The sequence below is a fragment of the Anser anser genome, assembly GCF_964211835.1.
Source record: "Anser anser genome assembly, chromosome: 2".
In the NCBI taxonomy this organism is placed as follows: domain Eukaryota; kingdom Metazoa; phylum Chordata; class Aves; order Anseriformes; family Anatidae; genus Anser; species Anser anser.
The window spans coordinates 82,970,991-83,043,079 of record NC_139721.1 but is presented as its reverse complement, the minus strand read 5'-3'; positions in this window follow the sequence as shown (position 1 = coordinate 83,043,079).

Genomic DNA, 72,089 nt, shown 5'->3' with positions numbered 1-72,089 from the left:
GGATGAAGCAGGGCACTGTCAAAGCCCAGGATGGTAAAACAAACAAACAAAATCACTGTTTGCACTTGTCACATAAGTTACACTCAGTGAGTAGGGCCTAAAACAGCCAATAGAGTCATATATTGTAAAGCCAAGAAAGACTGGTATGGTCTACCTTCAACAATAACACCTAGCCCTTTTCAGTGGCAACATATAATCTTTCAGTCTCATACTAAAATTTGTACTTGATGAGTCATTGTCTCTGAGAACTGGGTTCAACTTAACCTCTTTTGAATATACCTTACATTTTCTTATATGGTATCTCTATGATATAGGCTAATATATGTTTTGGCTTTCCCGTTGTCCTGCTAACAGACAGAATGTGTAAAGACTGTGTGATCTAAGACACATTAAGGAATTACACAGACAAAATGAATGTCAATATATTTTATCTTAGTCTTTCACACTTACGTTTTAATTTGTCAATTACATTTCAATAGGTGGTAGGTACTGTGTTCTATTAACAATATCTATAAACATTTTATTGATTTAATTGTATTCCAATTCATTAAACAAAATGGCTCTTAATTATCATTAGATAATAAGCAAAACACTACGCGAACAAGAACCACACTCGTTACAGGAATGGGAGCGATTTCTTTAACCTATCATGTGTTATTCATTAGTCTCTTACAAAGAAAAATGACATTATTGATTTAATAAAGTGATTGATTTGAAAGCCAGGGGGATCCAACAAGCTTCTGGAGTGCTGTGTGTTCTCAGCCTTGTTATTCTGTGGAGAGCTGTAGAAAAGCTTCTTCATGTTGGGCTTCTCTCATTTGGTAAAGCTTTAATTTTGAATTCAATCTACACACAGATTTTTTTTCCAGCTACTACTTACACAGTATATAATACATATTTTCCTGCAATTTAGGACAATTTAGGCGAGTTACAAAACCATAACTGAAGAAACCATTTGAAAAAATTTCTCGCCTTTTCAATAGCTCTCCATTATGCTAGGCTGACAGGTAAATTGTAGAAATGAATCTCCCAGAAAAGCACATGGAACTCAATAAAAGCATTTTTGGTGGCAATCTACCATTTTCTCTACTGTTTGATGCCCAAACATGGCTGTGTTTAAAATACAACTTTTTAGAAGTACTGACAATCCAGTTAGTCATCCCTAAGAATGAATCTGTGCTATGCAGAGTCATAACATAGGCGTAAGTTGTCTGACTGTTGCCTACAATAAAAAGAATGTGCAGGAAAAATATAATTAATTAATTATATTACTTGAGTTTAAAAATTACTACCCATCAGTATTCGCTTTACCATTTCATTACTATTCTTTTACCCTAAAAATATCCATATACATCCAGTTACAAAAGGATACTCACCTAGTTTTAACACTGGAATCTATATCAAACATTTAGGATATTATAAACATGACTAAATGTTCTCTAATAGACATTATTACAGCAAATCATGCCTTCCGTTGAAGTTAGAAAGCCACAAGGTAAAAGGAAGAGGGCCTTAAATATTCTACCAATTCAGACCTTCATATATACCTCAGTAACAGTGTATTCTTAATCATCTAGCCAAGGCTGAGGTCCAAACTGCCATTGATACCTGAACTAATTAGCTCAAGGCTAATTTACATTTATTTGCACATAATCAGATTTTTATGCAGCATAGATATATACATACACGCACAATATTAGCAAACAGACACTTCTCATCTACCTTGCAAAGCAGACACAGCCTACTCCACCTCTAACAGCCTACCACTCACAGCTGCTGCATACAAAGTGGCTTAACAACACAACACAAAACAGCTGTTCTTGACTGCTCTTCTGCTGCAGGCTTCCTTTCTGATTGAAATTTCTGGCACCTGAAAGTCCCTGTGTGGCCAGATCCATCCCTTTGGAAATTGTACAGTGACTCAACTACAACATCACAGACCTATTTGTACCTTCCTGTGGAACTACATGTTAGGATGATTCAATGCACTTAAACAGCCATACACAGCTGCAAAGGGCTTCAATAGTTGTACACTTAGGTAACAATTAAAAAAAAAATAAGGGGGGGGGGGGTTGGAAGAAAAAAGAAAAAAAAAAGGCACAAGCCTATAGGGACAGTAGAACTGGCTGATCCCCACTTGTACTCAGCTGATATCAGCTAAGGCTAGTGTCTTAGCTATGCATGTGTATAGCATGAGAGGACATCTGTCAACAGTGATAGCCATAAGTATCCATACACAGTCCCTGCTATAACTGGATAAACCATAAATGTTTTGTCCCACATTTGTTGCAACTTTTTTTTAGTGCTGTTGTGCTTCTGAGTACAAAGTTAACAGTGATCTGCTAAGTCTCTGAATGCCGACAGCTTGGAATAGCTGAAAAGCCTCATCTGGCCTACACAACTATGAACTACCCTCGCTCTTTCCCCCAGTTTCAATTGCATCCTACCCTAAGCTTCAAATAAAGCATACTTCAACAGTGATTTTGTAGCTTTGGACTTTACTCCATTTTGAGTCTGTTAGTACTAAAATGACATATAATTCATGATGTCTTTACAAAACTAGTCATAAAATACAGTATCTTAAAACATCCATACAGCCACCTCATTTCAATTCTTGCAAACCCATCCCACAGACACAGAAATCTGCACCATACCAGCCATGTTGATTTTTTTTTCCTAAAAATGCTAAAAAGCCTCAGATTCCCACATCTTTTGCCTTAAAATATTCTCTTTCACAATCAAAGCCTTCAAAGGATAATGATGAACTAGAGAAACAGAATTCACAAGATAAGGAAGCAGACCAATCAAGCTGAAATACATGAGTTTGCAAACTTCAGCCCTCACACAGTTCACAAGAACTTATCTAGATCTGGATTCAAATTCACCAGCTAAATCTCTTCCTTGACTTCAAAAGCATCTTTTTAACTTTTTTAACTTAAAAAAAAAAAAAAAAAAAAAAAAGGCTGCTGTGATAACAGTGCTCCACCTAGTGGAAATGAAACTGTTCAAACTTTGACTATAGCATAAACTCAGAGAACTCATGTCTCAGTGCATAATTAGTCAATTTTTCCAGTGATAAAAAAAAAAAAAAGGCTAATGTGACTATTGCAGAATAAAAATACAAAATACTGACTTTTTTTAATATAATGGTGAAAAAGAAAAGAACAAATCTCTAAGGGAGTTAACATAATTTTGAATTTCTAATATGCTCATGAAGCCCTGATATAGATACAGTTAAAATAGTTACCTTTACAAAAACATTTATTATTCATTGACTTTAAAAGAGTAGGTAGGAAAGATCTGTCAGATCATATTATCTAAGACTAATACATTGCAGGTCAGTAAATTTCATTTTCTTATCTCAGTAATGTTTGTTTTATTAAAGCATTTTCTGTTTTGTGGTAGTGTCTGGAGACTTCAGCAGGGGATTGACATCCCATTGTTCTTTATTTGGGGAATGAATTTATTGAAGAACTGATTCTCCCTTCAAAATGTCATAATGTTGTGAGTCGTTTCCACCCCCCCCCCCCCCCCCCCCCCCATTATACAGAGTATTCACAACTCAAGATCCAAGGTGGTTATTTGTTATTTTTCTTTGCAGAAGAAATTTCAAATGCAGAGGTGTATGGAAAAGTTGAAGGAGTTTTTGAGGGTTAAATGTGCATAGCCATACTCATTGCAGAAAGATTTGTAGTCACTGGTCACTGAGACAGCTCCCATTGAAAGCCAATGAGAATTTGTGGTGCTTTCCTCCTCTGAAAATCTCTCTTCACCTTGTGTCCCTAGGTTCTCCCTGATATATATATATATGTTTTTCTGTCTGTATGTATGCATGCATGCATGTACACATACATCAACACAGTCTATAGAGAGATATCGGACAAGATGGTGTCTGGGGATTGTCCATATGCAGCGGTTTGTTTCCAAACAATTCTTACAGAACAATAAAATACATGTCTTGAAGACACGTGAGACAAAGAAAAAGAAGTCTACAGGGACATACACAACTTCTCCAGAAGAATATACTTATTTTAACTTATTCAGGTTGTTTTCTCTTCTTTCTCTTTCATGCTCCACTCTTGTCCTTCCCCTAATATCCTCTTCTTAAAGACCTTAAATCACCACAATTCACTGCTTGGGTGGAGACAATATTTACAGAAAACATACAAGACAAGAGTTTTTGAGACAGCTGTTTCATTCTCATTAATGAAATTCCAGTCTAGGTTTAGAATCTATCTCTTTCCATCAAAGCAACTGTCTTCAATATCAGTCATTTAATTTGGAGCTAGCACAAGCATGCTATGGGACTACATAGCAAAGAAGTATAGCAGTAAATCCTCGTGCATATATGCTTAGTATGCAGGAGCGGTGAGGCACCTTAGAGCTATCTGAAATGTCACCATTGAGAGACACCAGCATGTCACTTTTGTGGTTAATAGTTACGTTTGCCACTGAGGTTTCTGATGTTGCTTTCTACTTCTTCCAATGAATAACCTTGGTAAAAATTCTACACAATGCCAAACAACAGGTACAAAATTTATTTATATGAATGTGGTGTTTTTCCAACCTGCAAGGTACAGAATAAAGGCAAAAAAAAAAAAAAAAATGGTGAGATTAATACAATCCAGGAAGATTCAAAAATTAGAGCAAAAATTGCATAAGCCACTTTGAGCAACTTGTTCTGTTGGAAATATGGTGAATACAAACTTGTTAATTCCCCTTATAGTTTAAGCTAAATTGTCCTCTCTCAGAGTCTGAAGGTTTAAAGGTCATATGGTTAATCTTCAGGAGAAAATGAACAACAGAGATGAAAGGGTATGATTTTGCCTTGTCAGAAACAATTGCAGATAAATAAAATAAAATACCCACTGATTTTCTCAGAGCTACTGATTTCCTCTATACCGACCACTCCATATAATGAAAACTATTATTTTGTCACCCTTTATCCTCTCAGAAAATGTCTCCTAATCACTGAGAAGCAAGGAAGCTAAATTATTAAATAGGCTATTTGACACACTAACATTTCCTAGACTAAAAATTTTGGTGTAAGATTTTCAATTTTAATCCATTTTCTCAATAAATGAAAGATAATTCCTAAGCTAATGCCTTAATATCCTCAAGTATCTACATTGGCTCCTACAAAGCAGTAGTTATTCACCTTCTTTACCAAATACTTTTGAAAACTTTTGACTTTTTTTTTTAATATTAAATAATTTAGGAGGTTTTAGTTGACTTCTTTCCTTTCCTTTCCTTTCCTTTCCTTTCCTTTCCTTTCCTTTCCTTTCCTTTCCTTTCCTTTCCTTTCCTTTCCTTTCCTTTCCTTTCCTTTCCTTTCCTTTCCTTTCCTTTCCTTTCCTTTCCTTTCCTTTCCTTTCCTTTCCTTTCCTTTCCTTTCCTTTCCTTTCCTTTCCTTTCCTTTCCTTTCCTTTCCTTCCCTTCCCTTCCCTTCCCTTCCCTTCCCTTCCCTTCCCTTCCCTCCCCTCCCCTCCCCTCCCCTCCCCTCCCCTCCCCTCCCCTCCCCTCCCCTCCCCTCCCCTCCCTTCCCCTCCTCTCCTCTCCTCTCTCCTTTTTTCTTTTCTGGTAAGAATAGTAGATACAAATATTAAAAGAGTTCAGTGTTAAACTTGTTGTGTTCAAGCCTACTAAGCAAGAACCCTAGTACCTACATTTTCCAGATTGATATTATGGTTGGTGTGCATAAAATTAAGGTTTCACTGAAGGCAATGTTTTATTTTATTTTACTCATCTTCTAAGCTCCCTGTGGCTTTGATGACTGGGAGAAAGATAGCCAGTCACATTACAACTGCACAGAGAACAGGAACAGAGAAACCCATTGCTGCCAGGAATTTCTGCACTGAAGGGGTCCTAGCTTAATACACAGTGGTTGTCTTATGTTTGACTGTGACTCCCAAGATCCAGAGGGACCTGCTGCTTTTTCTTTTCCCAGTAGCCCCTTTGGTCCAGCCCCACTGCAAGGACTCCTTCTGTCTGAGTCATTCTTAGTGACTGTTAGGGTTTTCCTCTAGCAATGCTGCTGAGAGCCCTCTCAATGCTCTGTTCTGACACATATATCCCCCTCTTACCAAGTCACCTGTTGCATCAGTTACCAAATCACCAGTTGACCCGGAAGGGGTTGTATTTCCTGCATATGAACCCGCATCGTGTCTGTTATCCCAGACAGTATTAGGGAGGAGCGGAGGGTGAAGTGGGGCAAAAGGAGAAAATGCAGATGCCCTGATATGGTAGGAAAACCCTGAACCTCATTCATGCAAGTTCATTTCTGGCCTCCCTCCAGAGCAATCCCCAGCACTCACATGGCACTACTCATGCATTACATGAGTGTTCATGGGAGTTCACCCTTCCTGAGTTAGAAGGGACCCACAAGAATCATGGAGTCTAACTCCTGGGCTCCATGGTCCACATGGTCCTGGACTCCTGGTCCACACAGGACCACCCAAAAATCCAACCCTATATCTGAGAGCACTGTTCTCTCGAACTCTGTCAGGCTTGGTGCCGAGACCACTGCCCTGTGGAGCCTGTCCCAGTTCCTGACCACCTTCTCAGTGAAGAACCTTTTCCTGACACCCAGCCTGACCCTCCCCTGTCCCAGCTCCATGCCGTTCCCTCGGGTCCTGTCGCTGTCCCCAGAGAGCAGAGCTCAGCGCCTGCCCCTCCGCTCCCCTCGTGAGGGAGCTGCAGGCCGCCATGAGGCCTCCCCTCAGCCTGCTCTGCTCTGGGCAGAACAAATGAAGTGACTTCAGCTGCCCCTCATACATGTTGGCTTCTAGACCTTAAAGTGTTACACCGATCAGATCTTCGATTCCTATAATACTGATTGGAATTAACACTTCTTCAGGCTTTCTGTTTCAATCAAAAAAACGCTTTCATCCTGAATTCTATTTTACACCTATAGATTCTAACCAAAATATAGTCCTCTAGAAAGGGAAAGCTGCAGGTGATTTGATATCGTTTTATTGTTTTTCCTGCTTATCTAACCCAGCAGCCAGAGTGAATCAGAGGGAACCAAATGATACATGACTTTGTTTCCTCTTAATTCTTCTGCATTCAGCAATAGTGGCAGGTAATTATATGACACACACTGAAAATGCGGAACATAAGACAGAAGATTTCCCTTACATCCCTAGAGGGTTATTTGTTTTTGTTTTTGCTTTTTTGTGTGCGTCTTTAGCAGCTGACTGCATTCCTGATGCATATGAAAAAACTCCCTACAGTTTAGAGAGATACAAAACCCCAGTTTTCTTTGTATCACCTGGAAATGCATATCCTGTCATCTCACGATGACAAAAATCTTTCTTTGAAAATTGATCAAAAGCTGATGTATGAAGGACATTATGCCTATGACCTGTATACAAAGCTAGAAATTACTGTAAAGAAAAATGGACACTGGAGGACTCAACCCACAAACCAAGAGCGCCACAGATGAAGAAAACCAAAAAGAAAAAGGCACGCTAAGTAATTTTGACTCCACATCACATCTGACAGTCTTGAAGAGTAATTGCTTGGACACCGGCTATTTCAAAATTATTTGCTCTGAACGTTCACTCCATCTCTTGGGTGAAGTAAGAACCATTTTGTCCCTGATTAATTTTATGGATTTAGAGGGGCTAGCTAGTTATATAGGTGCCATATTGATTTGTCTGCTGACATGGGTAATGATTTTAATTGTGCCTCTTTATGCTAACTAATTTTGACTAATTGGGCATCAATTCAGTGGGTTCTGTGAAGTGCTTCATTTACCGTTGTACTTCAACCAAATATTTTTTGCAAGGACATAGTTTCACCTTTCCTTAAATTTGTATGGATAAAAATAAGACCTAGCAAAAATGAAAGTTCAATAAATTGAAGAAAACAGAAAATTTAAGAAAAAAATCAGCCTGAAGCAGACATGTAGACTTCACAATGATATGTAAAACAAAGCCGAGTAAACAATAAAATAATAAAAAATATGAAATAAGCACTCTAAAAGCGAAATACATATTGTGAAAAAAAACAAAATAGTAAGAAGTGATTGGAGACATCCACAGTGATTTTTGCTCCCTGTACTTCCACTTTGTATTTTCCCCTTCTGCCTCTTCTTCCCTTTGTGATATATGAATGGAGAGAGAGTGAAGGAATTGGTTATTGTAGCCAAGGGGTATAGCCTGTCTTTCATCCTCCGGCAGTTTATTGAGAATTAGATAATTGTTTGTGTCTGCACAGTTCTCCATGCATGCCATAAGTCTGTTCTAAGAATAAAGCCAAACTCTATGTTACTTGGTTCAGTTTAGCCATATGCTGAAGAGATGCCACACAGATCAATCTTTTTCCCAAAGCAGTTCTTTTCTCACAGCTCCTCCTACTTTTTGCTTTTGCCTCTTTCCAGCTGATGCAACAATTTCTGAAATTCAACAGATTTTTTTTATTTTTTTTTTTTCTGTAGATCTGTCCAGATGCTGAATGAAAGTCCTTTTTTTTCCATTAATCACTAAGACACCATTGCCATCTTCCCACCTGCTCTTTGGCAGCTATCTGCATTAACTTTTTTTTTTTTCCCCCCCTCAAGATGCATATAAGTTGGTGACACCGTGACTTTTATCTTCCTAAATAGTTTAGATTGCATTTCTTATAATTCACTCACAATTCAGGTAAAAAACTCCTCAAACCTCATACCGTATTTATTGTTAAACAAGACACAAGAGCTCACCAGGAATTCATTAAACATGTTGTGTGGTTAGATTTTCCTATTGATGTACCAGTGAAAGATGAGAGATATTTAACATTCTTACAATTGACCTTGAACAATGCATCTTCTTTCTCTAAATACACTATAGATATGCTTTATTAAATTGAATACATGTTGTATGTATGCATTTAGCCTACTATGCAAAATATGTCAAAAGTGTTTACCAAGTATAGTAACTTCATAAGAATTTTAATAGTAGCAAAAAAATATCTTTAGCGTGGATATAGTTACTGTTACTTTGTTTAGAAGCCCTGAGATTGTAATTATTATCATACATTATTTATTTTCTTATTACTGTTATTAACTTCGAATAGGTAACTTTACCACTATTTACTCCCTTTTATTAGGCTATTATATTTTTATTACTCTACTAGTCTTTATTGTTATTGCCATCATGAAAATGGTTTGCATTGCAAATGTCTTCATTATCAGGGAAAATTGTAAGGAAACAAAGAGCTCTTCAGTCAACATTTCTTAAAAATAAATAAAAAAATCTCTTGCTAAAACTTCTCTTGCTAACTACAAAAAATACCCAAATAAAATACCAAACATCCACAACCTTGGAAGAATAATCACTGCAACTCATGGGTACTCCCCCTGTAACATCAAAGAGAAAATTAAAAGTAACGTGTTTTCATCACATGAGATTGTGGTCTAATAAGAAAAAGTAATCACCCATCACAATGTTATGCATTGCATATCTTTATTATATTCTTTTTTGCTCTTCTCTGTATAGCACCTTTGTCAGAAAAGAAAACAAATTGAGCTCATATAAAAACTTTTATTATTATCAATCATGCTTCAAGACTGATTATTTTTTATTCTGTCAAGTACGTATCCAATCTTTTTTTTTTTTTCAAAAACTGAAATTAATGTTGGAGTGAGAGTCTATCAGGTTGTAAATACACAGAAACACCCAAACAACCATAGCTAAAAAGCTACGGTTTAATGAAGGGGCTTAATATCATGTTATGTGGATGAGTCTAGCCAAACACTTTTAACTGTCTCTCCCCCTTCCTCGCCCCCCGATTGAAAAAAAAAAAACAAAACACCTAATCTTCTTTGAATGGATAATTCTTTATGCAGGGTTTTACCCATCACTGAATAAATATAACTCTGTTGTGATATAGCCATTGACTTGGTTCCTCTTTCCTGACCACATTTTTTTTCTTTCTTTCTTTCTTTCTTTCTTTCTTTCTTTCTTTCTTTCTTTCTTTCTTTCTTTCTTTCTTTCTTTCTTTCTTTATCATAGCAACTCATCTTCTCTTTGACAATGTGTATGACTTTTCCCACTTATGACAAGATTTCAAGCAGTTCAATTCTTTTCATCTTCCTTGTCTACATGATATATTTCGCTCCCTTCCAAAAACAGATGGTGTCCAAGGACTGCCCAAATTCTCCTTTCCCGGAAATCTCCCAAGCAAACTGTTTTTCTTTGATCTGTTATGTTATGGGACTTGCATAAACTACTTTCTTGCTCCTCCCAGACTCCCATTCCAAGAATTCACTGTGCTGTGGCTGTAAAGTCCTTCTTTTAAAGGACTGAGAATCAAACTGTTATGGTGCTACTATGAATGATACATGCAAACATCTTCTATGATCATTCACTTAAATAAGAAAAAAAATCTTGCTGTATCTGTGCATCTAGTTTCAGTATAAAAGCAGCAATAGTTTATAGAAAGAACTGGTTTAACTGTGGACTAGAGAACAAGATAGCCTTCTAAGATGGAATAACTGGTTTGATGAACAAGGAGAGAGCAGTGAATGTTGTCTATCTTAGCTGTAGTGAGGCTTCCAACACTGTCTTCCATTAAATCCTTGCAAAATAACCTAATAACAGACCACAGAAATGGACAGTGAGGTGGAGTGAACACTGACAGAACTGCTGGGGACAAAGGGTTGTGACCATCAAGTCATGCTGGAGACTGGTCATTAATGGCACATCCCAATGAAATATTGGGTCAATGTGGTTTAATATCTTAATTAATGACCTGCATGATGGAATACAGGTCCCTCATCAAATTTACAGGTGACACAAAACTGGAAGGAGCAGTCAATGAACCAGATGGTTGTGTCACCACCCACAGGTTCCTCCATAGGCTGGATAAATGGACTAACAGGAACATTATTACGTTCAAGGAGAAGTACAAAGTTTTGCATCAGGGGGAAATAACTGCAGGCATCAATATATGCAGGGGGCTGATCAGCTGGAAAGCAGCTTTTCAGAAAAGAGCCTGGGGATCCGTCTGATGAGCAAGTTCACTTGATATGCTGGAGGGAAGGGATGCCATCCAGAGGAACCTGGAAAGACTTGACAGTTGGGCCTGTGTGAGCCTCTTGAGGTTCAACAAGGCCAAGTGCAAAGTCCTGTATCTCTGCTGGGGCAATCCCAAGCACAAATACAGGCTGGGTGGAGGAAGGATTGAGAGCAGCCCTGAGGAGAAGGACCTGGGGGTGTTGGTTGGTGAGAAGCTCAACATGAGCCAGCAGTGTGCACATGCAGCCCAGAAAGCCAGCTGTATCCTGGGCTGCATCAAAAGAAGTGTGGCCGGGAGGTCAAGGGAGGTGAATCTCCCCCTCTTCTCTGCTCTTGTGAGAACCCACCTGGAGCCCTGCATTCAGCTCTGTAGCCCCCAGCACAAGAAAGATGTGGAAGTATTAGAACGACTCCAGAGGAGGGCCACAAAGATAATTAAAGGGCTGGAGCACCTCTCTTATGAAGACAGGCTGACAGAGTTGGGGTTGTTCAGCCTGGAGAAAAGAAAGCTCTGGGGAGACCTTGTAGTGGTCTTCCAGTACCTAAAGGGGGCCTACAGGAAAGCAGAAGAGGAACTCTTTATCAGGGAGTTTACTAATAGGTCAAGGAGTAATAACTTTAAACGAAAAGAGGGTAGATTTAGATTAGATATAAGGAAAAAATTATTTGTGGTGAGGCGGTGGAAGAGGTTTCCCAGAGAAGCTGTGCATGCCCCACCCCTGGAAGCATTCAAGGCTAAGTCGGATGGGGCTGTGAGCAATCCCTGGAAGCATTCAAGGCCAGGTTGGCAAAGGGCTGCAAAGATCGTGAATGCACTGGAGCATCTAACATATGAGGTGACAATGAGGGGCCTGCTCAACCTCAGTGAAAAGAAGGCTCAGGGGGATCTCATAAATATAAGATCAATGTGCCTGATAAGGAAAGAAGAGAAAATAGAGGTAGACTTTTCTCAGGAATGCTCACTGACAGCAAGGGAAAGAATGGGAACAAAGTGAAATACAAGGAATTCCCTTTAAACATATAGGGGGAAGAAAAGTCAAACAAACAATTTTTTATCTTTTTTTTTTTTCCACTTTGAGTTTTACTTTGAGGGTGGTCAAACTCTAGAAAAAGTTGCCTGAAGATGTTGTGGAGTGTGTGTTCTTGGAGACATTCAAAAACCAAATGGACAAAATGTTCAGCAACTCATAAACTGAGTCTCTGTTGAGCAGGGGTGGTAGGACTAGATGATCTCCAGAACCTCTTCCAACCTTATTCATCCTGGGATTTTGTGATATAGCAGAAAGTTAATTAGAATTCATGAGAGCATTTGCTTAACATTTATGGCCTTCAGTAATTGGTACAGATTCAGTATCTTATGTCCTAATAGGTGTGCAAATTCTACCTGTAGCTCTAGATACTGAAGAGATCAGATGTTGGCCTCTGCCTTCTGTTAATGATTAAATAATGTAAGATTGAGATCCATGAGCCTTTGAAGCTATTGTATAAACACATTTCATATGGAATCCAGTGACTATGGTACATACCGTGAATCTGGATAAACATGACCTATAGGAAAGGTATCCTGTTTTATCTTTAGCACATCAAGAGGTCTACCACTTGCTTTGCACTTTATTCTGGTGCTTATAAACCTCCTGATTGGTAGTTATTTTAATACTTAACTAGAAGTTGATTTTCTGTCTCTTGCTATTGATCCTTTCCATCTTTCTTTGAAAGTTTATGATAGACTTTCATGAATAAAAGCACACATGACTAAAGGAGAAAATAAATATAGTCCTACGCAATTGAGCCATTGTCACCCACCAGCACTGAGCACACACTGACTTCATCATGGACTTGTCTGATTTCAGTAGATTTTTAATATTTTTAAGTCCCTAGCAGAATCATTTTCCTGTATACATTCCTTAAACCTTTGTTTGACATCTACAAGTGATCAGGTGTTTAAAACCAGCACAACCATCCTGTTAACATCCACACACAACATCCGTATTTGAAACACACTAAAATCCTTTTTGTCGTTTCATTTCTACTTGTGCAACTCAAAAACAGTTGGGAAATCTTCATACTTTCATATTATTGGTTCTCTGTTAGAGTCCAGGTACTCAATGTCACGTTTGAAATTTTTTGAATAGCAAAAGGAAGAAGAACAGGCTTTGTGATATGCAACTTCAAGCAAAGTAAGAGTGTTTCTTATATCATGTATCTTGTCTAGGTAATAGGTAATGGGATCACACAATTAAGTAGGTTTTTCTCTTCTGTTTGATCATCTGATTTACATTCCACTAACTAAAAATCTTCCTTCTTAAGCTACTTCAAACGTCATTTCCAGTGTGTAAATGTTAGTGATGTTCCTTATTTTTAAAGACAGCAGCCACAGAAATGGTTTTTTTTATATATATATTATTATTATTTTTTAAAGCCAAACCATTCTGCAGTGTAGCATAGTTAGTGTTATATACTGGATCAGTAAAAAGAAGATATATATCTAGTCTGTTGTCTCAAAATTGGTGAAGAGGGCAATCATACTAGAATTTGGAGACTGGGGGAACAGAACAGGTGGAGGCCAAAGAATCTTTAATTCTTTCTGAAATTTTAATATTATTCCCTCTAAGGCCTGTCAAGTTGGAGTCACCATAGTGATGCTAGCCATTTGAAAGCATTAATGTATTAGACTCCAAATAAAAACATTTGAAATACTTTGAAAGAGTTCTAGAAATATTTTATGACCCACAAAAAAAAAAAAAAAAGTCCTAAGAAAATACATAGCAGCTTCCTATGGTAAAATGTTTATTTTATCCACTTTGAAAAAGATGGAACTCAATTATGGCTTTTAAAATTACAAAGAATACAATTATCACAAAATGAGTGTTAATGAAAATTTTATATTCTACTGCTAGCTCTCATCCATCTATCCTGAATATATATTATTCACTTACTATGAATCTTTTCCAAGTATGTCCCAATAGATTAATTACCCTAGTATATTATAAGTAGGATACAGTACTTAGTACTGTAAGGCCATCATCTACAGAAAAATAAAAATACAACAGAGAGCCTGTGCTATATTCAGGCAGGTTATTTTATTTTGTTTCTTTTTAAACCTGATAGTTCGGTAAAGCTTGATTTTTTTAAAGTTTCGACTGGGATTCTTTTATATAATTTTTTAGATCTTAAAAGTACTTTAATACTTATTCACTGTCTCATTAAAGTTAAAACATCCTTATCAGCCATACATTTGTTTCTCTGAATTGGAATTTAGGGCTTACATCTCACATTTGCCATGGTCTTTATCAAAGCATATGATCACCCTATGACACTAATTTAGGCATGTAAATGCTTCTGTATAAAATAAATATATTACTTATATGTGTGTATGTATAGAAAGTGTGGTATTTTAAAGATTTAATGAATGAACCTTTATAACATCACTAAGGCAGCAAATGGAATGACTCATTACATATACTTGAATATAAAAAATGCAAAAAGCTGAAATGAATTTTTGAAGGTTATGAAATACTACTTTGAAACAGACTGAGTTTAGACTTGAATTTCCTTTATCTTGATACAGAGGTAGAAACATAGAGCCATGATTTATTTATTTGTGTTAATGCCTAGGGAACCCATCTACAGATGAAGACCCCACTGTGGTAAATACTAACCAAACACAGAGATGGTTCTCACATCTCATATGCAAATTATGTTTTCTTTCTTTTCTTTAAAACACTCATCTTACAACTAAAAGTGCTATTAAATAGCTTTTACATCTGTGTCTTTTTTTTTTTTTTCAGTAGCTGCAAACACCAAAGACACAGATATTTTTAGATCCTACACTATACCTACTAGTCCCAGAATTATGGTTCTGAGTTCTTAAATAACAAAAAGCCCAGAAACTTTACTAAACATGTTAGTAGGACATAAACAGAAGTCAAAATAGTTTGAGAAGTTCTATAATTATCTGCATAATGAAGAATTTGTTCAGATCATTTCAATTATTAAGTATATTTGGATTTAATTCACGTAATCAGTTATTAAAGGTCTCCTTCAACTCTCGTAAAAGAAAAATAGAGGATTATCTATATTATCTTTATTTAATGCACTCAGTGTTTTATGCAAAACCTATTGAAGGCAATTGAAAAGACTTCAAGTGCCATCAATTGGCTTTGGAATTAGTCTCTTAAGTACATGCCTGCTATTTTCAGTATTTTTGTGGGTAAGGTAAATGATGTACCACTTTGCTCACTGTTTGCTCAAGCTAGAATGGGTCTGGCACGCTTTCAGAATTCTTCCCACAGAGAGAATCAGAGCAAATTGTTCTACTTCTTTGTGAACTTCACTCCGTATTAGTTACATGAATGTAAATTTTCAGACATATTGTAACTGAAAGGCTCAAAAGTCATGTCATTTTACATCTCAAGTTCTATCTCAGCCATTTGTTTTTTCTGGCCACAAACTCATTAAGAAATGATTTATCACAGTGGGAAAACCATCCTGATTGATTTTAATAGCAACAATATGGCAGCAGTCACCTGTAAAGAACTGACACCTAAACATAGTATTAAAATTTTAACCACTGAATAGTACATTTATCGAAGAAAATCATATTAACATAACATCTGACATTCACACCACAATGGTGACATTCAAAGACAGAAAGACAAAGACGTTGTATTTGTTATCCTTCTCCATATGTGGTCAGTATAAAAGAATTAACCATTTATTTCACCTTTTGATTAAGCTCAACGGTGTGTAACATTACAATTATTTAGGCTTTAATTTCTAATCTAATCTGAACATGACTAGACAGAACCAGAAAGATCAGAGAATAAGTGGAGTTAGCTCTATTCCTAAGAGGTGCTAAGGGTTATAGCACAATATCTTTAAGAGAGGTGTCCTCAGTCCCTTTTCTGAGAAAAAAAGAAGGAAACACAAGAGGTAGTCTTAATACACCCCTCACTGGTACAGCTCAGGTTCCAGTGATATGTGAGAATCAGCAACTTCCCATTCAAAGATCATGTGCCTTATGCAAGCCACTGAAGGCTGTAGACCCAAAGAACAATGCAAGCTACAGTGTAGTATGTGGTAACATTTTAAAAAATATATTTTGAGGATATACAATATGGTAAAGATACCCCTGTTTAATTTAAAATTTTCTGTTTATGAATCCATAAAGATAAGTAATCAACTAGCTGAAAAGGATCTTTCTTTCTATGACATTAGGAAACACCATGAAACATCAGATTCAGTGCTACAGGGTTGTTTCCAAGCAGCTAAGACCCTACCTGTCAAATTTTGGCTGATTTAAATAAACTAGCCTGGTCCTTGGAATAATGTTTTATGCTGGTTAGAAAACTGCAAAAGTGAAAGTGGCTTAAGAGCCTGTCAAGGAGAAAAAAATAAAAAATTAGAGAAAAGATATTTTTAAAGTACAATACGTTCAATAGATTTTTGTATTCTAAAAGCTTTTGTATGTACCTATTATTTATAGACATTAAATGCCTTATTAATATTGAAGTTAATGCAAACCACAGTATATGGTTCACTTTTTCCACTAATTAAAGATTTAATTTTTTTTAAATGGAAGAAAGCAACACTAATGCCAATTGTTGCAAAGCAAAGTGCTTTGAGATGGAGATAGAGTGAATGAGTAGGAGTGTTTTGCTTCAATAGAGATTTGCCAACAGGTTGTTCAACCAATTGGCCACATAGCTTAAAATCAGATGTCTTCAATATTTACTGGCTACTGCTAGAGAAAACACGTTGTCATTGAGTATGTCTGTACTTTCACCCTGAGAATGATCACAGGGGTATATTTGTTATCACCCAGACACCAGGCCTAGAAGCACGAGTACATGGAACACATGCCCCAGTGTGCATTTTACTAATGTGTTAAGCATCTTACAATGTCTCCAGATGTGCTTGACACAGGTTATTCTCTGGTATGCTTGCAGGCACCGTCTCAGTGAAGTCAGCGGGATATAAAACAGGTAGATGTGGGAAGATCACATATTCCCAGACACAATAACTGCTCTTAAACTGAACATTTTTCAAAAGTGTTTCTTGACGTGGGTTTACTGAATAAATGTCTCGCATTTAGTGAAAAATTAGTGAAAGATGAACACTAGAAAATGAACGAAGGAGATGGTGATGACCCAAAATATCCTTCTTAAAGAAGAAGGATAAGGGAAGACACATATATGGAAACAAACAAACAAACAAAGGATAAAAAAGAAGAAATACCTCCTGTCAGACTAAAGCTAAATGCAAATAAGACACTGACTTTTTAAGCACCAGAATGGAATGAGAACTTTTATTCAAGGGGAAGTAACTTTAGTCAAAGAAGATTAAATAGGTCTGATAACAATATAAAGATGGAACTCTAAGAGTTGCTAAAATTCTGGTTGATGTCTAAGGAAGGTCTGAAAGAATAAAAAATGCCTCAAGCTGTGGATTCAATTTTCCTCTAACTCTTAAACTTCCTTACAAATTCAGTATGTGAATTCTGGCAAGTAGACATTTCTACATTTCTTCCTGAACTTTTTTTTTTTTTTCGTTAAGAAAGAACATTGAAAAAAATCTTCAAAAATGTGCCTTAGAAATAAAATGCCAAATGTTTGAGCTATTTGTGGAAAACACTGTTGTTTTCTACAGATACTGAATTTTGAGAATTATGTCTACATATGTGCCATACATTTGGGGGAGGTTTGATATGGAGCACTCCAGAAATATGGCCTATTGGAATACTGCAGGGTTTCAAATGTCTGAGGAGGAACAGTTTTGTCTCAGAAGGGTAAAATTCTTTCAGATTATGTGTACATTGCTTTAGTAGCAATTTATTCATTCAATTTCAGTATCACAGAACAAAATGTTTTAAGTCAATTGCACTCACAATTATGTATGTTTGCCGTTTCCCTGCCCAGAGAGATTCTAATGAAAGAACAAGTCACAGGTCCATAGAGGCAGATACGGTGGTCTCAGTCCAAGCTCAGGATTCAACATAACGTGAAAGTACAGTCTTAGCATTTTCAGGTACTTCAGCATTGCTAAAATATTTGCATTTGCATTCTTCTACAGTGTTTGAATTCTTCAGGGATTCTTTTGCCTGAACCTGACTTTATTGCATATCCTTTAGCTCCCAACATGAAACTCTGGTGGTTGTTTATTTCCAACAGAAAGTTGTACAAAAGATTTCAGTTATGCCACCACAACTAAGTGAAAACTTCTCTGATCCCTCCTCATTTCACTTTTTTGTTTGTTTGTTTGGCATTGGTGGCTGCAAGAGATGGGAATGGAAAAAGATAAGGGGTGGATATGCAAAGGAGACTCTCAGTAGCATATTTTGTTCACCTTTTTTATTTCTTTTCTTATATTCTGGAATCTATTCTTTTGAAAGCAGGTTTCCATGTATGAGAGTATTCATCTTTATCTGGTTTAATCACATTTTGTATGCCTTTTTTTTTTTTTTCCCCTAATTCCTTATTTTTCCTCAGTATTTATTAAAGTGTTTCATGAGCAGTTTCTTGGAGTGAAATTGTCATTTTGGTGAAATACTTTTGAATGATAAGAAAACACAACCCATTGATAAAAAAAAAAAAGTCTCATGTTACTAAACATGAATTTCTTGCTACAATGGAAAGAAAGTCAGGGTAGATTTGTTCTTAGCATTAGAGACATGCATACTCTTTAGACAGAATTTTTATTGTGTATTATTTATGTTTCTTTATTACAGGTATTTATATATATATATATTTAAATATCTGGGTTAAGTCTACAGATTTCTGCTTCAAATCTTGATTCCCATGCATGTTTATTATAGATGTTATTCTTAATCATCAAAGATGCAGTCCTTACCCCAAAATGTACTTTTCATATTTACAATGTTTATGTTTAATATTAATGCCTATTCCATACCTAGGCATTGTTGTCTGACTTCATTCATAAACAGATGTGACAATTTGGGTGATCAAATTAACTGTATTAATCAAGAAGACTGGAAAAGGAAAACACATCCTGCTTTTTTCATAGCAAGAGAAAAGGAGGAGCCAAAAAATATTAATACCTAATTAATTTGGGTTCATGCAATTTAGAAAGCTTAGCTTAAAATGCCAGGAAAACACTGTAACAAATATTCAAACTACACTAAGAACCTATAAAATCTGGAAACACATAATGGTCCTTAAAGTATTCCAGATCCAATTTATGTCAAATAAACTTGTTGTTTATTTGTTGTGCATAGCTTTTAAGTCCCTAGCCTTTGTTATTAATTTTAGACACAGTAACAAATGCATAAATCATGCGGCACAGTGTGTCTGTTCTTTTGTCCTTTCCCTCTGTTGGGAGAGGATGAGAGATCGAACAAACCACCTATGACAGATGTTTGTCATGGTACTTCATGCACTACTGAATGTCACTTGGTTTTGACAGTGATATAGCAACATAAGAATATAGAGTACAATACAGGTAGAATTTGTTTTTCAGCCATCTGTTTTTGTGGAAATTGATGGCTACAGAAGCACTTTCATACATTTTCTGCAAAGAGAGTATAGAAATAGAATAGAATATAGAAAATCAGAAAACAAACCATATTTTGACACAGCGTCCAAGTGTTAGCATGTTTCCATGCACAATATGTTACCCTCTTGTCATGACCCAGTGAGTGGGACCACAAATTGCGTAAAGGACAAACCCGTACTGAAAACAGAAGTGCAACTAGAAAATTTCTGAGGACTGGAGTGTAGAGAGCTTTCAAAAATGCCAGAAAAAAATAGAGATGATTCTTTTACAGTATTTGTGACAGCTGTAAGAGCAAAAGCAAGGCTTTGATGTGTAAGAGGTATTTGAACAAAGGTCCTCCTGGTTTTTCTATCAGTACAGGATAAGCCTTCACATTCACAGATGTCTCTGTAGAAGCAGCCAAAATATCATGAGAGCACAGTGTGTTCTGGACTATAAGCTGCAGAAAAGTCAAAGTGTAAAAGTGCAGAACTGAATATTGAGAAGCAGTGAAAGGATTACGATTTTGTTTTTGACAAAATAATTAAATAAACAAATAAATAAGCAAACAAACAAAAAGGTATATTCCATGGTTTGAAGAAGAAAGATAAAATTAACTCTGAGGAATGGACTAGTTTTGCAATGTAAGGATTGTAATGCAGAATTACTTTCCCTCACCTAAAAGACCTAATTATATGGTCAAAAACAGATAGGCGAACACCAAAACTAGTTTGCTTCTGTAACTACTCTGAAGTAGAGCAACATTTGGGCACTGTATAACCCTAACTCTGACATGTCCACATGCATGGCCCGGCCAAAGGATATAGTAGATTTGGTAGAATATGCCTTCAAAGCTGAAGGATAATATTAAAAGCTCTCACAGCTGTAAGCAATCTAAGAACTGTGGAGACAAAGGAAATTTTGCTTATGAAAAGCTGGTCCAATTTTTGCTTGGTATAAACAGTTTCCACTGTTTCAATAGTTCAGGCAGAGTTAGGTAAGAGTGTTCTGAAAACCAGATATTAGAAGTCAAATATTTGTTATATAAAAATGCAATGTGAATGGTGACCAGACGTATTTACATAAGGCCACCACTGTTTAAATAACAGGAATGAAAAGCATAGCAAAGCTACACATAGTTTCAAAAACTCCTTTGGACAGTAGTTTTTAAAATTTTGAGGCATACACTTATGTTTAGTAAAAATAAATAACGTGGGCTCAACTATTGAGAATAGTGTGTGCGATTTTTGTTGTTGTTTCTGTTGTTTTGTGTTTTTTATTTTATTTTTATTTTTTATTTTTTTCTGGAAATTTGATTCTTAACTACAGGAATAATACATGCTACGTTAGATGATGTGTTAACAGTGGATATGTGGATAAGAGAATTTTTCACAACCAGCAAAAGAAAACAGTGATGATAAATTTCATCTGAAAATTGTGCTTAAATTACTGCCCCAAAACAATGATATTTATAAATACAAGAATTATCTCAACAGGTGTTAGTTGGCCTGCATAGTATAACCTAAGCACATAAAAATTATGGCAGCATACATTAGTTCTGGGATTGATTCTGACTAATCAGAATGGCTGGGTATGGGTTTCTAAGCAAAGGAAGTAGAAATGCAAGTATGTATTTGAAAACATTCACAGATATATGATTGGTTTTTAGCATTTGAAAATCCATTTGTAATTGCCTATATCAAATAGGACAATATAAGTATTAAAATCTATTGGCATTCAAGAAATAAATATTACAGAAAAAATATTTTACCATCAGTAAATTTATTTCCAATATAATGATTCATAACTCCTGATCTGGCAATTCTGATTATTTAATTGTTATGAAAATAAACTAAATAATTGAATAAAAATAAAATAAAATAAAATAAAATAAAATAAAATAAAATAAAATAAAATAAAATAAAATAAAATAAAATAAAATAAAATAAAATAATAAAATAAAATAAAATAAAATAAAATAAAATAAAATAAAATAAAAAGGAAGCCTCCTGTATTATAATACATAGCAGAATCCTCCTAAAGGGGCAGAAAAGCTCCTCTGTGTGCAAGGCATTTGGGCTAAGCACAGTGCTCTGGCAGCTTGTGAGTAATGTAATAACTTCCAGGATCTGGCACAAGAATGAAGAAATACATCAGTCCTCAGGCTGCTGTGTGTGGTGTAGTGGTCAGATTTGTCCTCAGTATTTCTAGGACTTGTTAAATAGTGCCAAGTTGGAATTTTGCTCTCTTCTTGCCTAGATCTGTGAAGAAGAGTCCTGTCACAATGGTGATATGTTTGTTACTTCATTAAGGTAATATATGTGGGTGATTTGACTTTTGTAAATATTTAGTAAATTATTCTACCCATGAAGATAGAATGTTATGCTGATTTATGTCTTCCTTACCCCAGTCTAATATTTCTAATGCCAAAATAACATAATTTGCTTATAAAAATGCAGCAAGGATTGTTTAAAGAAAGGGTTAGCAATTTTCAATAACTAAGTTTTAGATATTTAGTCCTTGCCACATCCTGAAAATAAAACAAAAAATCCATGTCTAGCTTAAAACTGGTACAGGAAAACACAGCAAATTATTATTTTCCTCTGAAAATTTATAAGTGGGACTTCTCTTAATTCAAGAGCACAGATATCTATTAACTCTGTTCTTTGTAATGCTTACTTTTTTGTCTGTAGATTTTTACATGTGCAAGGAGAGTGTTAACAGTTTTATGTATGTATGCCTATCATTAAAACTCTTCTGTGTACAGTAAAATTAAATGCACAAATGACTGAGAAAGCACAACTACAAGATGAAAGCCCTTTACTAGTCAAAAACCTATTTACACAGTACTTGAAGTCTGAGTGAAGAATGTTTCTTTTTTTGTTCATTTGAGCTATATGCAACTGAAAACAGAAGTCTATAAAGGAAATGGCAGCAAACCTACATTTATAATACAACAGCATAAATGGCATTACTAAAACACTGCAAAAGCTAGACGAAATAAAATATATTAAATTAATCTTGGACATGAGTGCAAAGAGAGTTTTTTTTTTTTTTAAACAACAAACCAAATAAATAAATAAATAACAGCAACCTGATAGCTTGCATTACGCTGTGAAATTCAGTGTATTTATTCCACTAGCATAATATTTTTTTTTCATTGAAAGTAACCCATACTCTACAAAGCCTTTTTAATAATTACTGCTTTTTCTCATCATAAATTCCCCAGTCTTACAGCTGCAGATTAAACTTAATATTCCCATTTCTACAGATGTCATTTGACTATTCCCTCTACTCTTCTCAGTTCTTTCAAACTGTATATTCATTTGCCACGATTGCTTCCTTGAAAAGGTCATATGTATGGATTCCCTCAAGCAGCACTCACATAAACACCTTTTCAGCTGTTCTTTGTAAAAAACTCTCTTCATTCAGTGGTTAGACTTTCAACTCAGTTAATGCTTTCTTTTCCCAGGTAAAAACATAATTTCCTTGCCAAAGCATGGAGCTTTATGAAGAGGTGACTGGTGGATTTTGCTTTTTAAGATGTCACCAATCCTATGATAGCTGCAGACAAAATTCTATAGTATCTACAGACAGGAATTTCAAAGGACCCCATACAAGTTAGACATGAACTCTAAATCTCAATGAGTATATACCTTTCTTCAGTACCTTAGAAAATTCCATCTACAATTTAAGAAGAATACTCAATTTAATTCCAGCAGTTATTCTAAAAAATATTAATTTGAAGCCACTTTTGAATTCATAAATATAAAAGCCTCCATTTTGACAGGATCAGGATTACAAATTTGATGTCTTTCAGCTTGGCCATGCTTGACCATAATGCAATACTATAATTAAGGTTTTTATAGATTTTTTTTTTTAATTTCTAAAAAAAAAAAAAAAAGAGAGAGAGATTAATTATATGTGCTTTGTTTAAAAAGCAATTAAAATATTGGATTAGAAATGGTTTATATTTTCCAAACCTACTGTAATAAATATTCAGAAAGCAATTTAAAGTATTTATACATGATGTCTTATAAGTGCTATAAGTAAGTTTTTTATATATTGTTTATTCCTACTGTCCTCTGTCCATTAATCCTTCTCTAGCTGACATCCCATGAATACCTTCAAATTACTGGATTGGAAACAAGCCTTCTTTTTTTCTTTTCCATGAATTTACCACAGTACCCTGTCAATCCTTTGACAAACATAGCTGAAAGGAAGCTCAATAAAAGCAAAATTAAAGCCCATGGGAAGGAGTCACTTTGGAGCAGCTTGTGAAGGACTATACTACTGTATTTATTTTGATACATGAGCTTTTTCATCTTATTTTCTCCACCCGCCTCCGCCCCATCCTGTTGAAGAGGGGAGTGAGGGAGTGGCTGGGTGGAGTGGCTGGGTGGGCATCTGGCTGCTGGTCAGGGTAAATCCTGTACAATGACAAAGTCTACTTTCATGCTTGTGGTCGACAGCCAATAAAGATGAAGGCCCAGCTCAAGGAAGGTCTTTAACCACTGCACTCTCTTCCAAAGAGGAAAATAAGGAATAAACTTTAGAAATTATCTGCTAAAAGCTTACTGTTCATATCAGTTACAAAATACATAATATTGTAAGAAGTGGTATGTAGCATTAAATAGAGTAACCATTAGATATGTCCCCTTTTTCCTTTTGTGTCGCTAACCTTTGTCTCCTGTTCTTTCATCATTCTCCTCATTACAATGACAGAGCATTCTCCAGACTCCTTCCTTTCTATGCAGCATAGTACCCATCTCAAGTAGCTTCCAAGTAAACATCTCACTTCTCACATTACTCAGTCTGGTCTTGTCAGGCTCAGACAATTTAATGGTTTTACCTTCTCAGCAGCTAGGCAAGTTTGAGATGTAAGAAGGAGAGAAATGTTCTTTGTTAGAAAGACATTTCTGTACTTATAAGTGAAAATGCTCCTGATGAATCTCTACTGAAAAGAGATTTAATCAATCTTTAGGAAAGACATTCATTTTTCTGAAAGTTTCTTTACAACTAGAAATATTTTTAATCTGTTTGTTGGCATCAGTTACCATAAAGCATTACTTCTTCCTGCACTTATTTTCTTTTATTTTTTTCCCCCTGGAAGACTGTTTTGTAAGTATTCCAAAGTTCTGCTAAGAACAGAATGTTGCAACTATTTTGCAAATTATATATTGCAAAACTTCTCCAAGAATCACAGATTTTTGCTCACCTTGAGGTAGTAACTTACCTGAAAAACTCAACTACTGAAATATATGTTATCTTTATGCTGTGTTACTGTAGTAACCAAAGTCATCTGAGGCACTCGATGCTGTTGAATTAGAATCGAAATATTCTAAAATTAAACTCCAAAGATTCTTAATATTTTTAAATTACAATATATATGTATATGTATATATAGATAGATAGATACAGATATATAAGGTTTTAGATTTAACATTTTTATGTGATTCACTTCTTTTGGTAGCCTGAGAGAGACTCACTTGTATTATGCTGCAAGATGTGATTTTCTTGATCTATGACTTTTCTCTGCCTTTTCCCTGGACATGTGTCAAGAGCAATGAGAGGGACTGTATGATAATATTATAATTTTATGGATCAGGTTGAATCTCTGCTCTGAACGTTGAAGAAAGTGCATTGTTTGCATTCACATCAGCTTCTTCACATGGCCTACTTTAATTCTTTCAAATTGTCTGTATGTTTATTCAGATTTTACAACTGGGAACACTGCAAACATGAGATATAAGTATTCAAAAGAGATGAAGTATTTTTATTCTCTTTAACATATCATTTATATGTATCCTGTATGCAAACATGTATTTTGAACTAGACTTTACAAGAATGTTCTAAATAAGCTGTCAGGAAAAAGTTAGTATTTTATTTGGCTGTTTTCACACAAAATTTAACACAGGACAGAATAAAAAGTAGACATTCAAGACATATATGAAAAACATTAATCTATACACACCATAAATGCCAGTTAAGGAAAATCCAGAACTAAAACAAGCATTCTATTTTCAATTATTTTATGGCTTAGTTATTGATTCCTGATTTGTCTATGTTTTACGTATCAGGTTGTCTGTGGACATCAGGACTATGGACAATCTGATAAATAAAAAGATCAGTCTGCAGTAAAGTGACATGTCCTTACTATATACCCATAAGTACAACTCTCAGAAAAGATGATCAGGATTAAAACTTGAATTTCACTTTGCTTCTTATTTAAAACAAACAAACAAAAAAACCTCCAGCTATTTCAAACCACTTGGATAAAAACTGAATTTTCACTCTAGCCACATGAAGAGTCATGGAATAATAAAGTAATCTGAAACCTAAAAAAAAAAAAAAAAAAAAAAAAAAAGTACATGGTTAACTTCAGTGCTTTCAGAAAATTAGCTGATTTTTTTAACTCTAAAAATTGTATATTTTTTTCTAGTGGTGTAGTCATGACATACTAATTAAGATGAAATGGTGGAATTTGCTGATAGTGATTAGATAATGTAAGTAATCAAATTATTCTTGACAAAATGTTCATAGTTATAATGGAAAAACACTGTGATATTATTGGTACACTTTTTTTATTTTACCTTTGTGGTTCTGATTTCTTTACTAATGTATCAGGACATTTTCTTACTGACTTCAGGCACAAAAATCTATTTAGGCACAGGAATCTATTTCAGGGGCAAAAATTTGTTTGTTATTTGAATTTATGATACGTTAATTTTCCAGTCAGAAAGACAGAGCAGATGTAAAACTGGGAAAAAAAAAAAAAAAAAGAGTATTTTTTAAATAAAATTAAAATTAATGTGTGCTTTTTAAAGTTATTGGTGATATAGGTATTTTATTATAAAAAGAGTTTCACACTATATATTTTTGTACATTGCACTGTAAAAAAAAAAAAAAAAGCAATAAATTCATCCCTAACGTATTACATTTTAATAGATGCAGAATGTAGGATTATGAATCTTTCAGAAGTTATTTTAAACTTCTCAATGGTGTGGAGTTGGAAACAATATTTATTTTGGTCCTTAGGAGTGACAGTTTTATTTCAAGTACGGCTGCAAGATATTTTTTTCTTACTAATTTGATTTGGAACATCTGATATAAATCACCTTTTTTTCCTGGGTTTATTAATGCAAAACAGTCAATTCTTCAGAGTATTAAATAATAATAAATACCTCCTATTCAGAGAAAAGCAGATCATATTCAGGAAAATGCAAGGTGTCTTGCACTTTTGTGTTCCATACAGACTGGAAATGCAAAACTTCTTGTGTTTATAAATGAGAGAAGACATACAGTAGCAAGTTTAAGCCTTGATTTTTTCATGCTCAAATTCACATATTGCTAAAGACTAACATATTAGTTGAAGGCAAAATGACAGATCTCTTTATTATCTCACCTACAAAACTGGAATAATACTCCTTTTTGACAGCATATGGATATTCATAAAGGGAAAATATATGTATTGAGGATATCTTTGTATTTATTTTTAAATTTCAAATGATTTTTATAATAAAATCATTTTTCCACAGTAAAGGCAGAGAAAGAAAAATAGAGGTGAATCTAGATATAAATATAAAATGAATTCTTGTTTTATATATCTCAAATAATTTCTCCAGGATAGTGAGTAGTTTTAAATCAAAAGAATATTTCAATTCTTTGGATGCTTCGGGAAGAGAAGTTAAATTGCAGAAGCAAAGATTTCATGCAAGTGTTGGAAAGTAGATAAAGAAAAGCTTATAATGAAGGTACAAATACACTATGCCAAAAAAGAAGAGGAAGAAAATTCTGATATTTAAACCAAAGGACAATTACAACGGGAACAAATGGGGATATTTTATTGAACTAAGTCTAGAAATTAGAATCCTAATAATCAGCAGAATGAGGTTCTGATATTACATTCCAACAGAAGAAAGAAAAAATACAGTTTTAATGCCTTTATTAGAGGGACTTCATGATATTTATTGCCTGTAGTAACAAGACAGTGACCCAGAACCTCTCCTGTAGTATTTTATGCATGACTGTTTTCTTGCTAGTTAATGGCCAATGAACGGTCCATCATTGTTTCCAGAGTGCTGACTCCTGCAATTCGAACACTTTTGTTCTGTCAGAAAAAAAGAGGAAGCCTTTTCTCAGCCACATAGCAACTTCTTCCCCCTGTACTTGGCCCTGGTGAGGCCACACCTCAAGTACTGTGTTCGGTTTTGGTCCCCTCACTATAAGAAGGACATTGAGATGCTCGAGCGTGTCCAGAGAAGGGCAACGAAGCTGGTGAGGGGTCTGGAAAACAAGTCTTATGAGGAGCGGCTGAGGGAGCTGGGATTGTTCAGCCTGGAGAAGAGGAGGCTCAGGGGCGACCTTATCACATTCTACAGGTACCTTAAAGGAGGCTGTAGCGAGGTGGGTGTTGGTCTATTCTCCCACACGCCTGGTGACAGGACGAGGGGGAATGGGCTAAAGTTGCACCAGGGGAGGTTTAGGTTGGATATTAGAAGGAACTTCTTTACTGAAAGGGTTGTTAGGCATTGGAATGGGCTGCCCAGGGAAGTGGTTGAGTCACCATCCCTGGAGGTCTTTAAAAGACGTTTAGATGTAGAGCTTAGTGATATATGGTTTAGTGGAGGACTTGTTAGTGTTAGGTCAGAGGTTGGACTAGGTGATCTTGGAGGTCTCTTCCAACCTAGATGATTCTGTGATTCTGTGATTCTTTTATCTCCTTCATCTTAATACATAGATGGAACAGTTCAAAATGCTTTCCTATTATATCTTCTTTGCCCCTAGTCCTGCCAGCTTCCCACCCCATATTTATTTTCACTACCAAGTTCATGATCCTGATTTCTAACTAGCTGCTACCTGGCATCTTACATGGTAGCCACAACAGAATTGGTACACAGACAAGAGGGATAAAGTATGGGACAAAGATGCCTTCCTTATCCACTTCATACAATGATGCAATATAGCAGCAAGATATCAGCTGAACACAATCAGTGAAAAAAAGAACACCAGAAATCTGGTCTCTCCCAGGTATATAAGCCATCCCGTTACTGATTTTTAAATCTAATGTCTCCTGATTAAATAGGAAATGTGAAATGGAAGATAATTTGGTAAGTATCCTATGAAGATAAATTTCACATCTACAATTACAATTGTTGTTCTATTGTAATTATACAGCAATAGGATCAGTAAAATTTTGATCCTAGTGAAAACATTTAAAAATATGGTGGTTTTGCCTTTACAACATGATAAAATGACTTTTCCAGCTTAAGCTGCACTAGTGAATTCAGTTATACTTTTGAATAAATTGATCTGAATATAAAATGCTCTGCATTGTAGCATCCAACATAACTGAAAACAAACAAACAATCTTTCTATTAAAGTTATGTGCTCTTTTTTTTTTTTTTTTTTCTTTTTCAGTCAGTTGAATGTATCCTGGCTATTTTTTAAGCAAATGATTCAATGAATAAACCAAATGGGGCTTTGTAATAAATCTGAGTTTAATCTTAAGAGTTTAGTAGAAATAGTAGCTTTATATCAAATGCAAAACAAGCAGAGAACTGACAACCCCAGGAGTCTTTCTTGAGCTTTAAGGTATTTAATGGCAGCTATTGTTTCCTTAGTGGATACTGGGAGATCTAACCCTTTGCTTTTCTCATGATCTAGTGCTAATTTAGGAAATGCCTCTGGGTGAAATCCATTTCAGAGAATAACAAAATGAAAACTTCTATGCAAATATTATTGTTTTATTTTAAAACCTCATTGTCTCGTTCCCTTCAAAATTCATCATGGCCATGTTATTTTTATTTTTCTTGTAATTTCAACAGTTGCTAGCTAGTAGGTGTCTGGATATACTTACCCTTTTCAATAACCTGTAACATTCCAATAAAAAATAAACTTATCCTCATTTATGATCCTCTTTTTCTACACATATTTGGGGCAGAATTCTTTCTTTAGATCATGTTGATTCTTGAGGTTTTTTTGCAGCTCAGCAAATCCAAGTCAAGGATTGAAACTATAAATTTTGCTGATATTAAAAGGGATTCTGACATGGTAAACTAACTCGGATTTTGAATTGATGAAAAAACCTACATTTTCTAATGCAAAACTCAAGAAACAGACAAATGTTCTGATGACTTCATAAAAACACGAATATTCTGCACATGACAGAGTAGAGATTGTTGGAATCATTTCTGGTCTCTTCTCTCTGATACTGCAAGGGCTTATTCCAACGTCATGATTTACCTGAAGATCCTGACTAAAAAGATTAAAATAGGTTTGGGATTCACTGTGGAACTGTGGGAGATACATTTTGCACCTCCATGCTATTTGTTGGTTTGGGATTACAAAATGGGTCAGAGAGATTTTTTTTTTTTTTTTTTTTTGACTAATGAATGCACAGCAGAGCAAAATCTTGTTTTATTGACAGATCAAACTGCCACTTCTGGGAGTACTCCTCCATTTAAATGTTGTGAGTGGCCATACTGAATTTTCTAGACAGGCACGGTTTTGTTTGTTTGTTTGTTTGTTTGTTTTTATCCAGAAAGCTAGATATTCAGCATGAAACCAAGTTTTCTTCCTTCCCCCATGCTAGCATCTAACTCACTTCTGTGCAGACTTAGATGTAATAACACAAACACTTCAGTCACCTCAATATAAAGAGTATTTATAATTTTAGGGATTATCAGAGTCTTAAAATAGTGTTAATTACTCTGGCAAATTCAACTGTGGGCTTCCTACCTAAAGCTGACCAGAGTGAATTCCCTTACTTACAACAGTCTTTGGATCTGACCCAAATCAGAAGTTTTATATTAGACACCTCTGCACCCTGCTGTCAGCTTTCACCAAATTAAGCTGAGTGCTGCTAGTATCCATTGAAGAAACAACAATGAAAACTCAAGAGTTATGTGCTAGACATGTTGTTTGGATGGATGACAGAGGTTGATCAAGCAGCCTCTATCTTGTGATATAGATATACAGCCTGGAAAAAGAAATCATTGTGTTTTAAAGATGCCCAAAAAAAAACCACTTGGTTGAATGCAGATTCCTGGCAAGCTCTTTATATGCCTGCTTAAAGAGCTAGCTTTAGGTATGACTGCTGCAGTTAAATCAGCCAAAGCAATTAACACTGCTTTAAGCAATATGATAATCCCTGAAAATTATGAAAACCTTTTAGAGTAAATACATGTTTAAGAGTTATGGTAAATCAGGATTTGGGCTGTCATTCCTTTAAGAGTAGATCACTGTTGTGAAATTACTACAGGGTGCTCCAAAAGCTGTTTCACATACCCTCCAGATGCTGGTCATGGGAAGCAACCACAGGGTGGAAGGCTCCAGCCTCAGAAGGGGAGGCACATTCCTCTGTTGCTGCACTGGAATGGGATCGCTCCACTCACTTCTGGGCTCAAGCCAAGGAATGGTGCTTTCCTTCGCAAAAACAACATGCACAGTGACTGTATCCAGCCCAGACGCAGTGACAGTAAGAGAATCACCTATTTTGTGTTTTTGCTCCTATACACTTCTGCACATATCTGTGCTAAACTCCAATCATTTCCTTGATGGCCTTACATTCATCTTATAATTCCTCCCACAAAGTATCTAATATCAGTAGCAGGCACTATTAAATTCAAGAAGTGATTATGATATGATATTTTGCCTTTTGGGTGGTGGGGTAAGGGAGATAGAGAGGAATCAGTCTGGTGTCAGACATTGTCTATGAGTTAGCCTATGAGTTAAAACTTTGTCATTAAAAGCTCTCCTGAGTAAAATTATAACTGTGCATTTTTGCTGGACCCTATTGAGAAAATTGTGCTCAACACCTATTTCTCAAGGGTTTTTAATTTATTTAGAAAGAAAATGAGTCTCTTGGAAAAAGGCAACAGAGCATTTCATGAATTTAAAACAATCAAATGGGTTAGACCTCTTAATGGGTGGGTTTATTTCTTCTGCATCCCGTGAAGCTCATTTTAATTTAGTGGCAACTGTGACAGTACTATGAAATAATAAAGTGGATTTTGTAATACAGCTTGTTTCTCCTCTTTTAGGTTATAAAGAAATATATGTATTTATGCATAGAAGTGCATGCTGAAGCAGACTACCACTGACAGCCTTAATATTAATGGATTTAAATATGACTAAAATTATCTTTTGTAGTACCAAAGTACGAGTTGTTCATTAGGAGGTGAAATTCTGTAATGCTCTGTTGGTTCCTTACAGCTACTTAATAAGCATAATTGAGAACATTTGTCACGTTCATCTCTTTCTGGACATTCCTGGATTTCCTTCCTGCCATTTCTGATGCTCCTTAATGGTAAGTAAAGCAGTCTGAGATCTATTTAAAATTATATAAGTATATAAAATAACATTCTGGATTTGTGATGGAAGTTGAGAAAACGCAATTTTACACATCTCTAATATTAGGTGATTGTTGTTATTAAGTTTAATTGTGGGTTTCAGGTTTGGATGCAAAGTGCTACTTTATGGATGGTTGTTCTTTGCTAGCAAGTCTGCCATACCACATGCCTAGGCACACATACTACTTTCAGTAAATGAGAGGTCTGGTTCCTCTCTTTTTATCAATATTCCAGCACATACTTGTGCTGGCATTTTAACTTCTCTACGTTAATGGCAAGCAATGAAATAACTGCATCTATAATCTATAAAGTCATCTTTAAAGACACATTCTGTGTAAATTATACTAATATTTGGGGTGAGGCAGGTAGGAGGCTAAGGGGATATGGAAAGGGCACAATAATGCAATTAATTATCTGTTTTAACTACACTACATTTTAAACTTAAAATACTAGCATTGTAGGTTAATAAAGAGCACACCATCAATTACTTTAATGTTATTATATTCAACCTATGATACATCTATACTTAACTATGATTTAATTACTTATTTTCCCCAGCTTTTAGATTATATTATTTTTAAGTCATAGGTTTATTCTGTTACCATACAGCATGTAGCCTGCACACTATGCTTTCACAGTTATATTTTCTTTATGTTTTTTGATAATTAGGTTATAATAATTTAATGATGTCTTATGATGAGATATTTTTTATGATTATTGGAGCACTTTAAAGAAAGGCATAACCATGCCTTGTTTTTTACACTTCCATGAAATTCAGTGAACTTAGCAAAATTTGTAGTAATCTTGTAGAAAGGTAGAAAAAAATGCTATTTGGCTGATACATTATAAATGATAATGGCTATATTTAAGAAATAAAAAATATATAATTGACTTGTTCATACCTACCTACTCTCATACCTACCATACTGGTCTGGCATTCAGTACTGTCATTTTAAGATATTAGGGTAAGTGATGAATTGGTAGATTTTTTTCTCTCTTTTTTTTTTTTTTTTTTGTAATTATGTACTCAAAATGGCCTAAACAGCAAGTGCAGAAATAAAAACAATCTTCTATGACATTAACCTAAAAATATTAGCATGTAACCTTTTGGGTCATATTTTGCACAATTATCTATACTACCTATGTAGATATAGCAAATGAGAAGAGGGAAAGAGGTTGAGAGCAATCACAATAATAAGGATCTGAAAGAGTTGAAGAAATAAAAGGGGGAAAGAGAGACATCACACATACACACACAAAAATCAGTAGTTGCCAGAATTAAAAAAAAAAAAAAAAAAAGGGAAAAAAAAAAAAAGGAGGGGATGCTTTTGGTCCATTTCTAGATAGAAGTTAGCAATGTTGTTACAAATGTTGTGATAAAATGTCTTCCCAGATATTTTTGTGGTGTTTTGTCTAAGTACAGTTTTTGAAGGAAGTAGAGCAGGGAATAGGCCTTGGATTTTTAAAATTCTGAGCAGTGTTATAACCAGATTGCTGACACAAATTCCTTTAAAGAGCTAAAATCTATGTTGTATTGAAGACACCTTCCAACTCCCTGCCCCCAACCCATCCAATTTTCATCAAATATTTAAATTGTAATGTTTATGTTAATTTTAAATTTTATTTAATTTTTAAAATTTAATGTACAGAAATTTACTTTTCCTTGTAAAGTACAGCTTTAAGATCATTGATCAGTTCTCTGTCATAGCAAGAAAACATGGACATATATACAAAACAGTCTAAAAGATTTTGGAAAAAAGAATCCCTTAAAAACGCATACACACACACACAAATCATGGTTCCTCACCTGTAGAATTTATTTTTCTTGGGCTACAACAATTCACAGACAAACAAGAAAAGATGAAATGTGGGGACAGTGTGCTTTCTTCATCTTTGGCAAAGGCATAACTGTTACAAGCCTGTAAATGTTCACAGCTCAATAGTAATTTTTAAATACTTGAGATAGTTCAAAATAACTTGACGAGAATAATTTCAATTTTGAGAAACTTTTCTACAGCCAGTGCCTCAGGGAGCTCAATCTTCTCAATTTATCAAATAAAAAGTTGATTGGATTTTGAATATCGATATAATAAAATGCTTCTCAAATCTAGCAGGTAGTGTCATGTAATAAGATAAGATAAGATATAGTAATATAGTAATATATAAATATATTAATATATATTAATATATATTAATATATATATTAATATATATATATTAATATATATATTAAATATATAAATATATATAAAATATAGTAATAAGATAGTAGCTAAAAGTAAGACAACAAATAAAGACACATTTTTAGGAATATGATTAAATAATCATGGGAAAATCTTGTCAAATTGGTGTTAGATTATTCACTGATGGACACTCCAAAATCAAGATTGTTTGAGCTTTATTCTCTCCTAAAGACTGATACTCCAATTTGGCTGAAGAAACTTTAAGATACAGTATATTATAAATTATTTTACAACAATTGGTTTTCTAATCTATGTATCTACTTCCAACCACAAGACAGGAAGAAGTTTACAGATATAACAGCAAATATGAAAGATAGACATAAATCTATTTCAACAGCAAATACTGACAAATCAGGGAAGTAGTTACCAAGGATCAAAGGGTAAGATAAAAGCAGCTGTACAGAATTCGTAATGTGAAGAGTAAGATACAAAGAACCGTAGGGCTTTTCTGATGCTCGAACCTACCTATTCCCATAGTCTGCAGTCCCAGTGACAAAGCTGTTTTGCAATCTTAAAAAAAAAAAAAAAAAAAAAAAAGTAGTTGTTGTATTTTTATCACATTTTTTATCTCATAAAAGAAAAAGAGATAGCAAAAGAAACTGATGAATAGTGGTGTTTGCCCTGATCCAGTCACATGACCAGCATCGTCATGTTGTTGGCTATGTTATGTACATTTTTGCTGGTTTTGTTTTTGTGACTTTTTTTTTTTTTTGGTGACATTGCAATTCATGAGAAAATTATAAATGTATTTGAATAACAATTAATTTACTGAGTAGACTTTAAGGCTGTTTTGGTGTAACTTATATAATTGTCTTTTTCCCTCAGTTCCAACACAGAAATATAACAACTTGTTCAAGTGAAAACATATCTGTATTTCAAAGCATTTTAAAGGGCAGCATGATTCTGGTAAAAAGCAAGATTTTGGAAAGACTGGCAGTATACCTAATGGGAGTAAATAAAATCCTCTAAAAAAATCCTAAAAAAAAATCCTAAAAAAAAATCCTCTACATGGGTTTTCACAACAAGCACTTCTAACAAATGTTTCAGTTTCAAGCCAAGCTCTGTTAATTGTTTTTCCTTAGTATCCTGAGATCACAATTTTTAACTCTCTCTCTGTGATCTGGAGACCAAACATTTGTCAGCTGCCCAATTTGTTGTGAAAATGTTAGCTCTCAAGTGAAATTTTAGTGCTTCAAAATGTCTCTTTTACATTAGACTTTTTTGCCTCTTATAAAATGTGTATTCCTGTGAGAGAACACAAAAGGATCTCACTGCTTAAAGTCAAATATGTTTTGTAACTGAAGGAGAAAAGAATCAGAGAAGCAGATTTCTGTCTACAAAAACGAAGCAGCTGGTCATCATATTATTATGCCTCACTTGTGTTTTTCTGTGGAAAGAAAAAAGACACTTTTTTTGGCTGATAATATTATATTTGACAATTAATTGCTTACCATAATAATTTTCTGTTTTACATTGCTAGAATAAGAAATAGCATTGCCTTGGTATCACTGTACTATTTGTTCAGATATACAAAATTTAGAACTGTGTTGGGAATAAAAATGGCAATATTTAGTGTCTTCAAGAATAGTTCATTTTTTTCTGTGGATCATGGAAAGATGATATAAGTCCAGCTCAGTAGTGGCCAGAAAACTTTTGTTAGAATTAAAGTTTTTGAATTCCTAATTCCTAGTGGATATATAGCAACACAGAAACCTCATCAGAATTGCATCTTTGTGGAATAAACACAGCACTAGTTACCTATAGGAGAAAAAAAAAAAAAGTTATTTGTTACTTGAAGTCCTTATCTAGTACTTCTAGGAGTTTCAAATCTATATGCTAGACAACCTCTCAATATAATTATGGGCAAATTGCCTATAATCAGACTCAGGTTCTCAAAGAAGGCCTCAGGCAAAAATTAAATTCCTAAATCCAGAAATATAATCACAAATGCCCTAACAAGTCTAAGAACATCATGCACTGATATTAATGTTGCCTTGGAACTCACTTCTGCTTTTCTGCATGTGGATAAATCCTTCAATTCTTGAAAGCCCAGAGCTTCTCAGCACCTGGCTGACACATTGTCACTGCCACAAAGCGACATTCCTCTCCTGCAGGGCCCAGTCCACAAATGACTCTCGTACCATCTTGTCAGCTGCCAACAATGCTAACCAAAGAATGCTAAACACAAGCATCAGAATCCTGCTCTTCTACTTTCTCACCAACCCTTTAGTTATGCTTTTATATCAAGTCAGTCATATCTGAGGAATTAAAGTGAACAATAGTTTTTGCTATTTTGCAAGTAAAATGCAAAATAGCAAAAAAAAAATCACAAAATAGAAAAAAGTTTTCACAAGCAAATCTTATTAAAATTATATATACAGAAAAAATGCTGAAGATTTTAAGATTCTTCTGCTTTCTTTTACACCTAATTTTACCTGCTTATAGAAGGGTGAAAGGGACATTTAATTGATTTTTTTTTGAAGTAAAATCATATTTATAGTTATATTAAAACTGCTTTGAACAATCTACTTGTTTACTGCATTAATTACCTCTTTTTTTATGGTTTCTTTTTGCATTTTAGTTTATGTTTTGAAATGTCATATACCTTCAGTGAATCATTCTCCATTTTGTTATCATTAACTTGAAATAATTTATGGGCTGTGGTCATGAACCCTTGAGTCTTTTTATTTCATTTCACTATTTATCTTCCCTCAGTCAATTCTAGAATCCTTGTGTCATTTTTGTTGAGTATAACTCTTATTCATTCAGTTTTTTCATTTCCTTCCAAAATGTACCACGTAACTGTCTATCAGGCAATATTTATCTGATTGCAAACCACTGTAATTCATGTTCTTCCACAAGTCTATTGTTTGGTTTGTCCATCCCTAAATTAAAGGTTTAAGTAGCAAAGTATATAGTACATTTCTGAAGCACTACTTCCAAAGAAGCAAACAAAAGCGCTTGACAGATGATAAAAAGTGGAGTAGCATTTCCTGATTACAGTTGGTCTCCACAATATCCCATTACTATTATTGTGTTGTGTAAAGGATTTTTCTGTATAGCATTGTGACTGCTATAATAGAAAATTGCATAGTTTCCTGTGATGCAACTGTGATGCAACTGTGTGCCATGTCTGTCCCAGACAAGGTGGAGTTTTCTTCACCATTATCATTTATTAGCAGAAAGCAGTGCTAGAGAGTAATTTGGCTAATAGGCCATCACTGTTTCCTGTCACACCAAAATTATATCAGGGAGTAATCAGAGTATTTATGGATTTGTCCTAAATAAGAGTCTTCGCTTCATGCTGATTGCTTTCTTATAATTAAGAGCTTTGCAAGCTTTTAAGAATGTGTACCATTTTCATTTTTCGCTACCAGAACACACATCATGTAGCCCTAATTGCCACATCCCAAAGAAGAAAAAAAAAAGTCACAGATGATGACTGCTGTAGGTCAGAAGAAGGAAGAAATGTATTGTTGGGGAAGACATATCACTTTAATTTAATTTAATTTAATTTAATTTAATTTAATTTAATTTTAAGAAAAGGAAACAGGAAGCAAGAGAGAATTGAAAAAGAAAACAGAGAAAGACTAGGAAAAGAGAAAGAAAAGGAAATCCTGATGTTACATTCAAAATAAAAAGTGCCTCTTGAGCAGGGATTCTGTGCTGATTTACAGCCATCTCAACTCATGCTGGTGGTGGAGCTGTGTGTAGGGGCTCCAGCTGGCCACACTGCCAGCAGCTGCCTCGTGCCCTGTGCAATCACACCGGAGCCAAATGCAACAAATAGAAGCTGCTGGGTTCTCCTGGGAAGGCTCACTAGGGTCACTCCTAAAAGGAGATGAGTTGACAGAGAGGTGACGAGTAGTTAGCAAAAAACAGAAGGGTCAAACTCCAGAGGCAGTACTGTGGTACCAGCATAAAATTCAGCACCATTCCACTTAGTTAATTCACTCACCAATACGTGTGTCTGACTCATTTTACCCTGGGAATTTTTGACAGTGTGGCTATTCAATATACAAGAGCCTAAGATACAAGCTAGATAGTTCATGCTACAAGTGATGCACCACCAGCCTCCTCTTCAGCTCCATTAGAAGGTTTGCAGGAGATGTCTGTAGTGATACATGCAGGTTTTCTCCTGTACTCACTGACCAATATTTTAATGTTATGCATCATGGTAGAGAAGGATTTCCCATTTTGCACAGTATTGCCACAGTTCAGATCAAGGAAACATTCTGGGTTCAAATCCTTTCAGGATTTGCTGGTCCATTCTTGTCCCTTGACTCCGGACCCCAGGCCAGCTTTAGGAGATAGTGCAGATTTCATTATTTTCTGACTGCTCTGGGGAGAGGGACATGATGAGATTTTTGCCTGTATGAAGACTACATTTTTCTGTATATCAATTTTCTTCCTGGTTAATTTTGGCTATGTGGATGAAGGTAGGCTTGTGGAGTCACTGGTATATATTTATTTGTTTGTTTATTATTATTGTTATTATTATTTTTGTTCGTTTGTTGGTTCTGTTCTGTACTTGTCAAAATCAAACAAAGCAAGGGGTAGGTATTATTTCCTTCTCTATATAAATCAAAAATGTAATCAGTTCAGGGATGCTGCTCACTGCATGCTTGGTGATAATAAGTACCATTTAATGTTTTATTTGCTTCAAGGGGAGTAACATATTAGAAACAGCTATATAAAGTAATCTTTCTTAGAGTCACTTCAGCAAAACAGATTCTCTCAAAGCCCAAAACCAACTGCACCACAACTTAAAAACATATTTCTCCAATTTTATTATGTTGAATTTTAGCCTCAGATGACACCCAATATTAGTCGTCTAGTTTGAATGAAAATATATTTAATTTTAAAATAAATTTTAAAAACTCAGAAACATATGCATAATTATGGTGTATCTAAGAGTTTCTTACCCTTGTTTGGTATCTATAAGATTTAATGCTAAATCTACCTAATATAGTTTATGACAGAATAAAACGTGACTTGTGGTTAAACATTCTGTAAGATCCTTGCTATTAACAAAGTGTTAGAAAATTAGCTTCTTTCTGATACTAACCCCAAATATCAAACATTCTCAGCTCAGAAGGGATTTTTCAAAGAGCATAAATTTGATTTATGCTCTTACAAGAAATTTGAATTGAAATTATGGGGACTACTTCTAAACTAATAAATCCCCATAACTAAGTTATCTTTTGCTTGCTATGTAATAAGAATAAGGGAAAAAATTTTACAGAATCCTTAGTGCTATATGTATATATATTTATTCTACAGATATTTGTCTTCTGTGCTGCAAAACACATCATTTTATTTTTATTATCTTCTCAATCTAATTTATTTAAGAATAATGAAACTTCTATATTGGGGAAATTTTGTACCATCCTGATGAACTTCATGAATTCTGAGGTAGAGACATTCATTCAATCTAATACATTAGAGCACAGGTCTACAAAAAGACAAAAATACCTAAAGATGAACCTAATCCAAGATCTACAGAACTGGGTCCTATTTCTGACAATGTCAGTATGTAATCATTTAAGGATGTGAGATAAACACAAGGCAAGTACAAACTGACACTTCTCCCAGTGTCTACATATGAATTCTGGTGTTGTGCTATATTTGCACTTGCTATGAATAACAGTATATATTTTTTGTGGTTATTCATTGCAGTGTGTTCAATCAGTGCATAAGTATAGGCCCGAAAGAGTTAGATGACTGTCTGCATCTATACTTTTGCAACTACTACAGTATTTTGCATATTCACACGTAATTAATTTTAGCTTGTTCACTGGACCATGTCTACAAGCTGCTGACATTAGCTAGGTGGTCTGTTGCTGAAAGCATTGCCGTGCTGCTGAAACAGTCTGTGCTCTTTATTAATGTCATCCATACTTTTGGATTTGCACAGATGTATGTAAGGATGTGATTTTACTTACAGCACATCTGCCATTTTGCTGGCGGTGCATCTGTTATTCATATTTTCCTCTGGGTCTTGTTTTGGATTTGCCACTGACAAGCTCTTGTGCCTCAGTGTTATCTGTGTTTTGAGGGTGCCTGCTTCATATGCTGGTTCCATAAAAATAGATATTAGCCTGGCTTATGCCACTTTTGTATTCTTTTAATGCTCAGTGTACAGATTTATTAAGTGTCATAGACTTTTGATGAACTGATGAAATGATAGTTTAAGTTATTTCAATTTCAAATTATTTCATTCATGAAAGTAATCCAAGGGCTTCACCAAAGTTCAGTTCTGGACTGTACGGCAAAATCTGCAAAACCAAGGAATTATTATCTTGTACTTGTAGATGGAGAATGACTTTGGTTCTGTTTCCTGTGTCCCTAAAGGACTTTGACATTGTACTGGCTGGGGTGGAGTTAATTTTCTTCATAGCAGCCCATATGGTACTGTGGTTTAGATTAGTGATCAAAAGAGTGGTGATAACACACCAATGTTTAGGCTACTGCTGAACACTGCTTGCACAGCATCAAGGCCTTCTCTGGTTTCCACTCTGAACAGCCCAGCAAGTAGGCTGGGAGGGGACACGGAGGGGATAGCTGACCTGAATTGACCAAAGAGATATTCCATACAATGTAACGTTGTGCCCAGCAATAATAATGAGTGGGGAGTTTTTCCAAAACAGCCATTCATCAGCAACTGACTGGGCATCCATCTGCTGGTGGTGATTGCTTTTGCACCTCTGGTATTTTCCTTGGTTGTAATATCTGTATGTTTATGGATAATAAATGGTGGAGAACAGCCTATTATGTAAAAGGGTGTTCTATGATCTGAGATATTTAGAAGTGATTTATACAAACATATAATGGTGATATAAGGGGATATAACATACAATCTTTTCAGCATGATTTCAGGTTCACACCTGTTTCTGTAGCAGTATCTGTCACTGAGTGTTAATGTCAGAAAATAATATACTGAAATTTACATCAATTATGTGCCTAATATTACATTTTTAAACCCTTTATCACAATGAGGATATGTAGTATTTGCCAGTTATCCTGTCTTTCTCCTTATGAATCAAATATAAAGGAAGGGATTAAACCTGCGTAAGAGGTTTTTACACTCTATGGTTCTGTGCACCCTTGCCATAACTCATTAAAGACATTTTCCAGCACTGGAAATTCCCCATTGTGCTAAAAACTAAGGAGAAGTGTACGTCCTCCATTGGATGCACTTCAAGGTGCACCTAGGATTTCAGAAGAGTGTTGTGCAAAGACCAGATGATTTGGCACTTAGGAAACTCATGTTCTGAAGAGGAGACCCAGAAATCAACACCCCCTGCAGTAGAGTTGCAGGGCAAGACGACTGTACTCTTCCAGGGCAAAGGAACTCTTTCAAGACCTTATGCTTCCTAGAAATGCATACTTAGAATAGAAAAGCCACAAGGAAATGAGAAGTGGTAGGAATCTATTTATTTATCTGCTTCATAAGAAGCCCTCATCTCAAAAACTTCCTCAAAACTGGGGCTGAAATGACAGGAGTTTCAGAAGTACTCAAGACAACTGTTAGATTTATTGATGTATGTCATGTTCAGAGGCTAAAGGAGCTTATTGTAAGGATGGAAGGAGAGAGAAGGAAAAACTGAGTAGATAGGCTCAACTGGATAGGCTGCTGGTCTAAATCCATTCTTCCCCTCCTGCAATGACCATTGAGCATATTTTCCTGTTTTCAGAGAACAAGCCATAATAAAATTCAGCTAGCATATGAGCACTTTTGCTTGTTTGGAAACCAAAATAACATACGTCTAATGTGAAGAACCTATGAAGTCTTTGGGACCAATAGAACCTCTAAGGGTTGCTGGTCTGAGATCAAGGTTGATAGGAAGAATGGCCCTGCAAGAAGATAGCTGGCAGTGGGAAGATTTATCTTAAAATGTTTTACTCAATCCTACTTTCCCAGCTTATCTGAGTTTTCCTCATGTAAAGAGCTTCTCTGCTCTAATGTATTATTTTGCGTTTTAGTAAAACCTAGCTGTAGAGATCCGATACATTTTGTTCCAAAACTCTGGCCACCTCAGGTGCATAATATGCTAAAGCTTGAGCTACTGTAAACAAATTATATTGAATAGAGAGAAGAAAGTTTTTGGAAAAAAAAAAAAAAAGCCTTTGTTAATTTATATCAATTAAAAGCCCATATATATCATTGTTTAATATGCACACATTTAGAATGTGAAACAAAGTTCCTCATAAAAAATGTGTTTTCATGATGATAATACCTTTATTCCAGTGAATGTCCTTGGAACCTGTGTGTACTGTCAACAGCATGTGTCAGACTTTTTTCCTTTGGTATCTCTGAGGATTTGAAATTGGAAATTAATTAAAGCTTACACACAACATTTTCCCCTTGAGCTACTCAATATGCTTAAGTGGCATGATGGGGTACCATCCATTTTTCTAAAGCTGCTCATTAAATAACTCAATTTGGTTTAAGCACACATCATATTTTTTTCATAACTAGCCATAATTTCTCTCCTTGACTGCCTAACCTTACTCCATCAGGAGATTCTGACTTGTGTAATTAAATTAGCTCTCTGCCTCCAATAAGAGAACAACATGAAAACGTGAACGTATGCTGATGTCAGTATCCATGAACACAGAAAGTTACACTGTTTACAGATTTATCTCGAAGAAAACTGCCAACTTTAAATATCACCAGGGTTCCTAAGGTTTTATTATCTAAAAGAAAACAGTTATTTACAAAGTTAAAATTTCGTGAGTTAGGCATTTTTTTATTTGATTAACTTAAAGTAAATGTAGTGTCATAAAACAGGGCAGATTTATCAACTGTTAATATGTAATATATTTTCAAACTGAAGCCTTGATTAGGTATTTTTAAGCTTACTATCATGAATAGGCCATTAAGTTTAGCAATGTACATTATTTCATTATATTCATAGCCTTATGCAAAACATGTTAATGTCATAAAATACACAGGTTTAAGACTGTGGTTCATTTGAATATACCAGCATATTCACTAATACAAGGTCTTAATTCAGCACTGGCCTGTATTTCCCCAATTTCTGCAAATATTCAGGACTATGGCTTTCTATTCTTGGGAATAAGCAGAACAGTCTGTCCTGTTAGCTGTTTCTCCTCAATAGGACAGTCACTTCTGGAAAACTATGGCAGAAGCGTCTGTCTTTTTTTAATTCCTTTAATATGAGGTTGTTTAAAAACACTATTACCAGTAGCTGGAAGGTGAGTGTGAGAGGATAGACATGTAAACACAATAAAGGGTTTCCATCTGGAGACAGCTGTTCAAAGATAAATATCAGAAGTTCTCCCCTGACTGACTTCTAAAAACAGCTATGTGATTTCATTTATTTTAATGGGACTATTGAAATCAGGCACTACTCAAAGTGAATAAAGACAAAGTCTGGGCCTAGGTAGAATGACATGCATAAAGAGATTATAGAAAATAAGATTTCTCACTTAAGACTCCACCACATCACACATAAAAAAGCTGACACATGGTGCAGATACTGTGGGGTAGATTCTGATCATCTCCAAGAACCATACTACAAATGGTATTTTCTGCTATGTTCTTTCTTCAGGGGAACTATAACAGCTTTAGAATATACAAATGGGCTATAGAAGTTATGGAATATATTAATCATACAGGGAAACAGTGACCAGTTCACTGGAATATGCATTTTTTCCTCTTTTCAGTTTTGTGTAATTTTATTTATTTATTTATTTATTTATTCATAACAAGGTCAATGTTCTAACTACTCCAGGAAGAATACTTAACACATAGAATTAATTGCAACTTTCAAATTCTATGCAGGTGTCTCAGAGGAAGGCATGTCCTTCTGCAAATATTAAAAACTAAATGGCAATACCCGATTAAATCTAAACAGAACATACACAAAGGCCTATCCCTGAAAAATGGCATATAGCAAGAAAAAAATAAGTTGTATTAATAGTTCTCTTCTTGTAATCTTGACTTTACTGCAAATCAATGTTTGACATTTTTGTTACCATTGTGCAAATGGAAAGGGAGCAAATGAACCATTTTCTGCATTTACTTTCTGTGTAGAGTAATGCTTCGGTTTTCCATTTGGCTGTAGTCTACCCTTCTTTTCTTTTTTCCTTTTATTTATTTATTTTATTTTATTTTATTTTATTTATTTATTTATTTTCAAACAAATGCTCACTCCTCAGTATCTTTGAGATAGTAATTATTAGTTATGGCAGGCTTTCATTCTATGTCCCTGGAAACCTTCCTACTGCAGCACAAAAACTACCAAGAGCTGAGCTGCTGTAAATAAAATTTGGTTTAAAGGGTTAGTAAACACACTGTAATGAAACACCCTACAGCCGTTCAGGAATGTTGAGTTACAGAATGTGCCTACCAGGTAAAAGGCATAAACAATTGTTATATTGCACATCCTTTACCTTAAAACCATTTGGACTGAAGATTAAGAGATCTGAAGGGAAAACAGAAAGAAGGTAATGCATATAATATGATTGAACGTTTTTTGTATATGTTCAAGGTTAGAGCAGCTGATCTGTTTGATCTGTTTGGGGAGAAATTAACTTTAAATTTTTTTGTGAACATGAAATCATAAACCATCCCCTGTGCACCATGACTGAAGCAGACAGAAAGCTTAATTGGGTGTGGTAAAATTGTTCCCAACCCATCTGGACAAACCAAATGAGTATTTTCCTTCCAGGCATATTAAGAGAAATAAGCTAATAATATTTATATTTTAATGCAGATGAAAATTGTAAGATGATGGAATTTTGTTCAGAAAATGTATTTGGATTAAAATATACATTTTCAAAAAATATATATATAAATAAATAAAAATCACAGAACAGTAAGCATTCCTGAGTGGTAGTACGGCTTTTAACTGCATAATTCCCTTATGTTTATGCTCCAAATAGTAGTAATTTAGGACTGGATGAGAGAGTCATAGGAGGCAGAAAGACTTTAATAGAAAGTTGTTGCAGTATGGTGTAGCCATGCATTTCAGACAGTGCTACACTTTCCTAGAACAGAACAGGATCGAATCGAATCAAATCGAATACTTTGGGTTGGAAAGGCCATCTAGTCCAACCCTGATTAAAGGTTGTACAGTTAGGGCAGCACTGTATTCAGTTGGGTTTTGAGTATTACCAGGAATGCAGACTTCACAGTCTCTATGGGCAATCTGTTCCACTATTTAACCCATCTGTTGGTGGAAGTTTTTTCCATGACTAATCAGAATTTTTCATGTTATAGCTTGTGTCCACTATTTCTTTTCCTATCACTATTCACCTTCTAGAAGAGTCTGGCTCCATCTTCTCTGTACTCTTCCATTAGTTTTTGTTGTTGTTGTTGTTGTTCTTGTCCTTGTTTTTGTAGCAGTAGGATCTGTCTTTAACCACTTTTCAGTCTCTCTTCACATGAAGAAGCCCTCAGCCCTCAGCCCTCAGCCATCGTTGTGGCCCAGACCAACTTCTCTCTTGTACTGGGGAGCTCAGACCTGGATGCCATAGTCCAGATGCGTCTCACCTGGGTTAAACAGACAGAAACACCTTCCTTGACCTGCCGTGAATGCTCTGCCTAATGCAGCCCATGATGCTATGGGCCTTCTTCACTGCAAGGGCATATTGCTAGCCAATGGTGAACTCTGTCTGCACAGACCAGCAGGTCCTTCTCTGACAAACTGCTTTCCAGCTGATTGGCTGCCAGAATACACTGGCATGTGGGGTTATTCCTCCCTAGACTGTAGAACTGCCGTTTGTTGAATGTCATGAGATTCAGGTATCAGTTTAAGAGTTTTGGTTTAACGAAGGGCAACAAAGATGGTGGAGGTCTAGAGGGCAAGACATATGAGGAGCAGCTGAGGTCCCCTGGTTTGTTCAGCCCCGAGCAGAGCAGGCTGAGGGGAGGCCTCATGGCGGCCTTCAGCTTCCTCACGAGGGGAGCGGAGGGGCAGGTGCTGAGCTCTGCTCTCTGGGGACAGCGACAGGACCCGAGGGAACGGCATGGGGCTGGGACAGGGGAGGGTCAGGGCAGGTGTTAGGAAAAGGTTCTTCACCAAGAGGGTGGTCGGGCACTGGAACAGACTCCCCCGGGCAGTGGTCACAGCACCGAGCCTGCTGGATTTCAAGTAGCATTTGGACAGTGGTCTCAGACATACTGTTTCCTTTTTGGGTTGTCCTGTGTAGAGACAGGAGTTGGACTCGATGATCCTAGTGGGTCTCTTCCAGCACAGGACATTCTATGATCCTGTGAAGGAATAGCACACTAGAATTAATCTCTCCTGCTATTACTGCTGTCACTTTGCCACAATTTTTGTCAATGGTAACAACTTACCACTTACAGACTTACCTGGGTTATCAGAAATCTAGTTCTCATTTGTAGTAGTTTGTATCCAGATCTATTCAAAATGCATGTGCTCTAAATGTTGCTTTTCTTCCCCATTTTAAGTGAAATCTCAGAAAACCTCAAAAAGCTAAGGGAAATTTCTAATACATGTATAGAGAGACTGTAAGACAAAGAATACATCATGTATACACTTAAAATTATTTCTGTAATTTCAGCAATGAAGAAAAAAGCAAAGAAAAAAATTATTAAGGGATCATATTAATTAACAAAGACACTGAAAATATACGGGCATTAAAAATCTTTTTTATCCTAATACATAAGGAAAAGCTTTTATTAGGTTTATAGGACTTTTCTTCATCTGCCTTTTTTGCCCCCCCTCGAGCCTTTTCTTCTCCAATCCCAGCTCTGTCAGCCTTTCCCCATAGAAGAGTGGCTCCAGTCCCTTCATTACCTTGTGGCTTTTTGTTGGATTCTTTCCAGTAGCTCTCTCTTGTACAAAGGAGCCCAGAAATGGACACGGTACTGCAGGCATGGCCTTACCAGTGTTGAATAAAGGGAAAGGTACACCTCCCTTGACCTGCTGGCAGCACTCATTCTAATGCAGCCTGGAATACTGTTATTTTTGTTTGCCACAAGAGCACATGGCTGGCTCATGTTCAGATTAGTGTCCATTAAGATGTGTCCTTGTTGTTCAGCCCAGGTCCTTTTCTGCAAAGCTACTTTCCAAATGGTTGGCTCCCAGCATATATCTTTGCAAGGGGTTATTCCTTCCCAGATACAGGACTGCACTTCCTCTTCTTGAATTTCATGAGGTTACTGTCAGACCATTTCTGCAGCCTGTCAAGGTTCCTCTGGATGACAGCATGACCCTCTGGTGTACTGGCCACTCCTCTCATTTTCATGTCATCTGCAAACTTGCTGAGGGTACAGTCTGCCCTATCATTCAGATCATTACAGAAGATGTTGAACAGGATAGGACCCTGTACTGACCCCTGGGGTACACCACTAGTTACTGGAAATCCACTGGAGCAAAAAGAAGGTTTTATATCCCAGAATGTTTTCCTCTGCCTTCTGGATAAGGGCTGATATAATTAATGTTTATACATAGTGTAAAATAGACAGTCTTATTTTAAACTTATTTTGACTGAGGCCGCTGAATATAAAAAATACATCAGATACCTCCATGTGGTCAGAACTAGAAATTCAGAGCTGACTAGATCACAATAACTTTACTATTTTCTTATTTTGAAATATTTAGCTTCAGTCTTATTTCCTCCTTTCATCGTAAGTTATAGTTTATTAGGTAAAGATACACACCCAGAAGGGTACAAATTTACTTGTTTTACCTGCTGGTTCTGAATTTCTGATATATTCATCTTTTAATGCTTTCTTGGGTATATACACATAAAACAGCATGTTAAAATGTCATGACCATATAGGATACAACAGGAGTTTGCTTCAGATTATGTACATTTTTATAGTTAAGCTCAGGACTGATTGTGTAATGATTCTGAGGGTAGTTTTTGAATACTAATGAAATTAATAATTGTTATTTGTATCACTGAAAAAAAAAACAACAGCTTTTTAGCTGCTTTTTTCATACAAAACCCTCTCAATTTCTGTCACATTTCCCTGACATATGAGGTTAAGTACTTTAAAGGCAACAGTCTTGCCATAAAAATAATTATAATTATATGTCCTCTTTTCTCACCTTAAAAAAATCCTAGATCTAGAAATTCTACTTGAACTTAGGAACTCAAGAATGTTTCTTCAATAAAGTAACTGTTAGATAATTTCATTTCCAAACTAGATATCCTTCTTTTTATTTATCTTGATGATTGCATATTCTTTACAATCACTATCATAAGTATACAAAGTTTTTATTCCTGAGATGGGGTGGCATTTAGTCTAAGTGACTGTAGTTTACTCGTCAGTTTAAGAACATTTTCACTTTTTTTCCTGTTCTGATGTCTTACATATCAGATAGATTCATAAGGAAAAGAGGAGTAACATAAACCTTCCTCTCTGATTCAGTTTTTAATCTTTATTTTTAGACTGTGTTTTTCCAAATGGTATATATTCGTGTCTCAGAAACATTGAATTATACTTTATATGAGAAACCAGGTACTCTGAAAGGAATAATCCTTGGTCGGTTTTATTAACCTATGTCTTCATGTTCTTAACTCTTCTTCTGAATAGAATCATAGAATCATAGAATGGTTTAGGTTGGAAGGCACTTTAAAGATCATCTAGTTCCAACACTCTTGCCATGGACAGGGACACCTTTCACCAGACCAGGTTGCTCAAAGCCCCATCCAACCTGGCCTTGAACACCTCCAGGGATGGGGCATCTACAGCTTCTCTGGGCAACCTGTTCCAGTGCCTCACCACCCGCCAAGTGAAGAATTTCTTCCAAATATCTACTCTAAATCTACCCTTTTTTAATTTAAAGCCATTACTTCTTTTCTTATCACTAAAATCCCTGACAAAGGAGGGTATTCCTCATCTTTCCTGTAGGCCCCCTTTAGGTACTGAAAGGCCACTACAAGGTCTCCAGGAAGCCTTCTCTTCTCCAGGCTGAACAACCCCAACTCCTCAGCCTGTCTTCGTAGGAGAGGTGCTCCAGACCCTTGATTGTCTTTGTGGCCCTGCTCTGGACTCATTCTAATACTTCCATGTCCTTCTTGTGCTGGGAGCCCCAGAGCTGAGTGCATTGCTCCAGTTGGGATCACATGAGAACACAGTAGGAGAGAATCACCTCCCTTGTCCTGCTGGCCACACATCTTTTGATGCAGCCCAGGATACAACTGGCTTTCTGGGCTGCAAGCACACACTTTCAGCTCATGTTGAACACCTTATCAACCAACACCCCCAGGTCCTTCTCCTCAGGGCAGCTTTGAACCCATTCTCCACACGGCCTGTATTTGTGTTTGAGATTGCCCCAGCCCAGATGCAGGACCTTGCACTTGGCCTTGTTGAACCTCATGAAGTTCACACAGGCCCACCTCTCAAGCCTGTCCCGGTCCCTCTGGATGGCATCCCTTTCCCTCCAGCATGTTAACTGCACCACACAGCCTGGTGTCATCAGCAAACCTGCTGAGGGTGCGCTCAATCTCACTGTCGATGTCAGCAACAAAGATGTTAAACAGTGACTGTCCCAATACTGACTCCTGAGGAACACCACTTGTTACTGACCTCCACATGGACATTGAACTGTTGACTTCAAGTCTTTGAGTGCGACCATCCAGACAATTCCTTACCTACCGAGTGGTCCATCCATCACATAATAATGAATAATGCAGTTTGAAAGACAATATTTAAAAGCAGAGATACACAATACTTTCTTATTTCTCCCTTTCTCAAGAGTTGTTTAGTTTGTCTATAAGTGATAAAATTTAAATTACACAGAAATTCTGTATGTTATACTGACATATTGCAAGCTTCAGCACAACTACTTGAAGAAGGAAACGTTAGCTTTCTAGCAAAGTAGGAAAGAAAATCTAGATTTCCTAATAGTCAAAAAAGCTGCAGTTAATAAAATTAAGCCACATGAAGGAGGGATCACTTGTTGCATACTCTATGTCCATCCCTGAATTATGTCTTTATATAGCTTCACACACAGACTATGAAAATGTTTTTAAAAAGCTTTTATTTTGTAATTGTCTTATTTTCTGTAAAAGGTCCTCAATTATTTCATAGAATCTATATGTATATCTATTTATAGGGGAAAAACATTAATTTATGTTCAGAAAAATACAGTTGGTCATGTAAATATTGTTTCTGTGATTAGCATTAAAGCAGAGATTTGTACGTGCAGGGGATGAGCCATGAATGCTGCAAAAGATGGGCAAAATACCAATCACCTTGTTTCTTCTTGTAGATAAAAGGTAACTAGGGCTATAAGTTATGCTGATAAGTAGTAAGATACAGTTTGCTATACCAGATTCAGATTCACAAGTAACCTCATACCGTGCAGTAACGTCACAAAACATTGTAATGATTAGTAGCCAACATTCTGAAAAATAAGAATGTATTTTTCTCAAGAATGGAATTATACTTTCTCACAGAAGTTGAGGATCAATTCCTGTTTTAGCTTTGATAATCGTAATTCACCCCCTCCTTGTGACCACTGAGAAGCAGTTTTTAAATATGTTGAGAGCAGTACAATGTGTTCAGAAGTTCTCACTGTCCTTAGCATGGAAGTAATTTCCACTTTAAATGCAAATTCAGCTCACTGTCTGCCTATTGTTGAAAAGATATTCTTGGAACATTTACTTATGGTAATATCACTTACTTTTACTTGAATCAATTGAGTAATTTAGGGCCAGTCTGTACCTGAACCTAATATAGCTATGAATTATAAGCTCCTTCACTTTCCTCAGAATAGGCTCTCCCACTTCTGTGCTCTTATCTTTTGTCTCATTTGGGACAAAGAGAAATAGTCATCTTCTACTCTTTCCATCTGTTTAGGAGCTGAACAGGGAATCAGAGAAGCAGGGTCTAAGGGAAACACACCTGCATGGCCAATCTGAGAAAGTGATAATGCCAGTTGTCATCTGGCAGAAGGTGACAAACCTTCTGCCCTCCCACCCCTGGGGAATGTGTTCCTTTTTTATTTGCTTGTAATTTTACTTTAAATCTTAACTTAAGGATTTGAACCAGAGAAACAATCATGACGGAATCATTGTTTTTCCCTTCTGTTGTTTCCGTGCAGTATAGCAACATGATATCCCTTGCCTGGAGGATTCAGAAAAGACTATACATGGCTTAGGTTTCTCTCTCATAGCAGACAGACATGCAGGATGAACTGACATTATCTTTACTTTTCTCATTTGTCTCAAGACACCTTGCTGCGGCAGGTCATCCATCCTGGCAATGTGCCCCAGAAGCAGCAGCAGTGGGGTGACCTCTCTTCCAGCTCATTGCAGGGGCAACGCAGCTCTGCAATAACTGGAAGACAACCTTGCTCAGGCAACACTGGGACTGAAGCTTACCAGCCGTTCCCAGACGGTAAGAGGACTACAGTATCTAACCAGTCTGTCTGAATACAATCAGCGTGGATGGGGTTTTGCTTTCTTTCTCCCCAGTGCGCACCCTATGAAGTGAAGGCGGACTTGTCCCTGCACTTGCTTGGTTGTGGAAACAGTTGGCTGCCACTGCTGAGTCCCTTCATGGGCTTCTCTGCACAGCCTCCACTCTGCTCTCTACTGAGCAAGAGCTACCACATGCTCAAACTTGTCCCTGTTCTTTGTTTCTTCCAACTGATGTTTCTTTGCTTCACTTCCATCTTAAAACAAGGTCTGTTACACGTTGTTAAGACATTGATCTTGTGCTGTTGGAGTTTAAGCCTCCTAAATTCCTATTACGATCAACAGACTCTGTGCTGAGTTTCTGACTGCAGTTAATATCATACAGGGTGGATGTCTGCTATTGTTTCAAATGGAAAATTATGATGATTCCCCAGTTCTATAAAAGATATATTTGCTTCCATGTGAAGATTTTTTTTTTAAACTGAGTTGAATGTATTTGTGATTGGAAAGAGTCACTGTTGCTGGGAATAACATTTTCTGTATGCTAATAAAATTATGGCAATAATGTTTTATAAAGTTGTTACCCATCATGCATCACTTAAACTCAGACACTGAATGAAGCTGATTTTTTTTTATCTCCATTGCTCTGTATGTCTGTTAAGTAATACATAGCACGAGCAGTAAAACCAAGACAATACCTCAGGTGGTGGGGATGGTGTATTTACAAGCTTTATCGAGGTTAAAGTTCCCCAGAGATGCATAAAAACATGTATCTGCACTTAATGACTGCTGGCAAAGACAGACAGGTAGGAAGTCCCTATTGCCAGTGCTGAGGCACTTGATGCTTCTCACAGTTTTCAGTTTATGTAAACAGAGGAGGCTAATTATGATACTGCAAGAAAAATAAAATAAAACAAAATCTGTGGCACTGCATTTCTCATGGATGAGGGGAGTGAAGGCGGAGAGAGAGAGAGGGAAAAAGAGAGAGAATAGGTGTTTCAAACAAAACAGAAAATGAAAAAAAATATAGAAAAGTTTCTGACTCATACAAGTCAAAAAATATATATATATATATATTTTTTTTTTGCGGGTTTGCTATATGGAGAGTACCTTGGGGAAGACAGGGGAGAAATGAAAATCTCAGAAGAGGAATCTGACTGAGATGTAGACTAAGAACACATGGATTACGTCACTTGCAAAAGCTGCAAGTGCTTGCAGACATGCAGAGCATACAAAAAGAAAGAAAGCTGTCCCTGTTTTTCAAGAGGGAGAAGTGGACAAAACTGCAGTAGAAATGAATGAACAATTTACCAAAATAAAATGGAACATTAGTTAAATATTGAACATAAATTGGTAAGGTGAAGCAGCAATGCTTACTTTGAAGGAAAAGCAGAAGACAATACAAAGTAAATGCATGACGTTATGGGCTTACCAGTGTGATGTTATTCCTGCTGAGCAGGGATAGGAAATAACTGAACGTGTAATATGAGGAAACATTAGTTATGATTCCAGTGAAATGGAAACATATGGAATATATTGCAGAATTAAATAATGACAAACAAGTTGTTCTCTTTGAAAAATAAGGAGCCCAAGACAGCTGGAAAATAATTTGAATTCCTTTCAAGGTGTAGGACAGATCTCCGGGAGGTAGGAGTATAACAAACCCCCAAATCATATACTTGGTAAACTTTTTAAGCTGATGCTAAAGAGGAGCTTCTGGAGGACATTCTTCAAGAGTTACAGTTCAAATAGAAGAGCCAACAGAGTGAACATACTCCCTAGATATTATTACTATTATCCAACAGTGTTGTGGAAGACATGGGAGGAAACCAGGTGCACTACAGTGCTGTATGTACTAAAATTCTTTGTAAAAAAGAATTCATACCCTAACATACCAAATGCATGAAACTGCTTAAAAAATCAGAGAAAAAAAAATTAGTTTGCAGCTCTTAAATATGCGCAGAACAATCTCTGATTTCTCCACTGTCCTACTGATCCACATTGGGGTATTACTCACTAGAAGAAAACTTGGAAATCTTGCAGTTTGGTTCTGAAATTATTCACAATTCAGGGGCATCCATGGACTTGGTCAGCATCTGAGATGCTGACAAACTGTCAAAACCCCAAAATGTCCCTTCTGTTTTTCAAAAATAATATCTTTAATTTTATTGCACATGCTCTGCTACTTGTCGGTGCTGTACTTAATCATGTCAAAGTCTTGGCATATTATATTTTTTTCCGTAGTTCGTGTTTGTGTGTCTAGACATGCTGTGTTGCATTTCATTTTATATTAAGGTGATTTACCATGACAAGACTCCTCATGAAATGATTAAGCATACTGCTGTGTATCATAAATATGAAGTGACAAGTCAGAAAACTGGCATGCCATATCAAAAGCTTATACATATATTTGCCAACTAACCAGTCTGGATAAGAGCAGATAGACCTTTTAAATATTTTTATACCTGTTGATCCACAAGCAATGAAAGCTACTACCAGAAATGGCCTGTGATCTAGCTAAGTCACCATCATTCCTTCCCATCAAAACAAATGGTGATTATGATGAACTATGAACAAGAATTTATAACCTCAAGTTATTCACAGCGACCTCACTTAAACATTCCCAGATGTGTCCATATGTATCTTGTCATAGGCTGTTTATAGAAGACTGGGGGAAAAACAATATGAGATAAACACACATACACAAAGGTATTTTGCTGTTTGGTTTTGTTTGTTTTTTTTGAATAAGTACAATAGGAAGCCAGCTGTGAAGGTGCTTCAAATATTTATATATCACTATATACATCATTAACATACACCATAAATTATTTCAGTGTAAGGACCACATACAATTGCATTAAGGGTGACAGATGATTACTGTTTAAGAAAACTCATAATAGGATTGGGTTTGGTAAAGCAACAGATTTTGTTTGAGCATATTGCCATATGAAGATGCCCCATCATAACCCTCAGACATTAATATTATCCATGCCAACTCCAAAGCAAGGAAGAGCAGTCAAACCAAGAAAGGGGACAGATGCAGCAAGCTGTACATTTTCCTGTGGCAACAGAACAGTGCTACTGAACATTTTAACAGGCTTTCACTTTTCCTCCTCCATCACACACTGCCTCAATCACATGCTTCCTTTGTGCCCCTAGAGTATTACAGGACACTGGCCCTTTATCATGGATAGATAATTAAATGTGCTGAAGATTAAGTCTGCAAATAGATGGAGGCTCGAAGGAGCCCAGGTAAAGATATCCATTGTGATCATGTGCCCTGCTAACACAAGTTGCTGCCACTCCAGTGGGTCATGAAAGCTTCCACCATAGGATCCTGTTTTACTAAGTTCAACAACAAGCCTATGCTTGGACACAAACTTTGTCGCAGTTTCCTGACACAGCGACTTAAATATCATCCTCTTAATCCATGATTTTTCAGACAAAAAATCAAACATAGAAAATCCAGGACTGGGATAGACAGCTGCCATAGCTATCCAATATCCTCCAGAGCTGCTTAACCTGCTATTATCTGGAAGACCAGGCGTGTTCTCAACAAACATATCTGCTCTGTGAAATATCAGTTAGCTGTGGGAGAAGGCCCTCTATAGAGACCAATACATGAATCCTGCACATGGCCATAAAAGTAAATCAGGCATTTATTTGTATTTACAGTTTAGAAAAAAGTACTTTCATGAATGAGAAATCCAAGAAACAAAACAAAACAAAACGTTTGATTTTGATAGCAAACAAAATTATGTACTATATGCACGAGTGTTCTTTTTCGGTTTTCTTCTACATTTCTGTTATTTTGTTTGCTTTGATCATCTTATTAATTATTTTGATTTATCTACTCGCTATCCTAAGGTTTAAATACACTGGAAGGAAATGATTCTTTTGCTAAGAAAATAAACCTGTCAGAAAAATAATTTACTTCTTTAATTACAAGTTTAGCCAATTATTTAATGACTAAGCCTTCTGACAAGAAAATCAAACATACTACAGTAGGCTGCAGTGTCTGAAAATACTATCCTTTTGAATCTAACAACCAACCAGAGAAGTCCAATGTCATCATAGAGAACTTGAAAAATAGCTGAATTTTGCAGCACAGAAGTGTAATAAAAAAGGATTTTATTAGGAAGAGCTAATATGGCTCTATTATTGGCTAATATTTTGGAACATTCATTGTCAATTAAATTACAGCAGGTTTCAAACTCCCATAACAACAATTATGGCAGCACACAGATTTTTCAAAATTTGGTTTTAATATGGGTTTATGGTTGAAAATCAGTATAGTAGACTATGAAAAACAAAAAATGTGTGGAACCTCTATATCTTTTTGTTTGTTTGTTTTGTTTTTCTGCAAAAAAATAAGTTGGCTTTCCCTGCAGCCTGCACTGAAATACTTCTTTGTTCTCCACACTTTGAAGTCTGTGGGGCTGGATTTTTCAGGCTTTATTTAGTCACCAACTCTGAAAGTTTACAATGTCTACTAGTGCATTTTCTGACTTGGAACAAAAATTTGATAGATTTTATTTGCTCTTAAAATTAATGTTATCCCCCATAATATTAAAGACTCTGATAGAAGGCAATTTATATCTCCTTATGCCATCAATAAGAGTTTACAGCTATAATTTTGCTTTCACTTAGTGAAAAGCCTTGCTGGGCAAACAAAACTTTGTAATGAAATAATTTGCCAATAAGCAAGATTTACACTTCAGAAAAGAGAGAGAGAGAGAGAGAGAGGGAGAGAGCAAAAATGAAACAAACAAAAAGAAACCCAACACCCAAACAGAGGATACAGCAACAAGGGAAATGTCATATATATAATTTATCTGGACTTCAGAAAAATATCTTATATGGTTCCTCATGGGAAAGCATCAAATTAGAGCAAATGGGAGTTAACAAAAGAATTCTAAAATAAGCACCTAACTAAGAGGAGTCAGATTATGGCTAAAGGATAACTGTCTGTCTGGCTGGGGGTGACCAGGACAATTTATTAAAGTTTTGGCCTTGAAACTGTAGTAGGTTTATGTGGCAAGGTCTTGGTAGTAGGGGACCATAGGGATGGCTTCTGAGGGAAGAATCTAGAAGCTGCCCCATGTTAGGTAAGGGCCCCACTGCTGACCAGAGCTGAGCCAATAAGTGATGTTGTTTTGCGCCTCTGTGAAAGCATATTTAAGACGGGGAAAAAAAAATGCTGCACCACACAGCAGCTGGGAGAGTGAGAGGAGTGAGGAACAGCCTTGCAGGTGCCAAAGTCAGTGAAGGAGGAGGAGGAGAGGTGCTCCAGGCGCCAGAGCAGAAGTCCCCTGTGGCCTGTGGTGAGGACCATGGTGAAGCAGGCTGTCCCCCTGCAGCCCATGGAGTACCACGGTGGATCAGGGCTCCACGCTGCAGCCCGTGGAGGAGACCATGGTGGAGCAGGTGGACCTGCACCGACGGAGGCTGTGGCCTGTGGAAGACCCCTGCTGGAGCAGATTCCAGGCCGGACCTGTAGCCCGTGGAGAGGAGACCACACAGGAGCCGGTGACCTGGCAGGAGCTGCTGCCTGTGGGGGATCCAGGTTGGAGCAGCTTGCTCTTGAGGGATGGACCCCGTGGCACGGACCCATATCTGGAGCAGTTCTTGAAGATCTGCTGCCTGTGGGCAGCCCATGCAGGATCAGTTCGGCAAGGACTGCATCCTGTGGGAGGGACCCCACAGCACAGAGGATGAGAGTGACCGAGAAGGAGCGGCAGAGAAGAAATGCTATAACTGACCATAACCCCCATTCCCCTGTTCCCCTGCACCGCTCGGGGGGAGGAGGTGGAAGAGGGTGGATGGGGGGGAAGGTGCTTTTGGTTTCTTTCCTTTGTTTCTCACTTCTCTAGCTTGTTAGTAATAGGCAATAAATCTTACTGTCTCCCTATGCTGTCTATTTTGCCCGTCACAATAATTACTGTGCGATCTCCTCGTCCTTATCTCAACCCTTGAGCCCTTTTCATCGTATTTTCTCCCCGTTCCTCTTTCAGGAGGGGGGATGAGAGAGTGGTTGTGGTGGAGCTTGGCTGCCCACCCGAGTAAAACCACCAGAGAAATTTATGATTTTTTGTATTTTCATTAAAGGCTATGGCACAGAAAAAGAGCCAGACTAATGAACACACTGCCAATACGCTCCAATATCCCTCCAGCAAGAAAGAAGATGAGAAAACCACATAGATGACCTTGAAGACTGAAGTAATATAAATGGGATGAAATTCAATAGTGTAATGTGGAAGATTATGTGTGTGTATGCATGGATTAAGAGGAATCTCAGAGCTCATCATTTACAAGTGGCAGAGGATGAATAAAACCCATGATCAACCCTTGGCAATAGGATAATTACAGACATGCAATAAAATGCAACTGTACAGAGACATATATGTATGCATTTTACATATATATATAATATATAGGTGTGTATCTATATATACATGTGTATGCATATATATACATATGTATATATACACACATATATACAACTCTGATATAGGAGTGAATCAGGTGGTATGTTTCATGTGTAACAGGAAACTTGATGCCATTGAGCAAGATACTGGTAAGAATTAATATGAACAAGTACATATAAGTAGTTTGCAAATTGTTTTGAACTGATCACTAACCCTTAAAATGTTTTATGTATAGCCATATATACTGCTGAGTTCTTGTGATACTGTTCAAAGTAAGACAGTGATCTGTTCAATGGGTACAGACAAATACTACTGAGATCATCAGGGAATAAGGAAGCTACATAATGAAAATCCATAAGAAAGACAGAGACTAAAAAGAGTATTTTTATAAATAGACGGGGGCAATAAAACTCCAGGAAGAGAGAACTATTTAAGCAGAAGAACAACATTGGTACAGAACAAATGGGAATCAATTGTCCATGAATTAATTTAGGCTGATAATTGGACCATGATTTCAAGCCACAAGAGTAATAAATTCCTAAATTCCTATAATAGCATTCCAACAGGAGAAATGGAAGCCCCCCCTCCAAACAAAAGAAAACGAAACAAACAACAGCAACAAAACAAAAACAGAGCAGTTTAAAGTTGTGTATTCACCAATGTACGGGGGAAATTATATGAGGAAGATGCCTGGAAAACAAACAACTGAACCTGACCCAAGACGTTCTCCATTTCAGGTTGTTTGGAGCTCAGATCTCAAGGCTCAAGTACTTACTTTTCTTTATCTGAAGTCTGAATTTTAGGATCCTGGTCTCCTGACTCTGCCTTTCCAAACATGCTGCTCAGGATCACAAGACAGCCTTGATGTGTCTTTTGGATTCAGGCTGCAGTCAATGAAAATAGACTCTGCAAATGGATTTGTCTGAGGTATTCTTGTTCTGGTGTTGCTCTGAGTTAATGTTGCTGAGAGTCAACAGTTTCCCTCTCACCCTCATTAACTTTTAGACATCATCAAACTCACTACCATCCTTTACTAGTCTGATACTTCACCAGTTGTCAAATAACTATTTAAGCAGGAGAAAAACAACCCTTATATTCAAATTAAGTATCACCCAGTAGCTAATAGTAGTTAGCAAAATGATACCTGAACATGCATGAGCAAGGACTATGACAATTAACATGTACTGATTGATAAGAAATGTTAGCTAAAAAAAAAAAAAAAAAAGCAGTAGTTTCACTAAATGCACTAAATGGATCATTGCTGAAAATACTGGCTAAAGGAACTTTCAACCTGGATAGTCCTTTTTTCCCCTTGAAACACAATGCATCCTCTACACAGGTGTGTCTATATTACTGCCTTCAGTAAGTTGTTTGCTAATACGGCAATTAGTTGACAGCCATTGATCAACATACGGAAAACACATTAATTTTATAAAGGACAGATATAGCAAATGTTTAGCGATTTGTTGGGTTTTGCCACATGCCTTTTATTTATTTATGTGGAGAAAACATTACAAATGCAGCCTTGGGTACTGGCCCAGAACTTGCATACAATGTGAACATCGTTCCAAGAAGCCTGTTCCTATACATCTTATATCCTTAGGTATATGTTGTATATCTAATGCTGTGGCAAAAGCATGTTTCATGTTGCAATGTCAAGAGTTCAAAGACTAGAAAGGATAAATGTTATTTGAGCTCTTTATTTGTGTGGTGTAACACTCTATTTAACAATAAGTTCACATATCTTTTCTGAATTTTTGTATTTCATTCAGGGCTCAGAGTACTCTGTGCTCTGAAGATGAATTCAAGATATTTGCTCAGACCCCAAATATCCAGACTCACCATATTTCTCCATTTGAAAAAGTGCTTAGCTGTGATAGAGACAGACATTAAAACCTCTAATTTGTTTGTGTAATTCTCCTCTCCAGTATATTATAATGGTTGATCCTTAAAATAATTAAATGATGCAAGAAATCAAGTCTTATGTACAGTGAGGTAAGAAAAAAAAAAAAGATACTTGAATGCTCAGAGATACATACACTGGTAACGTTTGCTGACATCAGGATCTAAAGTGATTTTTCTACTGTGTACTGTGAGGCTGAAGAGTCACATATTAAATAATATTCAGGTTGTATAACAATAAAAGATTTCAGGATCATATTTTTTCTTTGTTTTTATTTTATTATATTTCAAAACCTAATTACATCTTCTATATAATTTGCCTGGTGTTGAAATTGCAAACTGAATTACAGGTTTGTAAGGGATCAGATTTCTTATTAGAAGATTAAGTTATAAGCTGTATCAGTTGAATACATATCTGAAAAGAAATGTTTGTTGCTACTTTAAAAAAAAAATAAAAATTTGAATATGAATTAAGTTATACTATAGAATTAAGTTACACTCTAATTTTCTTTATGCTTTTAATTTTAAACAATTCATAAGAAGAACACATTTACAATATGACCTAATTTATTTAGAAGCTATTTCTTGAAATAAATGTCTATAGAAGCAACAGATGGCAAGAAGAAAAAGAACAACAAAATCCTGTTTTGAATATCATCCAGTTTGACAAAGAACCAGCTGCTTTAATAAGCAATGTCAACAGCAAAAATACTTTAAAATGAAATTCACTTACATCCATTAAATGAGAAATGCTTTAAGCAAAGTTCATAGTAAAATGATAAAAGTTCATGGCATATTCTTTTTCAAACCTGTGCTACCTACTAATTTCTGTATTATCTGATGATTAGCAGCACTTGTCATGCTAGTAAGGGCACATAAATGGAAGAATGACCATATCTGCTTTTTCCAAATAAAAAGAGGCTGTATATACTGTATGTAATATAGACAAACATAACCAAAACCATAAACAAATTTCATCACATAATTCCATTTTTCTACAAGCTAACTAGAAAATGTGCTATAGCTGCTCTTAAAAAAAGTGAGCATTTTTTTTCTTCACACCAAAGGACCTCTGTGAAATAGGCATTCAAAACTTAAAAATTTGCTATTGATACCTCTAATGTGTTGTACTGTATTCTCTTATACAAGTCTTATTTTCATTAGGAGAACCTAATACATGTGGTACATTGGTTTTAGCTTTACACTGGAGCCCACTTGTCTGAATAAAGCAGGTTGCTCTGTTTCTGTTAGGTTTCATTTTGACATTCCTAGGCTCTTCCAGGATATTGAGAAGTTTGGCTAGAGGGAAATCACATTCATTTTAAAACCAAGAATTATGTTATGCCCTTTAAAGTACAGCTATATATTGGGAGTTCTGTCCCAGAGGAGGCTTGGGAACCATAAAAGGCCTCTAATCAAAAAGCAGAGAGGAAAAGATCTGCCTAAACTTAGGAGAAAGATGTCATTGTTCTGTATAGGAACCTGTCACAGGGCAGAAGCGGAAACTGCTGACAAATACACAGAGGTAGTCAAACTCCAAACATACTACGCTGCCTTTTACAGAAAAGATCACAAATTCACACAGCAGGTCAGCAACACAGCTAGAAATACATGACAGGTCTTTTGATTCTCAGCCTTAGGAACTATACAGCATTGACTCTTTCATGCTGCCTTGCCTTTTTTTTTTTTTTTTTTTTGCAGAAGATGGTAGTACCAGGATTGCACATGGGAAGAAGGATGTTTTGTTTCCCTCATGCATGCACTGTAAAATGTGGCTCAATTTTATTTCTTCTTACAAACTAACAACAGCATCCATGCAATCAAGTGGCTACTTTCAGATCTTATTAGCAGCCCTGAAAGTCAAATTCAAAATCTAAAGATTTCACATCAAAATGTGTGAGAAAAATAAAAATAAAAATAGTTTGGATGTCCATCCAAAACCAAGACAGAAAAAAAATAAAAAATGAGACAGAGTTAAACATCTTATCAGAGATCATATCGAATATGAGAAGAAAAACAAACAAACAGACCTTTATGAAGTTGTGATGCAGTCATTTTGGAAATTACAGCAAAATTGCATTAAGCGGTTGTGAGGAATAAATAAAATCATGGATTGTAACTTAAACATGCTAGGGTATTTTTTTGTTTGTTTGTTTGTTTTTTTCTTACATAGAAGAAAAAAGTCTCAATTACTTAACATAATAAGGAGAATAAAGAATCCAGAACATCATAGATAATACAAAGAACATTGTAGGACAAGAAACTGCACTGAGGAAGAATGGAGAACACAGAAAATCCTGGGCTAATGCTTCCTCAAGCAAATCCACAGCATGTTCCTTTCAAGGCCCAAGTGGTCACAGCAGATCTAATGCACATCTTGCAAATCTCACCCAGAGGAAATGGCGTGGTTGGTGCAGAACCTATCAGTTTATAGACATCAGGGACATCTAGCCAGAGCATTTGCCTGGCACAAGCAGAGATCTCTTTGAGTGAATTGTTAACTTCATTACCAAACTAGTGGCATGGTTTTGATAATCTTGCTTATGTGAACTCAGTTTCCTGAACTTATTTTTGTTTTCTGGAATAGCTATTCAAACTATATAAAAAAATAGCTATTCAAACTATATAGAAGTGAAATATTTAACCAAATTCAAGTATGGTAACCAAAATATTTGGTACATCAGGTGAAGGTAAAGGGAAAGGATTACGGCAGAACAGAAATAAGAGGCAAAAACTCAGTGTTAGGGGAAAAATATAAATTTCTCTCTGCCCCATCTTTTAAGTTGCAAACACAGCACCACCCTCTTTAAGTCAGCTCCCAAACTTTCTTACTTTGAGAAGTTAGTTACTTTTCCTGACAAGCACAAGTGAGACAGTACCAGTAGGATTCTTTCAAAGATGTGAAATCTCTCTTTGCCAGAGTACTTGGGGAATTCATTATCAACTCCATGCCTCTCCTCTAACAACAGGCTTCCTTCAGGGAAAGGAATCTTCAATATGTTATTGAAACTGTGTAAGTCCCTCAGTGACTGATTCTACATAGGTGATATGCACTCTGAGCCACTAACTGACATATCATTTTAATGCTTCCTCTTACTACATCGTAAGAACTCTACTAGAGATGTTTTGGATCTCAAGTTGATACCTCAGTAATTAACATCTTAAGCATAAAACTGGTTATAGTATGTTAATTACTAACATCTTTACCCGTTTTACAAGAATACCTAGAAGCCTTTGTTAGTATTTTATGAAAACACAAGACATATCTTCACTCTAAAAACACACAATGGAAGTGTGGGATAGAAAGCCAGGTTTTTATAGCAAACAACAGACTGGACAGAAGACAGCTGAAAGTCGGGCTGTTGTAACACAGGCCCATTGCAGGAAATATTTTGAAAAAGAAAACAGAAAATAGGAATACATACATTGCGTTAATCACTCTGGGAAGGTTTTATTTAGTGTACTTATCCAACAGCTAGGAGTTGCTAAAAAAAATAAAAATAAAATAAAATAAAAAAAAAGGAATCCCACTGGGGACCTAGAAGAACGCTGTCCTGGAGATGGAAGTAGGGGTCCAAATACAATGAAATAACTCCATCTTTGCTTAGAATTGGGCACTGTAATTTCCAGCCTCTGCACAACAGCCCCAGGGTGGACTATACAACTGTGGTGCCAAGCCTCTCTGAACAGCACCACAGTTCCTACAGTGGAGTAAATTTATCTGCATGGGATCCAGAAGAGCCTCTGTGCTGAGCAGCTCATGCAGGAGTTACCAGTAAAGAAACAAAAAGTACTAGCACGAGTCTAAAATCCTACACTTGTGATACACCCTCCAGAGTCACAGATGTGTACCTTCCTTCAGAGAAGTAAGCAGAGCTCTAACATTTCTCTTGAAACCCATGCACCCCTTTCCTCCTTTCATGCAGTAGTATAACAGACAAAACACTTACTAAGGAATTAATAGACCTGGTTATAATTGCTTTATTAATCTGAAGGTACTTCAAATCCATTTTTACTAACTGTATATTGCTCTAACTTCTTGGACGTATTCTATACTGAGCGTGCAACTAGTCTCCCTTCCTTGAAGAGGCTGTGCCAACATTCAAAACAAAAGGAATTTTAGAAAAATGGAAGATAAAAAGAGACTCTGACTTTGCTACTGTTTAGTAAGTTTCTTTGCAACTGAAATGAAGTCTTTGAACACGTCACCAGTCTTTCAAGCAAAAAGTAGATCAAATCATAACCACAATTTTGATGGCACAAAAATACTGACCACAAATGAACTCTGGCAGGCTGTCTCCTAAGTGGTTGTTGCAGGACATATTCTGAACTGGAATAAATACCAAGGTTTTCCTTAAGATGAACACGGTAGTAACCTAGGACGCTAGAATGGATGAGCAGAGACGCAACTTAGAGTGCTTGGAGAACCTGAAAGAAATGAGCAGGTTTTGGAACACTGACACGCCAAGACTTGGACTTCAGTTGGGCAGAAGTTTTCAATGAACACTTGCCATGGAAAGTTTTAGTGCCTAAACTCATTAAGACACACTTTGGTCATATAAGACCTTTAATAAGTTTATTTTTTCTATACTACTTGGGTAGGTGAAAATACTATTTGTTCTTATTTTCCAGTCACTCAGCAGGTAGATTTCACAGGTTGGTGTTTTGCTGTATTTCTCGTGTTCCAAATGATTCTTTTTGTGTTTACTGAATGAAAAGGCATGTTATGCTCTTCTATTTTAAAAAGGCCATCTCATTAATTTTACAGTATGCTTGTTCCTTCAATTGACTTATAAATCCTTTGTTTGAAGATGGCATTTCAAAATGCTTATAAAAGCTGGTTTTCTTGGCAAGGAAATGCTTCATTTCAAGACTTGCTATTAAAAAAAAAAAAGACATCAGTTTTCATAGTCTTAGTATATTGTAAATTATTCTGAACAGCTAATGCCTACTATTACCACATACTTTGAAATAAATGCTTGTTTATATAGAGGAGCTGACCCTAAGTAGCTTCTAAAAAATCAAACTACTCTAGTAGTTTAATCAACTCTGTTGGTCAAATTTAATCCAACTAATATGCATATATGAAATAACTCAGAAGAAACAAACAGCAGACCTTTCTGGACATAAGGATAAAAAAATGACAGCAAATATGTTAAAATGCTATCAAAAGAACGGTTTAGTTTGGAATTGAATTTACAGAAATGTACATGAATCACTGTCTTAACACTTTTATGCCTTTCAGTTCATTCCTTTTGTATATCTTCTTTTTTCATCTCCCTATTTATATGGATTGCATCAATACCAAATGACCCAATACATCCAAGACAGAGGAAAAGCAGACTAATATATGTGAAGGTGAAGACCTGTATGCTCAAGTAAACCCTGTTTCTTTATTGCATTAAAATGATAGTAGAAAACAGTTTATTTTAGAAGCCCATTAAATTTTAGCTTAAAACTCAGATCTTATTCGATCTGATCCAGACTGAAAATATGATGTAGAATTCTTGCAGTAGCTTGGCAAATAATTTTTCAATATAATGACACCCAGTGAAATTTAAACGATTGGGTCTGTCTGGGCAGCTTATGCCTGAAGGACATCAGAAAACCTTACAAGTGAAAATAAGAAGGAGAAAAAGAACATTGGGGTTGGCAAAATACAATCATAGGAAGAATTCAGAAAAAAAAAAAAAAAGTAAGGTTATATACTGCAGGGCTCACAGACACTCAGTGTTTCCAACCTACAGGAACTGTTTTCAGGCCTGTGGTTAAGCTTCAAGGATTCTATAGGTACATTGGTCGGAAAAGAAAGGCCAAGGAGAGTGTACCCCTTCTGATAAATGGGAAGGGAGAACTGGTAATGACAGACATGGAGAAGGCTGAGGTACTCAATAACTTGTTTGCCTCAGTCTTCACTGCCATTCAGGCTTCCCACGTCTTAAGTCCCTGAACTTGTAGGTGAGGGCTTGGGGTGCAAAGTCCCTCCCACTGTAAGCAAAGGGCAGGTTCAAGATCACCTGATGAAACTGAACAAGTACAAGTCTATGGGGCCTGATGACATGCATCCCAGGGTCCAGAGGGAACTGGATGATGTAGTTGCCAAGGCATTCTCCATCACATTTGAAAAGTCCTGGCAGTCAGGCAGTGAAGTCCCTGGTGACTGGAAAAAGGGAAACATCAATCCCATTTTTAAAAAGGGTAGACAGGAATTCCCGGGGAACTACAGACCAGTGAGCCTCACCTCTGTGCCTGGGAAGATCATGGAAAAGATCCTCCTGGAAGCAATGTCAAGACACATGCAGGGAAAGGAGGTGATCTGAGACAGTCAGCATGGCTTCATCTAGGGCAAACTGTACCTGACCAGTCTGGTGACCTTCTAGATAGAGTGACTGCATCAGTTGACAAGGGAAGACTGACCAATGTCATCTACCTGGACTTCTAGTCCAGGTGATAGATAGCCGATGATACAAAGCTGGGAGGAGTGGCCGACACGCCAGAAGGCTGTGCTGCCATTCGGCAAGACCTGGACAGGCTGGAGAGCTGGGCAGGAAGAAACCAAATGAGGTTTAACAAGAGCAAGTGTAGAGTCCTGCACCTGGGGAGGACCAACCATGTGTCTCAGTACAGGTGGGGGGATGACCTGCTGGAGAGGAGCTCTGTGGAGAAGGACCTGGGGGGGTTGGTGGATGACAGGTTGACCATGAGCCAGCAGTGTGCCCTGGTGACCAAGGAAACCAATGGGATCCTGGCGTGCATAAAAAGGAGCGTGGCCAGCAGGTCAAGGGAGGTGATCCTCCCCCTCCACTCTGCCCTGGTCAGGCCTCACCTGGAGTACTGTGTCCAGTTCTGGGCTCCCCGGTCCAAAAAAAAAAAAAAAAAAAAAAAAAGACAAAACACAGGGATCTCCTGTGGAAAGAGTCCAGCGGAGGGCAACAAAGATGATACGGGGCCTGGAGCATCTTCCCTATGAAGAAAGGCTGAGAGACCTGGGTCTGTTCAGCCTTGAGAAGAGAAGACTGAGAGGGGATCTTATTAATTCTTATTAATGTTCATAAATACCTTAAGTGTGGGAGACAGAGGGATTTGGCCAACCTCTTTTCAGTGGTTTGTGGGGACAGGACAAGGGGCAATGACACAAAATGGGTCACAGGAAGTTCCGCACCAACATGCGAAAGAACTTCTTCACAGTGAGGATGACGGAGCACTGGAACAGGTTGCCCAGGGATGTTGTGGAGTCTCCTTCTCTGGAGATATTTAAGGCCCATCTGGACGCCTACCTGGGCAACCTGCTCTAGAGAACCTGCTTTGGAAGGGGGTTGGAGCCAATGATCTCTTGAGGTCCTTTCCAACCCCTACAATTCTCTGATTCTGTGATTCTGTGTGATTCTGTGATTCTGTAAGGTCTTTGACACATCTGAATCTCTAAATTGGAGAAAGATGGATTTGAAGGGTGGACCATTCAGTAGATAAGATATTGGCTGGATGACCACAGCTAGAGAATTGCGGTTGATGGCTGGTGGAGGTCCAGGAGGAGGATGGTGATGAATGGTGTCCCTCAGGGGTCTGTCTTGGGAACAGTTCTGTTTAGTATCTCTATCAATGACATAGACAATGAGATTGAGTGCACCCTCAGGAAATTTTCAGGTGACACCAAGCTGAGTGGTGCAGTTGATACAGCAGAAGGAAGGGATGCCATCCAAAGGGACCTGGACAAGCTGGAGAAGGGAGCCCACATGAACCTAAAGAGGTTCAACAAGTCTAAATGCAAGGTGCTGCACCTGGGTCAGGGCAATCCCAGACACAAGGACAGACTGGGAGAAGAACTCATTGAGAACAGCCCTGAGGAGAAGGAGCTGGGGTTGTTGGTTAGTGAGAAGCTCAACAGGAGTTGACAATGTGTGCTTGCAACCTGGGCTGCATCAACAGAAGAGTGGCCATCAGGTCAAGTGAAGTGATCATCTCCCTCTGCTCTGCCCTTGTGAGGCCTCACTTAGAGTACTGCATCCTGGTCTGCCGCCCCCAGCACAAGAAGGATGGCACAAAAAGAAGGATGTGGACCTGTTAGAGCAGGTCCAGAAGAGGGCCATGAGGATGATCAAAGGGCTGGAGCACCTTTCCTATGAAGAGAGATGTTCAGCCTGGAGAAGAAAAGTCCCCAGGGTGACCTCACTGAGGCCTGTCAAAACTTATATAAAAGATGGAATGCAACTTTTTACACAGGCAGATAGTGATAGAACAAGGGGAAACAGCTATAAACTAAAAGATGATAGATTTAGATTAGGTCTTAGGAGGAAATCCTTCACTCTGAGGGTGGTGAGGCACTGGAACGGGTTGCCCAGAGAAGTTGTGGATGCCCTATCCCTGGACATGTTCAAAGTCAGGTTGGATGGGGCACTGGGCAACCTGATCTAGTGGGTGGGGGTTGGAACTAGATGATCTTTAAGGTCACTTCCAACCCAAGCCATTCTGTGATTCTATAATTTTATGATTCAGAGCTGAAATCAGTTCTAGTACCTTCAACCAGCCTTTGCACTATTCCTGTCCTTGCCAACTCTGCAGTGCTATGCCCCCAGCCATGGAAGTCTCAAAAATGACAAAGAGTTACAAATATACAGTAGAGATTAAATAGTTGTTCACCATTACCTATTAGTTTGGAAAACAAACAAACAAACAAACAAAAAAATAACCCCAACCCATAGGTGTAAAGGGCATCCACATGAAAATGATTCAATAGACCTCATGCCTGTTTTATCAATAAAATTCATCCTATTCCTTTCCAAACTTACATTTTACATGCAGAAAATGAGCATCAGAGACATTATCAAAGATCCCATGATAACCTTGCTCAATTAAATTGTGGGAGGAAATCTGTAGGCTAGTATCTTTTTGTCTACAAAAATCCTTTACTTTGAAGTACTTCTGCATAAAGACAGCTGCTTGATGAACAAGAAGCCTTTTTACAGTCTCTTCAACTTTGTATGCCATCTAGTGCAGTGTTGAGAATTAATTACATCTATACAAAGAATCATCCATTTTGATTGCAACACTAAAAAAATAAGTACAACCTTTAACCAGCTGTTTTCACAAACGTAAATGACTATTTACCATATTCTTTATTATTAATGAAGACCAAATTACTTGCTATGATGAAATATCCTCTAATACGCAAAAACTTTTCCCACCATTTACATTTTAATGAGATTTGAAATGTTAATGAATGAAGGGAGTTTACTAATTACCTCAGTGTCTCAAATAAAAGTGAACTTTGTTAGATGAATTAATATTAGTTCCTCATTAAGATGGTCTAATAGCTGAAAATAATTAATGTTTTAGTGAATATGTTGAAAATAAATATTTGTTTGTTTCACGGTTTGACAAATATTTTTTTTAATGATAAACAATGAGCTCATCAGCAATACATATGACCTTTCAAAGTGTTCCACATGGAAAGCAGATAACTCACATCTTTTTAGTGTATTAAACATTAAAATTTATTTTTTTTAAGAAAAAACTTTTTTTTAATTTGCTTCTCATTTGATTGCTTGAGAGATACTGAGGTAAGGTTTTTTACAGTCTATTATTTTTAATAATATTTGATGTAAAAATAAAAAATCACTAAGCATAAATATTAGCCTAATTATCTTTCTGTGACAAATTTAATAAGGAAATTAATGTCCATCATAGTTACCTGTTTTCATTAGTATATATTTTATGAAAAGCGCACTACTGCAACACAACAGTTTTATGATTCCCACTGTGCAGCTCAGTGGGAGTCATGTACAAGGCAATGGAATTACTCCATCCATTCCAGCCCTAGGGATTGATTTGGAAAATGAAAACAGGAAAAAAAAAAAAAATTGATTCACCCCTTACTCCTTCTCAAAGATAAACTATTCACTATTTATAGTGAATATATATATATATAAATAACTAGTTATATATAGTTATATAACTAGTTATATATAACTAGTTATATATGTAACTAGTTATATAACTAGTTATATATATAGCTATATAGTTATATATATATAGTTATATATATAGTTTTATATATATATAACTAGTTCACTATTCAGAAATTAACAATAGTTCACCATTGAAAAAGTGTGTTAAAAAATAAAATAAAAGAATAAAACCAATACTAACCCAATTGTTGAAAAAAGCATTGACAAAAAAACTGAAAAGGGTGATGGGTTAAAATTTCCAGGACTGCGCAACATTACATTATAGGGGACACATGACACAGACCTCTCTTGTTTATGTCTCAATAAGAATTTGGAAAAAGCTACATGGATTCCAGGAGAACTGGAAAGTTAAAAGGAAAGTTAAAAACATAAAGGTCACATTATGAATACATGAAAATGCTAATTTACACATACATTCAGGAATGAATACACACAATTTATTGCAATGCCAAAATAAAATTTATATCCATTGTTTTAACCATTTATCTTGGCTTAATGGTATATTTATAGCCAAGCTGTTTAAAATATAAACTCTCCTCCCTACTCCCCCAAATGAATAAATAAATGAAACATTCAACCTTATATTGCAACAATTGTTGGTTACACCATTATGTATACACACTTCCCATAACTTCTTACTTAACAAGGTTGCTGATCCTGAAAATACAGAAACACATGTAGCTCCAAGGAATATATTGATAGGCATATTTGTCATTTTCAGTCTCTGATCCATGGAAGTGAATCCAGTGGGCTAGCAAGGCTTAACACGCTCTGGAGCACTCAATCCCAGTGGCAGTTAACAAATAGTTCCTTCTAAAACAGTTGTATAGAAAGGTCAAAGTATACCTTTTCTGCTTGTTACATTAACCTCATAACTTAGTTTGCTTCTGGGTACAGGAACAAGGAAAATATATCATCGTATCTGGCTATTTTTCACACTTCAGCATGATTAGATAGCTATGTATAAAGGTATGCAACCCATGCCCAGTTTGATTATTGTACCTCTAGAGTCATATGAGACACTTTCAAATCTTGCTACTATGCCACCAAAACAGGCACATAAATCACAAATCTGACATGAAAAGGTGCTTTCTGTCATGGGTAGTGTCTCTAGCTGAGTTTATAAAATTATTTATATTACATTTTCTGGAAGTAAATTTCTGTTAAAATTTGGCAAGACAGCACTGAAATTTTAGCAACAGCATCAGAAGGATGCACATAGGGCATTTCTACTGAATGGAAAAAGAATTTGAAGGGCACTTTTTTTCTTTTTAACCTCTCAGTGATTTCCTCTGTCCCTACTCTGTGGCTAAGAGAGCCTTCCCAAAATGCCACATCTGCTCCAGAAATAATTCCAGAAAGCTGAAACTACTCCAGTCTGGCTGCCATGTGATATAACAGGCCTGCCTTTGTTCATGGGTGCCAGAAATTTTCAACAAGTTGTTCATGAAACTGGGGGGCTCTTAACATCCTGAGGATATCAGGGAGCTGTGATGCTGGACAAGCAGACATGATTGTGTGTGGTTTTTGAGACTCCTGGAGAATTTGCAAACAATGCACATTTTCCACTATTTTCACCACAGTGCTCTGTTTCATGTAGCTAGTATGAGCTAAGTGCTGTGATGCCCACCAATGGTTGCCAGTAATGAATGTTGAAAGAATCTGTAAGAAAATCAGCAAGTGCCTTCTGCAATGACACAGATTACATTTTCACTGCTTATCCTGTCAACATGTCAGTATGGAATAGACAATTGGGACTGTATGAGAGTATGCTGGAGAGTGTCAACCAAATTTAACACTTTAAAATCTCAATAATCGACTTGGTAATTATATACTATCATCATACTTCAGTGCTAAACCTCTTGATTAACTTTTACACGGGACTCTTTGAAACTTAAAGGAATCAGAAGTAAATTTATGTTAAATAACCCCGGTTACTACAAAAGCTGTTTGATCGTGGAGGAAGCTAACCTTACATATGGTAGTGGCCTGAGAATCATGCCTTTCTATTACCACAGCAAAACATAAACATAAACATCATGGGCAACATATGCTAAAAGATCTTACAGCATTTAAATGAAATCAAACATGGATGTCAGTCAATATTTACCATAATTTGGGAGGAAACAAAAACAAAAAAGACAAACATTAAAGATTTCCAAGAAGTGAAAATACAACAATCATGACAATAGTGACTAGACTAAATTAAGAATTGCAATCTCTTACTATTAACATGAAAAGGTGTGACTAGTACCTAATATTCCAACTAGAGATTTTTCCAAATTCTTTTTCTCTGTTCCCATAAAGGTAAAAAAAAAAAAAGGCTTGGATAACA